The 60,374-nt window shown below is 78.0% G+C and overlaps 7 protein-coding genes and 1 non-coding gene across 12 annotated transcripts; 5 read left to right on the forward strand and 3 right to left on the reverse strand.

Annotated features, from left to right (window-relative positions):
- Positions 1-1,788: 1,788 nt before the first annotated feature.
- On the reverse strand, positions 1,789-14,439 carry ALDH16A1 (aldehyde dehydrogenase 16 family member A1; the record flags this gene model as incomplete). Its single annotated transcript, XM_068929333.1, is given in 17 exon segments — positions 1,789-1,881; positions 1,884-1,970; positions 2,240-2,396; positions 3,288-3,297; positions 3,397-3,525; positions 3,639-3,762; positions 4,224-4,329; positions 5,419-5,555; positions 6,274-6,372; positions 7,392-7,583; positions 9,207-9,359; positions 10,484-10,668; positions 11,745-11,822; positions 12,505-12,764; positions 13,881-14,007; positions 14,085-14,187; positions 14,306-14,439. Coding segments are annotated over 17 exon segments (2,130 nt in total), but the record flags the coding sequence as incomplete, so codon positions are not given.
- A 483-nt stretch (positions 14,440-14,922) lies between these two features.
- Positions 14,923-19,039, forward strand: PIH1D1 (PIH1 domain containing 1). Of its 2 annotated transcripts, XM_068929334.1 has the most exons (10): positions 14,924-15,328; positions 15,876-15,945; positions 16,020-16,202; positions 16,848-16,909; positions 16,994-17,078; positions 17,152-17,245; positions 17,356-17,382; positions 17,471-17,567; positions 18,400-18,549; positions 18,963-19,039. In XM_068929334.1, exons 1-10 carry the CDS (start codon positions 15,239-15,241, stop codon positions 18,993-18,995), a joined length of 891 nt encoding a protein of 296 aa, XP_068785435.1. In that variant the 5' UTR covers positions 14,924-15,238; the 3' UTR covers positions 18,996-19,039. The 2 variants fall into 2 exon arrangements, with proteins under 2 accessions (XP_068785436.1, XP_068785435.1); XM_068929335.1 differs by lacking the exon at positions 17,356-17,382 and having other exon boundaries at positions 14,923-15,328.
- A 925-nt stretch (positions 19,040-19,964) lies between these two features.
- Positions 19,965-23,658, forward strand: RPL13A (ribosomal protein L13a). The gene is given in 9 exon segments (XM_068929339.1): positions 19,965-20,089; positions 20,335-20,407; positions 21,306-21,371; positions 22,293-22,394; positions 22,486-22,571; positions 22,857-22,916; positions 23,006-23,038; positions 23,040-23,129; positions 23,553-23,658. Coding segments are annotated over 9 exon segments (612 nt in total). The 5' UTR covers positions 19,965-20,074; the 3' UTR covers positions 23,640-23,658.
- On the forward strand, positions 22,684-22,753 carry LOC138065156 (small nucleolar RNA SNORD34). Its single transcript, XR_011138295.1, has one exon. It is a non-coding gene; the product is annotated as a small nucleolar RNA SNORD34 (small nucleolar RNA).
- A 285-nt stretch (positions 23,659-23,943) lies between the features above and the next one.
- Positions 23,944-30,725, reverse strand: DHDH (dihydrodiol dehydrogenase). The gene is made up of 8 exons (XM_068929336.1): positions 30,669-30,725; positions 29,846-30,058; positions 29,096-29,207; positions 27,744-27,907; positions 26,594-26,849; positions 25,870-25,994; positions 24,735-24,885; positions 23,944-24,202 (listed from the first exon to the last, which is right to left on the reverse strand). The coding sequence occupies exons 1-8, from the start codon at positions 30,723-30,725 to the stop codon at positions 24,069-24,071; spliced, it is 1,212 nt and encodes a 403-aa protein (XP_068785437.1). The 3' UTR covers positions 23,944-24,068.
- Positions 30,726-32,293: 1,568 nt separating this feature from the next.
- LOC138065155 (branched-chain-amino-acid aminotransferase, mitochondrial-like) lies at positions 32,294-53,978 on the forward strand. 4 transcript variants are annotated; one of them, XM_068929341.1, is made up of 11 exons: positions 32,294-32,357; positions 35,977-36,027; positions 36,516-36,716; positions 37,502-37,612; positions 38,120-38,239; positions 39,129-39,292; positions 41,054-41,193; positions 42,120-42,205; positions 47,766-47,906; positions 52,566-52,640; positions 53,356-53,977. In XM_068929341.1, exons 1-11 carry the CDS (start codon positions 32,301-32,303, stop codon positions 53,392-53,394), a joined length of 1,185 nt encoding a protein of 394 aa, XP_068785442.1. In that variant the 5' UTR covers positions 32,294-32,300; the 3' UTR covers positions 53,395-53,977. The 4 variants fall into 4 exon arrangements, with proteins under 4 accessions (XP_068785442.1, XP_068785441.1, XP_068785443.1 ...); XM_068929340.1 differs by lacking the exon at positions 42,120-42,205 and having other exon boundaries at positions 53,356-53,978; XM_068929342.1 differs by lacking the exons at positions 52,566-52,640; positions 53,356-53,977 and adding an exon at positions 48,047-48,136.
- A 905-nt stretch (positions 53,979-54,883) lies between these two features.
- Positions 54,884-56,012, forward strand: FGF21 (fibroblast growth factor 21). The gene is made up of 4 exons (XM_068929337.1): positions 54,884-55,088; positions 55,224-55,327; positions 55,673-55,803; positions 55,994-56,012. Exons 1-4 carry the CDS (start codon positions 54,884-54,886, stop codon positions 56,010-56,012), a joined length of 459 nt encoding a protein of 152 aa, XP_068785438.1.
- A 48-nt stretch (positions 56,013-56,060) lies between these two features.
- Positions 56,061-59,816, reverse strand: LOC138065153 (troponin I, cardiac muscle; the record flags this gene model as incomplete). Its single annotated transcript, XM_068929338.1, has 4 exons — positions 56,061-56,175; positions 56,271-56,374; positions 57,204-57,374; positions 59,727-59,816. Coding segments are annotated over 3 exons (363 nt in total), but the record flags the coding sequence as incomplete, so codon positions are not given.
- Between the last annotated feature and the right edge of the window lie 558 nt (positions 59,817-60,374).

A 60,374-nucleotide genomic window follows, 5' to 3' on the forward strand; every position in this document is an offset into this window, starting at 1 on the left:
AGTCCCCAACATCCCCTGTCACCCCCCCGCCACCCCCCGGCCCCCCCAGTCCCCAACATCCCCCATCACCCCCCTGTCACCCCCTGTCACCCCCCCGTCACCCCCCAGTCCCCAACATCCCCCGTCACCCCCCCACCCCCCCAGTCCCCAACATCCCCCGTCACCCCCTCCCACCCCCCCCAGTCTCCAACATCCCCTGTCACCCCCGTCACCCCCCGCTGCCCCCCCAGTCCCCAACATCCCCCGTCACCCCCCCACCCCCCCGGCCCCCAGTCCCAACGTCCCCTGCCACCCCCCCCGGTCCCCCCAGTCCCCAACATCCCCCGTCACCCCCCCACCCCCCCGCCCCCCAGTCCCCCACGTCCCCTGTCACCCCCCCGTCACCCCCCACGGCCCCCTCGGTCCCAATGCCCCCCGTCACCCCCCCACCCCCCCGGCCCCCAGTCCCCCACGTCCCCTGTCACCCCCCCGTCACCCCCCACGGCCCCCTCGGTCCCCAATGCCCCCCGTCACCCCGGCCCCCTGCTGCCCCCCGTCCCCGTGTCCCCCCCACATCCCCCGTCCCCCCCACGTCCCCCCACACGCCCGTGTCCCCCCCGCGCGTCTCTGCCTCCTTGTGCCCCCGTGTCCCCCATGTGCATTTCCTCCCCGTCCCCCCCGTGTCCCTCGACCCCCCCATATCCCCCCGCGTCCCCCCGCGCCCCCGCTCACCGGGTCGCCCCCGCAGAGCCAGAGCCCGTCGAGGCCGCGGTGCCGGGCCAGCCCCAGGGTCCGCGCGGGGCCGTCGCCCCCGGCCCCCCCGGCAGCACGGCCAGCGCCCCCCGCGGCAGCCCCCCCGCCGCCAGCGCCTGCGGGCGGCCACCGGCCCCGTCACGGGGGCTCCCGGGGGGCCGGAGAGGTCCGGGGGGGCAGCGCATCCCGGGGGCTCTGGGGGGGTGTTGGGGTCCCTGGGGGTCCTGGGGGGTCCCAGGGGTTGCGGGGGGTCACTGAGGGGGGCTGGGGGGGCTCCTAGGAGGGTCTCGGGAGTGCTGGGGGGTCCCAGGGGTAGTGGGAGGGTCCTGGGGGGTCCCAGGGGTTGCGGGGGGTCATTGAGGGGGTCTGGAGGATCCCAGGAGGATCCTGGAGGTGCTGGGGGGGGTCCCAGGGATCGCGAGAGGGTCCTGGGGGGGTCCTGGGGGGGTCACAGAGGTGATGGGGGGTCATTGAGGGGGTCTGGAGGATCCCAGGAGGGTCCTGGAGGTGCTGGGGGGGTCCCAGGGATCGCGAGAGGGTCCTGGGGGGGTCCTGGGGGGGTCACAGAGGTGGTGGGGGGTCATTGAGGGGGTCTGGAGGATCCCAGGAGGGTCCTGGAGGTGCTGGGGGGGGTCCCAGGGATCACGAGAGGGTCCTGGGGGGGTCCTGGGGGGGTCACAGGAGTTGAGAGGGATCATGGGGGGTCCTGGGTGGGTCTCAGGGGGGTCCCAGGGGTCATGGGGGGTCCTGGGGGGGTCTGGGGGGGGGCCCGGCGGTTTCTCGGGGTGGCTGGGGGGTCCTGGGGGTCTCTCTGGGGAGTTCTCCGGGGGGTCCCAGAGGTTTCTCTGAGGGGCTCCCAGCGGGGTCCCGGGGGGGTCCCAGGGGTCTCACGGGGGGGTCCCGGGGGGTCTCGGGGGGGGTCACCCGGGGGGTCCCAGGGGTCTTGGGGGTCTCTAAGAGGGGGGTCTCGCGGGAGAGTCCCAGGGGGCTCTCGGGGGGCTCTCGGGGGGGTCGCGGGGGGGGTCGCAGGGGTCCCGCGGTGCCGGGGGCCGGTACCTGGGCCAGGCGCCGCGCGGCGGCGGCGCCGCCAGGGGGCGCCAGCAGCACCAGGGCGTTGCCGAGCGCCAGCGCCGGCGGCAGCAGCTCCAGGGCGCCGGGCAGGGGCGGGGCCCGGCCCAGGCCACGCCCACCACGCCCAGCGCCGCCCGCGTCACCAGCACGCGGCCGCCGGGCACCGCCTGCCGCCGGGCGGAGGGCGGGGCCTGTCAGCCACTGCCCCGCCCCCGCTGCCATGTAGGGACTGCCCGCCCCGCCCCCGCTGCCACGTGGGGACTGCCAGGCCCCGCCCCCCGCTGCCATGTAGGGACTGCCCGCCCCGCCCCCGCTGCCACGTGGGGACTGCCCGCCCCGCCCCCGCTGCCATGTAGGGACTGCCCGCCCCGCCCCGCTGCCATATAGGGACTGCCCGCCCCGCCCCGGCCCCGCCCCGCGCCCGGCCCCCGCCCACCTGCAGGGCGCCGCGCTCCATCTGCGCGTGCGCGGCCCAGCGCAGCAGCGCCGCCCGCAGCCGCTCGGTGGCGCCGTCGTCGCCGTCGCCGTCGCGCAGCGCCTCGGCCGCCGCCCGCAGCACCCGCGCGCGGGCCGGGCCCGGCCGCCGCCCCCAGCTGCCGCAGCGCGTCAGGGGCGCCGGGACCCCCCGGGAACCCCCCTGGGAACCCCCCTCGGGACCCCCCCGGGAACCCCCCGAGACCCCCCCGGGGAACCCCCTCGGGACCCCCCCGGGAACCCCCCTGGACCCCCCCGGGAACCCCCTCGGGACCCCCCCGGGAACCCCCCCGGGAACCCCCCCGGGAACCCCCCTGGACCCCCCCCGAGACCCCCCCGGGAACCCCCCCCGGGAACCCCTCGGGACCCACCCCGGGAACCCCGGAAACCCCCTCGGGAACCCCCTCGGGAACCCACTCGGGGCCCCCCCCGGGACCCCCCCTTGGGAACCCCCTTGGGAACCCCCCGGGAACCCCCCCCAAGACCCCCGGGAACCTCCCTGGACCCCCCCGGGAACCCGCTCGGGACCCCCCCAGGACCCCCCCGAGATCCCCTGGGACACCCCCTGAACCCCCCCACCCCCCCAGGAGCAGGCCAGGGGCACCAGGACCCCCAGGACCCCCTGAACCCCTCTGGGACCCCTCCCATATCCAGGACAGGGGCACCGGGACCACCAGGACCCTCCCGGGACCCCCCCGGGAACCCCTTCAGGAGCACATCAGGGCACCGGGACCCCCCCGGGACCCCCGGGACCCCCGGGAGCAGGATAGGACCCCCCCAGGACCCCTGGGACCCCCAGGACCAGGACAAAGCCACCAGGACCCCCCCCGGACCCCTCTCGGAACCCCCAGGAACCCCCCAGGAGTGTGTCAGGGGCATCGGGACCCCCCCCGGCCCCCCCGGGATCCCCTGGGAGCGCGACAGGGGCATCGGGACCACCAGGACCCCCCGGGCCCCCCCCAGCTGCAGCACCAGCCTTGGGGGGTCCCAACTGGGAAGCAGGAACTGACAGGGGGCCCCCTGGGGAGCCCAGGCGTGCGGGGGGATCCCCCCACAAGGGGCCCAGGCGTTCGGGGGTCCCCCCCCCCAACAAGGGCCCAGGCGTCCGGCGCCCCTCACCCGACAGCAGCCTGCCGGGCGGCTTCCACGGCGGCAGCGATGTCATCAGCGATCTCATCAGTGGCAGTGACATCATCAGTGATGTCATCAGCCCCAGCTGCCTCCAGCGGCTCCTGGGGTTGCTCCGGGCTGGGGGGGGGTCAGAGATGGCTGCGAGGCCCCCCGGGACCCCCCCCGACCCACTGGGACCCCCAGCCCCAGGGGGGCCCTGGTTGGGGGGGGACGTGGGGGGCCGGGCTCACCTGGGGCTGTCGGCCGGGGGGGGGTCCGGCCCCGGGGGGGGGCTGCAGCTCTCCGGCTCGGCGGCCGGGGGGGGCCTGGTGGGGGGGGCGGCTCCCAGGGGGGGCGTCCGAATTCACGCAGCGCCTGGGGGGAGCCGGGCCCGTCGCGGGGGCAGGAGCCAGGGACCCCCGGGGACACCAGGGACCCCCGGAGACCCCCCAGCCCCCACTAGGACTTATGGGACCCCCTAGACCCCCCGAGGACCCCCAGCCCCTCCCAGGGACCTCTGGGGACCCCCCCGGGGACACCCAGCCCTCCCGAGGACCTCCAGGGGACCCCCCTGGGGACCCCCAGCCCCTCCCAGGGACCCCTGGGGACCCCCTAGCCCTCCTGAGGACCCCCAGGAACCCCCTCAGGGGACCCCCCAACCCCCCCAAGGACCCCCAGGGACCCCTCCCGAGGACACCAAGCCCCCTCAGTGCCCCCCAAACCCCCAGGAACCCCTCTGGGGACCCCCAGCCCCCCAGGGAGCCCCCCCAGCCCTCCCGAAGACCCTGAGGAGCCCCCCAGAGCCCCCCAGGGACCCCCCCGGGCCCCCCCGTCACCTCCAGGCCGCCGTCGTCCCCGGTGCCGCTGCCCGTGGTGCCGCCGGCGCCGCTGGCCGGGTCGAGCAGGTTCTGCCCGTTGAGCCAGACCAGCCCCACACGCAGCCTGGGGGGGGGGTGTCACGGGGGGGCGGGGCCACGGGGGGCGGGGCCAGGGGCGGGGCCAGGGGCGGGGTCGCAGGGGTTGTGGGGATCAAGGGGGCGGGGTCACAGGGCGGGGGTCAAGGGGCGTCGGGGTCACGGGGGATGGGGGGGCAGGGGTCAAGGGGGGTCAGGGTCAGGGGAAGCAGGGGTCACTGGGGGCGGGGGTCAAGGGGGGTCGGGGTCACGGGGGACGGGGGGGCAGGGGTCAAGGGGGGTCAGGGTCAGGGGGGCGGGGTCACGGGGGGTGGGGGTCAAGGGGCGTCGGGGTCACAGGGGTCAGGGGTCGTGGGGGGGTCGGGGTCACGGGGGGTGGGGGTCATGGGGGGCAGGGTCACAGGGGAGCAGGGGTCACGGGGGGCAGGGGTCAAGGGGCGTCGGGGTCAGGGGTCGTGGGGGGGTCGGGGTTGCGGGGGGTGGGGGTCACGGGAGGCAGGGTCACGGGGGCAGGGGGGTCGGGGGCAGGGGGGCAGGGTCATGCGGGCAGGGTCACGGGGGTCAGGGGTCGTGGGGGGGTCGGGGTCATGGGGGTTGTGGGGATCAAGGGGGGCGGGGTCACAGGGCGGGGGTAAGGGGCGTCGGGGTCACAGGGGACGGGGGTCACGGGGGTCAGGGGTCGTGGGGGGGTCGGGGTCGCGGGGGGTGGGGGTCACGGGGGGCAGGGTCACGGGGGCAGGGGGTCGGGGGCAGGGGGGCAGGGTCATGCGGGCAGGGTCACGGGGGTCAGGGGTCGTGGGGGGGTCGGGGTCGCAGGGGGTGGGGGTCACGGGGGGCGGGGTCAAGGGGGCAGGGGGTCGGGGGCAGGGGGGCAGGGTCATGCGGGCAGGGTCACGGGGGTCAGGGGTCGTGGGGGGGTCGGGGTCGCGGGGGGTGGGGGTCACGGGGGGCAGGGTCACGGGGGCAGGGGGTCGGGGGCAGGGGGGCAGGGTCATGCGGGCAGGGTCACGGGGGTCAGGGGTCGTGGGGGGGTGGGGGTCGCGGGGGGTGGGGTCACGGGGGGCGGGGTCAAGGGGGCGGGGGTCGCGGGGGGGTCGCGGGGGGGCCGCGGGGTCACCTGGCGGCCAGGTCGGCGGCCAGCGCGGCGTCCTCGGCCCAGACGCCGGCGGCCCAGGCCCGGGGCAGCGCGTTGGCCACCGCCGCCGCCTCCGCGGGGCTCCGCACCGCCACCAGCACCACGACGGGGCCCCCGGGCTGCGGGGGGGGGGACACCCCCGGGGGGGCGGTCACAGACCCCGGGGGGGGCGGCATGGACCCCCCCCGGGGCAGCATGGACCCCCCCGGGGCAGTTCGGGGCCCCCCAGGGCAGCATGGACCCCCCCGGGGCAGCATGGACCCCCCCCGGGGCAGCATGGACCCCCCAGGGCAGCATGGACCCCCCCAGGGCAGTTCAGGGCCCCCCAGGGCGGCATGGACCCCCCCGGGGCAGTTCAGGGCCCCCCGGGGCAGCATGGACCCCCCCGGGGCAGTTCGGGGCCCCCCAGGGCGGCATGGACCCCCCCGGGGCAGCATGGACCCCCCGGGCAGTTCGGGGCCCCCCAGGGCGGCATGGACCCCCCCGGGGCAGCATGGACCCCCCCGGGGCAGTTCGGGGCCCCCCGGGGCAGCATGGACCCCCCCGGGGCAGCATGGACCCCCCCCGGGGCAGTTCGGGGCCCCCCAGGGCAGCATGGACCCCCCCAGGGCAGCATGGACCCCCCCGGGGCAGTTTGGGGCCTCCCAGGGCAGCATGGACCCCCCCGGGGCAGCATGGACCCCCCCGGGGCAGTTCGGGGCCCCCAGGGCAGCATGGACCCCCCCCGGGGCAGCATGGACCCCCCCCGGGGCAGTTCGGGCCCCCCAGGGCGGCATGGACCCCCCCGGAGCAGCATGGACCCCCCCGGGGCAGTCCGGCCCCCCCGCCGTCACCTACCCCCTGGCGGACGCAGCGCGAGGTGGGGGCGACCCCGGTGATGAGGGTGGGGGGGTAGAAGCGCCCCCCCGGCGGCAGTGGGGCCGACGACTGGAACACCTGCGAGAGCAGCCCGGCGTCCGCGACCCCCCCCGCAGGGGCCCAGGCGTCCGGGCCCCACATGGACCCAGGCCCCCCCCGCAGGGGCCCAGGCGTCCGGGCCCCACATGGACCCAGGCCCCCCCCCCAGCAGGGGCCCCGGCGTCTGGGACCCACATGGACCCAGGCCCCCCCCCCCCGCAGGGGCCCAGGCGTCCGGGACCCCACATGGACCCAGGCCCCCCCCCAGCAGGGGCCCCGGCGTCTGGGACCCACATGGACCCAGGCCCCCCCCCCCCCGCAGGGGCCCAGGCGTCTGGGACCCACATGGACCCAGGCCCCCCCCCATCCTGGGGCCCAGGCGTCCGGGCCCCACATGGACCCAGGCCCCCCCCCGCAGGGGCCCAGGCGTCCAGGACCCACGTGGACCCAGGCCCCCCCCCCGCAGGGGCCCAGGCGTCCAGGACCCACGTGGACCCAGGCCCCCCCCCCCCAGGGGCCCAGGTGTCCGGGACCCCACATGGACCCAGGCCCCCCCCGCAGGGGCCCAGGCGTCCGGGACCCACGTGGACCCAGGCCCCCCCCCGCAGGGGCCCAGGCGTCCGGGCCCCACATGGACCCAGGCCCCCTCCGCAGGGGCCCAGGCGTCCGGGACCCCACATGGACCCAGGCCCCCCCCGCAGGGGCCCAGGCGTCCGGGACCCACGTGGACCCAGGCCCCCCCCGCAGGGGCCCAGGTGTCCGGGACCCCACATGGACCCAGGCCCCCCCCGCAGGGGCCCAGGCGTCCGGGACCCCACATGGACCCAGGCCCCCCCCAGCAGGAGCCCAGGCGTCCGGGACCCCACATGGATCCAGACCCCCCCCAGCAGGAGCCCAGGCGTCCGGGACCCACATGGACCCAGGCCCCCCCCCCGCAGGGGCCCAGGTGTCCGGGACCCCACATGGACCCAGGCCCCCCCCCCAGGGGCCCAGGCGTCCGGGACCCCACATGGACCCAGGCCCCCCCCCCGCAGGGGCCCAGGCGTCCGGCCGCTCACCTGGGCCCCCTCAGCCCGGGCCTCCTGCACCAGGGGCTCCGGGGAGGCCGTGTGGGGGGGCAGCGGCCCCACGTCGCTGCCGCCGTCCAGGGGGTCCCCGACCCGCAGCCCCCCCAGCCGGGCCCGGAGCCGCCGGGCCAGCGCCGCCGCCACCCCCTCCTGCGCCAGCACCAGACCCCCGCCGGCCGGCACCTGCCCGCGACCCCCAAACTGCCCCAAACCGCCCCAAAACTGCCCAAACCGCCCCAAACCGCCCCAAACTGCCCCAAACTGCCCCAAACCGCCCCAAAACTGCCCAAACCGCCCCAAACCGCCCCAAACTGCCCCAAAACTGCCCAAACCGCCCCAAAACTGCCCCAAACCGCCCCAAACCGCCCCAAAGCACCCCAAACTGAACCAAACTGCCCCAAACTGCCCCAAAGCACCCCAAACTGACCCAAACTGCCCCAAACCGCCCCAAACTGCCCCAAACTGCCCCAAAACTGCCCCAAACCGCCCCAAACCACCCCAAACTGCCCCAAAACTGCCCCAAAACCACCCTAAACCGCCCCAAACTGCCCCAAAACCACCCCAAACCGCCCCAAACCGCCCCAAAACTGCCCCAAACTGCCCCAAACTGCCCCAAACCGCCCCAAAACTGCCCAAACCGCCCCAAACCGCCCCAAACCGCCCCAAACTGCCCCAAACCGCCCCAAAACTGCCCAAACCGCCCCAAACCGCCCCAAAGCACCCCAAACCGCCCCAAACCACCCCAAACTGCCCCAAACTGCCCCAAAACTGCCCAAACCGCCCCAAAACTGCCCCAAACCGCCCCAAACCGCCCCAAAGCACCCCAAACTGAACCAAACTGCCCCAAACTGCCCCAAAGCACCCCAAACTGACCCAAACTGCCCCAAACCGCCCCAAACTGCCCCAAACTGCCCCAAAACTGCCCCAAACCGCCCCAAACCACCCCAAACTGCCCCAAAACTGCCCCAAAACCACCCTAAACCGCCCCAAACTGCCCCAAAACCACCCCAAACCGCCCCAAACCGCCCCAAAACTGCCCCAAACTGCCCCAAACTGCCCCAAACCGCCCCAAAACTGCCCAAACCGCCCCAAACCGCCCCAAACCGCCCCAAAACTGCCCCAAACTGCCCCAAACCGCCCCAAAACTGCCCCAAACTGCCCCAAAACCACCCCAAAACCACCCCAAACCGCCCCAAACCGCCCCAAACCGCCCCAAAACTGCCCCAAACTGCCCCAAACCGCCCCAAAACTGCCCCAAACTGCCCCAAACTGCCCCAAACCGCCCCAAAACTGCCCCAAACTGCCCCAAACCGCCCCAAAACTGCCCCAAACTGCCCCAAACTGCCCCAAACCGCCCCAAAACTGCCCCAAACTGCCCCAAACCGCCCCAAAACTGCCCCAAACCGCCCCAAACCGCCCCAAACCGCCCCAAAACTGCCCCAAACCGCCCCAAACCGCCCCAAACCGCCCCAAACTGCCCCAAACCGCCCCAAAACTGCCCCAAACTGCCCCAAAACCACCCCAAAACCACCCCAAACCGCCCCAAACCGCCCCAAAACTGCCCCAAACTGCCCCAAACCGCCCCAAAACTGCCCCAAACTGCCCCAAAACCACCCCAAAACTGCCCAAACCACCCCAAAACACCCCAAAACCGCCCCGGACCCCCCACCAGCCCCTGCCCAAACCGCCCCCAACCGCCCCCCACCCAGCAGCCTCGCCCCCCAAGCGCCCTGAAACACCCGACAGCACCCGAGGAGCCCCGGGCCGGGTCCCGGGTCCCGGCCCCCCGAGCCCCCGACCCCTCACCGGCCCGGGGGGGGCCCCGGCGGCGGCGGCGACGGCCCCGGCGGCGGCGTCCAGGTCGGCCGAGTCGAGGACGATGGCGAGCGGCCGCCCGCCCAGCGCCAGCGAGAGCCGCACGTCCCGGCCGGCCGTGGCCCTGCGCAGCGCCCGCCCCTCCTGCGCGGGGCCCGCGCGCGTGGGCACCCGGGGGCACCCGGGGGGGCACGCGGGGGGCACGCGCCTCGCGCACGCCTCGCGCACGGGGGGGCACACGCCTCGCACACGCCTCGCACACGCGGGGGCACGCGGGGGCACCCGGGGGGGCACGCCTCGCACACACCTCGCGCCCACCTCGCACACGTGTTGCACCCGCCTTGCACCCGCCTCGCGCACCCGTTGCACCCGCCTTGCACCCGCCTTGCACCCGCCTCGCGCACCCGTTGCACCCGCCTCGCACCCGCCTCGCGCACCCATTGCACCCGCCTTGCACCCGCCTCGCACACCCATTGCACCCACCTCGTGCCGGCCTCGCGCACCCATTGCACCCGCCTTGCACCCGCCTCGCGCACCCATTGCACCCGCCTCGCGCCCACCTCGCGCACCCATTGCACCCGCCTTGCGCCCGCGTCGCGCACCCGTTGCACCCGCCTCGCGCCCACCTCGCGCACCCGTTGCACCCGCCTCGCGCCCGCCTCGCGCACCCATTGCACCCGCCTTGCGCCCACCTCGCGCACCCGTTGCACCCGCCTCGCGCACCCATTGCACCCGCCTTGCACCCGCCTCGCGCACCCGTTGCACCCGCCTCGCGCCCGCCTCGCGCACCCATTGCACCCGCCTTGCGCCCACCTCGCGCACCCGTTGCACCCGCCTCGCGCCCACCTCGCGCACCCGTTGCACCCGCCTTGCACCTGCCTCGCGCACCCGTTGCACCCGCCTCGCGCCCACCTCGCGCACCCGTTGCACCCGCCTCGCGCCCGCCTCGCGCACCCGTTGCACCCGCCTCGCGCCCGCCTTGCGCACCCGTTGCACCCGCCTTGCACCCGCCTCGCGCCCGCCTCGCGCACCCGTTGCACCCGCCTCGCGCACCCATTGCACCCGCCTCGCGCCCGCCTCGCGCACCCGTTGCACCCGCCTCGCGCCCACCTCGCACACCCATTGCACCCGCCTCGCGCCCGCCTCGCACACCCATTGCACCCGCCTTGCACCCGCCTCGCGCACCCATTGCACCCGCCTCGCGCACCCGTTGCACCCGCCTCGCGCCCCCGCCGCCCCCGCCGCCCCCGCCTCGCGCGGGCGCCCACCTGGGGGGGGCCGACGAAGGCCAGGGCGCGCGGGCCGGGGTGGGCGGCCAGGGCGCGCCGCAGCTCCGGGGGCGCCGCCAGCACGTTCAGCAGCCCCGGCGGCAGCGGCGCCTCCGCCCAGAGCGCCGCCAGCAGCAGCGGCGCCAGCGGCGCCTCGGCCGGCGCCAGCAGCACCACGGCGTTGCCTGCGCCGCCCGTCAGCGCCCCGCCGGGGCCCCGGGACCCCCCCGCCCCGGGACCCCCCTGCCCCGGGACCCCCCACCCCCGGGCCCCCCCGCCCCGGGACCCCCCCGCCCCCGGGACCCCCCGCCCCGGGACCCCCCCGCCCCCGGGACCCCCCCGCCCCGGGCCCCCCCGCCCCGGGACCCCCCGCCGCCGGGACCCCCCGCCCCCGGGACCCCCACCCCGGGACCCCCCACCCTGGACCCCCGCCCCCGGGACCCCCCTGCCCCGGGACCCCCCTGCCCCCGGGACCCCCCCGCCCCCGGGCCCCCCCGCCCCCGGGACCCCCCGCCCCCGGGACCCCCCCACCCCCGGGCCCCCCCGCCGCCGGGACCCCCCCGCCCCTGGGACCCCCGCCCCCGGGACCCCCCCGCCCCCGGGACCCCCCCGCCCCCGGGACCCCCGCCCCCGGGCCCCCCCGCCCCCGGGACCCCCCCGCCCCCGGGACCCCCCCGCCCCCGGGACCCCCCCGCCCCGGGACCCCCGCCCCCGGGACCCCCCGCCCCCGGGACCCCCCGCCCCCGGGACCCCCCGCCCCCGGGGCCCCCCCGCCCGCAACCCCGGGTCCCTCCCGCCCGGACGCCTGGGCCCCTCCCGCCTGCACGCCTGGGCCCCCGGGCCCCCCACCCCTGGGTCCCTCCCGCCCGGACACCAGGGCCCCCAGGACCCCCGCAACCCCGGGTCCCTCCCGCCCGGACGCCTGGGCCCCCGGGGCCCCCACCCCCAGGGCCCCCACCCCCGGGTCCCTCCCGCCTGCAACCCCGGGCCCCTCCCGCCCGGACACCAGGGCCCCCGGGACCCCCACAACCCCGGGCCCCTCCCACCTGCACACCTGGGCCCCTCCCGCCCAGACACCTGGGCCCCCGGGACCCCCATCCTGGGACCCTCCCGCCCGCACACCGGGGCCCCCCACCCATGGGTCCTTCCCGCCCGCACGCCTGGGTCCCTCCTGCCCGGACACTGGGGTCCCTTGAACACCCGGGTTCCCTGCCCTGCCCGGACGCCTGGGCCCCCGGACGCCTGGGCCCCCGGCACTCACCCATGGCCAGCGCGGGGCCGATCTTCCAGAGCGCGGCCAGGAGGGAGCAGGGCGACGAGACGATGACGCCCACCACCCCTGGGGACAGGCCTCAGCGGGGCGCCCGGACGCCGGGGCCCGGGGGGGGGTCCCGCACGCCGGGGATCGGGGGGGCGCCCGGACGCCTGGGCCCGGGGGGGGTCCCGCACGCCGGGGATCGGGGGGGCGCCCGGACGCCTGGGCCCGGGGAGGGGTCCCGCACGCCGGGGATCGGGGGGGCGCCCGGACGCCTGGGCCCGGGGAGGGGTCCCGCACGCCGGGGATCGGGGGGGCGCCCGGACGCCTGGGCCCGGGGGGGGTCCCGCACGCCGGGGATCGGGGGGGGCGCCCGGACGCCGGGGCCCGGGGAGGGGTCCCGCACGCTGGGGATCGGGGGGGCCCGGACACTGGGGTCCCTGGGGGGGGCCTGGCCGTGGGGAACCCACGAGGGGGCTTGGAGGGTCCCCGGACGCCGGGGTCCCTGAGGGTCCCTGGGGGGGGCTGGCCGCAGGGAACCCACGAGAAGGTCTGAGGGGGCCCGGACGCCGGGGTCCCTGGGGGCTGGGGGGGGCCTGGCGGCGGGGAACCCACGAGGGGGTTTGGGGGGGGCGTCCCGGGGGTCCCGGGGGTGCCGGGGGTGCCGGGGTCGGGTCTCACCGAGGGGGGCCCAGGCGCGGGGAACCCACGAGGGGGCCGGGGGGGGCGTCCCGGGGGTGCCGGGGGTGCCGGGGTCGGGTCTCACCGAGGGGGGCCCAGGCGCGGGGAACCCACGAGGGGGTTTGGGGGGGGGCGTCCCGGGGGTCCCGGGGGTGCCGGGGTCGGGTCTCACCGAGGGGGGCCCAGGCGCGGGGCCGCCCCAGCTGGGCCCAGGCGGCCGCCTGCTCCAGCAGCCGCAGCCCCAGCGGCAGGTCGGCGCCCAGCGTCTCGGCCAGCGGCCGCCCCGAGGGCAGCGAGTCCAGAGCCGCCAGCGCCGCCGCCCCCCGCGCCACCCCCGCCGCCAGCCTGCGCGCCGGGCCGGAAGGGGGCGGCGGCGGGGGGCACCAAGGTCAGGGGGCAGCGGGGGCAGGGGTCGTCAGGGTCGGGGGGCAGCAGGGTCAGGGGTCGTCAGGGTCGGGGCACTGGGGCAGGGGTCGTCAGGGTCGGGGGGCAGGGGTCAGCGGGGTCAGGGCACTGGGGCAGGGGTCGTCAGGGTCGGGGGGCAGGGGTCAGCGGGGTCAGAGGTCATCAGGGTCGGGGCACTGGGGCAGGGGTCAGCGGGGTCAGAGGTCATCAGGGGTCAGGGGTCAGCGGGGTCAGAGGTCATCAGGGTCGGGGCACTGGGGCAGGGGTCAGCGGGGTCAGAGGTCATCAGGGGTCAGGGGTCAGTGGGGTCAGGGATCGTCAGGGTCAGGGGCAGCGGGGTCAGGGGTCGTCAGGGTCAGGGGCAGCGGGGTCAGGGGTCAGCGGGGTCAGAGGTCGTCAGGGTCAGGGCACTGGGGCAGGGGTCAGTGGGGTCAGAGGTCATCAGGGGTCAGGGGTCAGCGGGGTCAGGGGTCGTCAGGGTCAGGGGCAGCGGGGTCAGGGGTCAGCGGGGTCAGAGGTCGTCAGGGGTCAGCGGGGTCAGAGGTCGTCAGGGGTCAGCAGGGTCAGGGGTCGTCAGGGTCGGGGGCACTGGGGCAGGGGTCAGCGGGGTCAGAGGTCGTCAGGGGTCAGCGTGGTCAGGGAGCAGCAGTAAGGAGCCAGGGGTCATCAGGGTCAGGGGGTGCGGGGGTCAGGGGTCAGCGGGGTCAGCGGGGTCAGGGGTCAGCAGGGGTCAGGGTCATAGAGGCAGGAGCAGGATGGGGGCGCGGGGGTCAGGGGTCACGGGGTGACCAGCGGCCGCAAGGGCGGGGTCAGGGGTCACGTGGGGGGCACAAGGGGTCATGGGGGTCACCGGGGGTCGGGGCCCGGGCACAAGAGGGGTCAAAGGGGAGGTCACCGGGAGGCCATGGGGTCATGTGGGGTCACCGGGGTCACTGGGGGGAGGGGCCAAAGGGGGCAGGCTGCCCCATTGGCTCCACCCCCTCCCCAAGCCCCACCCTCCATAGACTCCACCCATCCAGAAGCTCCGCCCCCAGGACGCCCCGCCCCCTCACTCACTCCCGCAGGCCCCGGGCCCGGTCGGGGCCCCCCAGGCGCCCCCAGGCCGCCGCCGCCGCCTCCGCCGCCGCCACGGCCGCCGCCACGTCGGCCCGGTCGCCCCGCGGCACCACCGCCAGCCGCCGGCCTGCGGGCAGGGGTCAGCCGGGCGCGACCTCCGACCCCCGGCCCCCGGCCCCCGGCCCCCGGCCCCCGGCCCCGTACCGGTGGCGGCCTCGCGGACCTCCAGCATCTCCCGGCCCGGCGGCTCCAGCCAGGCGCCGGCCACGAAGTGCCCGAGGCTCCGGCCGCGGGCGTCCAGCCAGGCCTGGGGGCGCCGCCGCGTCACCCGGACGCCTGGGCCCCCCCGGCCACCTTCGACCCCGGAGGGCCCCGGCGTCCGGGGCCTCCCCGCCCCCCCCCCCACCGGGGACCCCGGCCCCCACCAGCCCCGCCGCGGCCCCCCCGGGCCCGGGCCCCGTCGCCATCTCGGAGAAGATCTCCGGCACCGCGGGCAGCGCCGCCGCCGCCGCCATGGCCTCCCGGCTGCCAGCGAGACGCGCCCCCAGAGGAAAGAGCGGCCCCCGGCTGCCAGCGAGACGCGCTCCCAGAGGAAAGAGCGGCCCCCCGGCTGCCAGCGAGACGCGCCCTCTAGAGGAAAGAGCGGCCCCCCGGCTGCCAGCGAGACGCGCCCTCTAGAGGAAAGAGCGGCCCCCCGGCTGCCAGCGAGACGCGCCCTCTAGAGGAAAGAGCGGCCCACCGGCTGCCAGCGAGACGCGCCCTCTAGAGGAAAGAGCGGCCCCTCGGCTGCCAGCGAGACGCGCCCCCAGAGGAAAGAGCGGCCCCCCGGCTGCCAGCGAGACGCGCCCTCTAGAGGAAAGAGCGGCCCACCGGCTGCCAGCGAGACGCGCCCTCTAGAGGAAAGAGCGGCCCCCCGGCTGCCAGCGAGACGCGCCCTCAGAGGAAAGAGCGGCCCACCAGCTGCCAGCGAGACGCGCTCCCAGAGGAAAGAGCGGCCCCCCGGCTGCCAGCGAGACGCGCCCTCTAGAGGAAAGAGCGGCCCCCCGGCTGCCAGCGAGACGCGCTCCCAGAGGAAAGAGCGGCCCCCCGGCTGCCATAGAGTCGCCCCGCCCCCGTCAGCGGGACCGGCCCCGGGGCGCCCCGGAAGGGCGAGTCCGCCCAGCGACCATAGAGCAGGGAGCGCCGCTCCTGCCGGAAGCGGAAGCTCGCTCGCCGCGCGCGTTACGCGGGAGAGCGCGGCGCGTGGTAACCGTTGCTAAGGGCCGCTGCGGGGCGGGGGGGGGGGGCTCGGACTCCTGGGCCCCTCGGGGGGGTCGCGGACGCCGGGGTCCTTGGGGGGCGCCCGCCCCCCCGCAGCCATGGCCGCCGCCGCCACGGACAAGTCGCTGCTGTCGGCGGAGCTGGAGGGGGACGAGGAGCCCGAGGCGCTGCGGCGGCTCCTGCTGCAGGTGGGGCCGGGGGGGTGCAGGGGGTCCGAGGGGATTTGGGGGCCCTGGGGGGGCGCAAGGCAGGTTGGGGGGGTCTGGAGGGGCCGGGGGGGTCTGGGGGGTCCGAGGAGGTTCAGGGGATCCCGGGGGGGCTGAAGGGATTTGGGTGCCGGGGGATCGAGGGCGCCTGGGGGGGGGTTCAGGGGGTCCCAAGGGGATTGGGGGGGGCGCAGGGCAGGTTGGGGGGTCTGGAGGGGCCGGGGGGGTCTGGGGGGTCCGAGGAGGTTCAGGGGATCCCGGGGGGGCTGAAGGGATTTGGGTGCCGGGGGATCGGGGGTGCCTGGGGGGGGTTCAGGGGGTCCCAAGGGGTTTGGGGGGAGCACAAGGCAGGTTGGGGGGTCTGGAGTGACTGGGAGGGTTGGGGGGCTCCAAGAGGGACTGGAGGGTCCTGAGGAAATAGGGGAACTGGGGGGATCGGGGAGGCCTGGGGGGGCCCTAGAGGATGTGGGGGGGGTTGGGGGGGTCCGGGGGGGCGCAGGCACCACCGCGTCGCCCCCCCGTCCCGCAGGTGACCCAGGACGCCGAGGAGGCCGAGCCGCCGCCGGGGTCGGGCTCCACCGCCGTCACCCCGCAGCCAGGTCCGGGGGGTCCGGGGGGGTCCCGGGGGGGCCCCGAGGAGGCGCAGCCCCCCCGACCCCCCCGTCGCCCCCAGGCTTCTGCGTGAAGACGCGGGCGGGCGACGCCAAGGTCTTCGTCAACGTCTGCCACTCGCCGGCCGTCCCCGCGCCGCCCCCCCTGGCCCCCCGCGACCTCCGGCTGCTGCTCGGCTCCGACGCCGCCTCGGCCTTCCGCATCCCCATGAGCCTGGGGGAGCCGCACGCCGAGCTCGACCGCAGTGAGCCCCCAAACGGCCCCCCAAACGGCCCCCGAAACGGCCCCCGAAACGGCCCGAGCTGCCCCAAACCACCCCGCCCCCCCAGCCGCCCCCCCGAGGCGCCTTCCCGTGGGTCTGGGGGAGCCGCACGCCGAGCTCGACCGCAGTGAGCCCCCAAACGGCCCCCGAAACGGCCCCCAAAACGGCCCGAACTGCCCCAAACCTTCTCATGGGGACAAGAACTGCCCCCGAGTCGTCCTGTGGGGCCTGAACTGCCCCGAACTGCCCTGGTGGGACAACCCCCCCCCCCCCCCAAACCACCCCCAGACCCCCGTGGGGTGGGAGCTGCCCCCAAATCCCCCAGATTGCCCCAAACGGCCCCGAAATCCCTTCTCTGGAGCTTGGGCTGCCCCAAACTGCCCTTCTGGGGCACGAACCACCCCCAAATCCCCCCTGTGGGTCTCGACCCCCCCCGCTGCCCCAACCTGCCCCCCCCAGGGGGGCTCTGGCCGCCCCCAAAGCCCCCCCGCCCTCCCCGGGGGACTCTGGCTGCCCCCAATGCCCCCCCCCGACCCCCCGTGGGTCTCGACCCCCCCCGCTGCCCCAACCCGCCCCCCGAGGGGGGCTCTGGCCGCCCCCAACGCCCCCCCCCACCCCCCGTTGCAGGCGGCCAGGGCTGCACGGCCTACGACGTGGTGGTGAACTCGGCCCTGCTGCGCTCGCTGCAGGTGAGGGGGGGCCGGGGGGGCTCTGGGGGGGGCCGGGGGGGTCCCGGGGCCGCAGCCCCCGCGCTGACCCCCCCCCCGCCCCAGGCCGACCCCCTCTACCTGGAGTTCTTCCTCACCGTGGTCATGGAGGGGCTGGCGGAGAAGTACGGCGTCGAGGTCAACCACTCTGGTAGGGCCCGGGGGGGCCGGGGGGGGGCGGCGGGACCCCCCCGACCCCCCCTGACCCCCCCCGGCCCCCCCAGGCTGGCGGGTGCTGCAGAACCGCAAGTTCCTCGGCTCCATCTCGGCCCAAAACATCCGGACGCGGCCCCGGCCCCGCATCCAGGAGCTGGAGGGGTGAGTGGCCCCCCCGGACCCCCCCCCAAGACCCCCCCGGACCCCCCCTGCTACCTCCCGGCCCCCCCGGGACCCCCCCGACCCGACTCACGCTCTCCTCGTCCCCGCAGCGAGGAGCCGCCGCCGGAGCCCCCCAGGTAGGAGCCGGGGGCCGAGTGGGGCAGCCCGGACGCCCCCCCCCCGGCCGGCGCTGCCCCCTCCCCTGACGCTGCCCCCCCCCCGCAGCCCCCCCCCGCCGCCCCCTCCCGCCTACGTGGTGGTGGCCGAGCCCTCGGCCGAGCACCCCCGGGTGCTGCAGGCCCGCGTCCACCTGCCCCACGTGGTGAGTGTGGGGCTGGGGGGGGGGTCACCGTGGGGCGGGGGGGACCTGGGGGTGAGGGGGGCCGAGGGGGCCCATGGGGGTCCCTGGGGGGCTGGAGGGGGCTTGTTATGGGGCTGGGGGACTATAGGTGTCTGTAGGGGAGTGGGGAGGGTTGAAAGGGGGCTCACTATGGGGCTGGGGGGGGCCATGGGGGTCCCTGGGGGGCTGGGGTGTCCTTGGGGGGCTAGGGGACCGGATGAGGCTTGTTGTGGGGCTGGGGGGGGCCCATGGGGGACCAGGGGGCTCCTTGTGGGGCTGGGGGGGGATATAGGGTGTCCCTGTGGGGTTGGGGTGGGTGGGGGGTCCTGGGGGGGTCCCTGGGAGGCCAAGGGGGCTCACTATGGGGCTGGGGGGGGTCCCTGGGGGGGCCGAGGGGTCCCCGTGGGGCCAGGGGGTCCCTGGGAGACCGAGGGGGCTCACTATGGGGCTGGGGGGGGTCCCTGGGGGGGCCGAGGGGTCCCCGTGGGGCCGGGGGGATCCCTGGGAGACCGAGGGGGCTCACTATGGGGCTGGGGGGGGTCCCTGGGGGGGCCGAGGGGTCCCCGTGGGGCCGGGGGGGTCCCTGGGAGACCGAGGGGGCTCACTATGGGGCTGGGGGGGGTCCCTGGGGGGGCTGAGGGGTCCCCGTGGGGCCGGGGGGGTCCCTGAGAGGCCGAGGGGGCTCACTATGGGGCTGGGGGGGGTCCCTGGGGGGCTGCTGGGAGCTGGGGGGGGTCTCGGGGAGGGGTCCTGGGTGGGGGCAGGGGCGGGTCCAGACACGGCCCCGCCCCCTCTGAGGCCCCGCCTCCCCCAGGCGGGGGCGGGGCAGCTGGAGCTGGCGCTGAGCGAGGAGCGGCTGGTGCTGGGGGGGGGCGGGGGGGGCGGCGCCCCCCTGCTGCAGCTGGGGCTGCCCCTCCCCCCCGACCCCGCCCGCTGCCGCGCCCGCTTCCACCCGCGCACCAAGGTGAGCCCCGCCCCCTCCCCGCGGGGCCACGCCCCCTTCCCCTGACCCCGCCCTCTGCCACACCCACTTCCATCCCTGCATCAAGGTGAGCCCTCTCTCTCCCTGTGGGGCCACGCCCCCTCCTGTGGGCCACGCCCCCTTTCCCGTGACCCCACCCACTGTCACACCCACTTTTACCCCCTCCCCGCGGGGCCACGCCCCCTCCCCGCGGGGCCACGCCCCCTTCCCCTGACCCCGCCCACTGCCACACCTGCTTCCACCTCCCCCATGCACCAAGGTGAGCCCCACCCCCTCCCCGTGGAGCCCCGCCCCCTCCCTGCGGGGCCACGCCCTCCCCCAACTCTGGGGTTGTGTGTGGCCCCGCCCCTCAATGCGAGGCCCCACCCCTGACCCCGCCCCCTTCCCTCCCCCAGGTGCTGACGGTGACCATGCCGCTGCAGCTGTGAGGGGCGGGGGGGGGCCCGGACGCCTGGGCCCCCGGCGGGGGGGGAGGCGGTTGGGGGGGGCCGGACGCCCGGGCCCCCGGCGGGGGGGGGCGATTGGGGGGGGCCGGACGCCCGGGCCCCCGGCGGGGGGGGAGGCGGTTGGGGGGGGCCGGACGCCCGGGCCCCCGGCGGGGGGGGCGGTTGTACGGGCAGCGCAATAAAGTGCGGCAGGAGCCGGGCGAGAGCCGAGCGTGTGTGCGGGGGCACTGGGGGGTGACTGGGGGCACTGGGACGGCGCTGGGGGCTGCTGGGGGGCTGCTGGGATGTTGGGGGGCGCCGGGGGGTGCCTGGGGGCACTGGGACGGCGCTGGGGGCTGCTGGGGGGCTGCTGGGATGTTGGGGGGCGCCGGGGGGTGCCTGGGGGCACTGGGACGGCGCTGGGGGCTGCTGGGGGGCTGCTGGGATGTTGGGGGGCGCCGGGGGGTGCCTGGAAGGTTAATGGGGACCCTGGGAGGTTACTGGGACAGTAGTGGAGATACCGGGGGACAGTGGGAGGTTACTGGGAGGTTTATGAGAACACTGAGGGGTTACTGGGGATGTTGGGGGGTTACTGGGATGTTGTGGGGGGCACTGGGAGGTTAATGGGAACACTGGGGGGTGTGGGGGGCACTGGGAGGTTACTGGAGACACTGGGAGGTGTGGGGGGCACTGGGAGGTTACTGGAAGGTTACTGGGGACACTGGAAGGTTACTGGGGACACTGGGAAGTGTGGGGGGCACTGGGAGGTTACTGGGGGCACTGGGGGGACTGGGGACACTGGGAGGTGTGGGGGGCACTGGGAGGTTACTGGGAGGTTACTGGGGACACTGGGAGGTGCGGGGGGGCACTGGGAGATTACTGGGGACGCTGGGAGGCTGCTGGGGGCGGGGCCGCGGCGGGGGCGGGGCCTCCCGGCCCCTCCCTGGTCTGCCGAAACGCGCGGGCGGGGGGGGCGGAGCGCGCTGACGTCACTTCCGCCCCTGCGGGCGGCGGCCGGCGGAAGCGGCGACCCCGGGGCGCGCGGGGGGCGGAGCCTCTTTCCCGTGCGGGCGGCGAGGAAGATGGCGGAGCTGAAGGTGCGCGGGGCGGCGCGGGGGGGGGTTCACGGCCCCGGGGGGGGGGTCACGGCTCTGGGGGGGGTTCACGGCTCGGGGGGGGTTCACGGCTCGGGGGGGGGGTAACGGCTCGGGGGGGCGGGGGGGGCGCGGGGCGGCGGCGCCGCACGTGGCGGGGGGGGGGAGGCCGCGGGCCCGGTGCCGCCGCCCGCCCTGACCTGCCCCCCCCCCCCCGCCGCCCCCCCCCGGTGCCGGTGCCGCCGCAGGTTCTGGTCATCGACGGGCGCGGGCACCTCCTGGGCCGGCTGGCGGCCATCGTGGCCAAGCAGGTGCTGCTGGGTGAGTGCGGGACCCCCCCCCCGGGGCCCCCCCCCCCGGGACCCCCCCGGCGCGCCGCGTGATGATGCCGCTCTGGCTGTCGAGTCTCACGACCGTGCGAGCCGCCTGCATGCACTACCATCTGAGCGCCGGACGCCTGGGCCCCCCCCGGGGAGGGGGGCATGGGGGGGTCCGGACGCCTGGGCCCCCCCCGGGGAGGGGGGATCGGGGGGGGGTCCGGACGCCTGGGCCCCCCCAGGGGAGGGGGGGGATCGGGGGGGCCCGGACGCCTGGGCCCCCCCCGGGGAGGGGGGGATCGGGGGGGGTCCGGACGCCTGGGCCCCCCCAGGGGAGGGGGGGGATCGGGGGGGGTCCGGACGCCCTGGGCCCCCCCCAGGGGAGGGGGGATCGGGGGAGGGTCCGGACGCCTGGGCCCCCCCCGGGGAGGGGGGATCGGGGGGGGGTCCGGACGCCTGGGCCCCCCCCCGGGGAGGGGGGATCGGGGGGGGTCCGGACGCCTGGGGCCCCCCCGGGGAGGGGGATCGGGGGGGGGTCCGGACGCCTGGGCCCCCCCCGGGGAGGGGGGATCGGGGGGGGGTCCGGACGCTGGGCCCCCCCCGGGGAGGGGGGCATGGGGGGGGGTCCGGACGCCTGGGCCCCCCCAGGGGAGGGGGGATCGGGGGGGGTCCCGGACGCCTGGGCCCCCCCCCGGGGAGGGGGGCATGGGGGGGGTCCGGACGCCTGGGTCCCCCCAGGGGAGGGGGGGATCGGGGGGGGTCCGGACGCCTGGGCCCCCCCCGGGGAGGGGGGCATGGGGGGGGTCCGGACGCCTGGGCCCCCCCAGGGGAGGGGGGGGGATCGGGGGGGGCCCGGACGCCTGGGTCCACTGACCGCCCCCCCCCCCCCCCCCCCCCCGCAGCCGCCGGGTCGTGGTGGTTTCGCTGCGAAGGGATCAACATTTCTGGAAACTTCTACCGCAACAAACGTGAGCCCCGGACGCCTGGGCCCTTTGGGGGGCGGGGCGGGGACACTGCCCGGACGCCTGGGCCCCTTTGGGGGGGGGGGGAGCGGGGGACACTGCCCGGACGCCTGGGCCCCTGGGGGGGGCGAGCGGGGACACTGCCCGGACGCCTGGGCCCCTGGGGGGGGGGGGAGCGGGGACACTGCCCGGACGCCTGGGTCCCTCCATGCTTGGGGGGAGGGGGGCTGCTCGGACACGTGGGTCCTGATGGGGGTAGGGGCTGCCCCGGACGCCGGGGCCCCTCGGCGGGGTTGGGTGGGGGTGGCTGCCCGGACGCCGGGGCCCCTCGGTAGGGTGGGTTGGGGGGGGGGCCGCCCGGACGCCGGGGCCCCTCGGCGGGGTTGGGGGGGGGGGGGCCGCCCCGGACGCCGGGGCCCCTCGGCGGGGTTGGGGGGGGGGGGGGCCGCCCGGACGCCGGGGCCCCTCGGCGGGGGTGGGGGGGGGGGGGCCGCCCGGACGCCGGGGCCCCTCGGCGGGGTTGGGGGGGGGCCGCCCCGGACGCCGGGGCCCCTCGGCGGGGTTGGGTGGGGGGGGCCGCCCGGACGCCGGGGCCCCTCGGCGGGGTTGGGGGGGGGGCCGCCCGGACGCCGGGGCCCCTCGGCGGGGTGGGTTGGGGGGGGGCCGCCCGACGCCGGGGCCCCTCGGCGGGGTTGGGGGGGGGGCCGCCCGGACGCCGGGGCCCCTCGGCGGGGTGGGTTGGGGGGGGGCCGCCCGGACGCCGGGGCCCCTCGGCGGGGTTGGGGGGGGGGGGGCCGCCCGGACGCCGGGGCCCCTCGGCGGGGTGGGTTGGGGGGGGGCCGCCCGGACGCCGGGGCCCCTCGGCGGGGTTGGGGGGGGGCCGCCCGGACGCCGGGGCCCCGCTGACGCGCCGCGCCGCGCCGGCAGTGAAGTACCTGGCGTTCCTGCGCAAGCGGATGAACACGAACCCGTCGCGCGGCCCCTACCACTTCCGCGCCCCCAGCCGCATCTTCTGGCGCACGGTGAGAGGTGAGAGCCCGGACGCCGGGGCCCCCCGGACGCCGGGGCCCCTGGCGGGGGGGGGCTGTGCCCCCCGCCGCCCCCTAACGCCTGCCCCCAGGGATGCTGCCCCACAAGACGAAGCGGGGCCAGGCCGCCCTGGAGAGGCTCAAGGTGTTCGACGGCATCCCCCCGCCCTACGACAAGGTGAGCCCCCCCCCCGCCCCTCTGCTGCCCCTCAGGTGCCTCTGGGAGCCCCCAGATGCCCCCGACCCCCCCCCGGGCGGGTTTTCACGCCCCCCCCCGGGGCCCCGGTTTTGGTGTCGATGATGCGCTTTTACCTACATTGCTCGATGCTCCCTGAGAAAAGCTGCAGCACTGAGACACCCGTGGGGTGCGTGGGTCCCCCCGTGCCCCCCCGTGTCCCCCCCGTGCCCCCCCATCTCCCCCCCCCACCCCGTGTCCCCCCCCCGACGCTCTCTCCTCCGGCAGCGCAAGCGCATGGTCGTCCCGGCCGCCCTGAAGATCATCCGCCTCAAGCCCACCCGCAAGGTACTGGGGGGAGCCGGGAGGGTCGTGGGGGGGCGGCGGGGGCTCCCCGGACGCCGGGGCCCCTCTGACGCCCCCGCCCCCCCCCCCAGTTCGCCTTCCTGGGCCGGCTGGCGCACGAGGTCGGGCTGGAAGTACCAGGCGGTGACGGCGGCGCTGGAGGAGAAGCGCAAGGAGAAGGCGAAGCTGCGTTACAACAAGAAGAAGAAGCTGATGGTGAGGGGGGGCGGGAGTGAGATGGGGCAGGGGGCCAAAATCGGGGGTGAAATGGGGTGGTGGTGGGGAACCCTAAAAGTTGAAGGGGAGCCTTGAAACTGCCATCATGGGGGAGGGCCTTGAAACCACCTTTGTGGAGGAGAGCTTTGAAACTGTTTCAGAGTGGGGGAGCCTTGGAAGCTTGTCCTGTATTGGAGAGACTTGAAACTGCTGCCAAGGGGAGCCTCAAAACTGCTGCACGTGGGGTGATCCTTGAAACTGGCCTGAGGGGGAGCCTCAAAACTATTACTTTGTGGGAGGTGCTAAACAGTGTTTTTATGCATGGGAAACCCCAAATCTGCCCGGGGGAGGGGCCAGGACCTGCCTGGGGGGTTTGAGGGGGGTCTCGGGCGCCCCCCTGACCCCCCCCGACCCCCCCCCCAGAACCTGCGGCGCCGGGCGGAGCGCAACGTGGAGGGGAAGATCGCGCCGCTGTCGGCGGTGCTGCGCCAGCACGGGCTGCTGCTGTGAATAAAGGCTGGAACCGCCACGGCCGTGACGGGGGACACACGGGGGGGACACGGGACGCGGGGGGGGGACACGGGACACACGGGGGGGGGACACGGGACGCGGGGGGGCACTGGGACGGGGGGCGACACGACACGAGACTCCAGGGCTGGTTCAGAGCTTTATTTCAGGGGGTCACAGAGCCCCGCGGGCTCCCGGCGCGTGTCGGGCCGTGTCCCCGCGCGTGTCGGGCCGTGTCCCCGCGCGTGTCGGGCCGTGTCCCCGCGCGTGGGGCCGTGTCCCGGCGCGTGGGGCCGTGTCCCCGCGCGTGTCGGGCCGTGTCCCCGCGTGTCGGGCCATGTCCCCGCGTGTCAGGCCGTGTCCCGGCGCGTGTCGGGCCGTGTCCCCGCGCGTGGGGCCGTGTCCCCGCGTGTCGGGCCGTGTCCCCGCGTGTCAGGCCGTGTCCCCGCGCGTGGGGCCGTGTCCCCCCTCCGGCCCCGCCGCCCCCACCTGCCGCCGGGCCTCGTCCAGCAGCTGGGCCACCAGCTCGCTCTCGGCCAGCGGCATCACCGGGCTCTCGGTCAGCCCTGGGGCGGGGGGGGGGGGGGGGCGTCAGTGGGCCCAGGCGTCCGGGACCCTCCCCACTCCCACCCCCAACCTGACAGGCCCAGGCGTCCTGCCGCCCTCTGCCCTGCCTGACTGAGCCCTTCCCTTGCCTGAGGGGCCCAGGTGTCCGAGGGGCCCAGGCGTCCGGGCGCCTCCCAGCACCCTCCAGGCAGGGCAGGGAGCCCAGGTGTCCGGGGCTGCTGCCTCCTTCCCCCCCCCCAGGGGCCCAGGCGTCCGGGGCTGCCCCCCCCCGAGGGGCCCAGGCGTCCGGGGCTGCCCCCCCCCGAGGGGCCCAGGCGTCCGGGGCTGCCCCCCTCCCCGAGGGGCCCAGGCGTCCGGGGCTGCCCCCCCCCGAGGGGCCCAGGCGTCCGGGGCTGCCCCCTTCCCCGAGGGGCCCAGGCGTCCGGGGCTGCCCCCCCCCCAGGGGCCCAGGCGTCCGGGGCTGCCCCCCCCCCAGGGGCCCAGGCGTCCGGGGCTGCCCCCTTCCCCGAGGGGCCCAGGCGTCCGGCTCACCCTGCAGCAGGCACTCCCGCACGTGCTGGGCCTCGTAGCGCAGCCCGGTGCCGTGGGGGAAGTGGAGGGGCAGCGAGGGGGGGGGCAGCGGGAACTGCTCCCGCTCCCCCCCCACCTCCAGCTCCGTGGGGCAGTTCATGTGGCTGGGGAACTGCGGGGGGGGGGGGTTGGGGCCCAGGCGTCCGGGGCCCGGCACCCCCCTTGAGGGATCCAGGCGTCCGGGGCCTGACACCCCCCCAACACCCACACGGGCCCCAGGTGTCCCCCCCCCCCCCCGAGGGACCCAGGCGTCCGGGGACCTGCACCACCCCCCAAGGAGGGGCCCAGGTGTCTGGGACCCAAACCCCCCCCACCCCCCCGAGGGGCCCAGGCGTCCAGGACCGGGCACCCCCCCTTGAGGGATCCAGGCGTCCTGCACCCCCCCCCCCCAGAGGGACCCAGGTGTCCGGGACCCGAACCCCCCTGCCCATGAGGGGCCCAGGCGTCCGGGAGCCCCAACACCTGCACGGGCCCCAGGTGTCCCCCCCCACCGAGGGGCCCAGGCGTCCGGGGACCTGCACCACCCCCCAAGGAGGGGCCCAGGTGTCTGGGACCCAAACCCCCCCCACCCCCCCGAGGGGCCCAGGTGTCCGGGACCCGAACCCCCCCTGCCCACGAGGGGCCCAGGCGTCCGGGAGCCCCAACGCCCGCACGGGCCCCAGGTGCCCCCCCCCCGAGGGGCCCAGGTGTCCGGGACCCGAACCCCCCCTGCCCATGAGGGGCCCAGGCGTCCGGGAGCCCCAACACCCGCACGGGCCCCAGGTGCCCCCCCCCGAGGGGCCCAGGTGTCCGGGACCCGAACCCCCCCTGCCCACGAGGGGCCCAGGCGTCCGGGAGCCCCAACGCCCGCACGGGCCCCAGGTGCCCCCCCCGAGGGGCCCAGGTGTCCGGGACCCGAACCCCCCTGCCCACGAGGGGCCCAGGCGTCCGGGAGCCCCAACGCCCGCACGGGCCCCAGGTGCCCCCCCCGAGGGGCCCAGGTGTCCGGGACCCGAACCCCCCCTGCCCACGAGGGGCCCAGGCGTCCGGGAGCCCCAACGCCCGCACGGGCCCCAGGTGCCCCCCCCCCCCCGAGGGGCCCCGGCGTCCGGCGCACCTGGGCCCAGCCCCGCGGCCCCCCCACGGCCGCCGTCCCCGGCAGCTCGGCCGCCATCGAGCAGGTGACCTCGGCCAGGCGCCCGGCGCCGAACTCCAGCGTCACCGTCACCGTCTCGTCCACCCCTGGGGGGCCGCCGACCCCCTGAGACCCCCGGGACCGCCCGGACCCCCGGGACCGCCTGGGACCCCCCCGGGACCGCCCGGACCCCCCGGGACCCCCTGAGACCCCCGGGACCGCCCGGACCCCCCCGGGACCGCCCGGACCCCCTGGGACCCCTGGGACCGCCCGGACCCCCCCGGGACCGCCCAGACCCCCCGAGACCCCCGGGACCACCCGGACCCCCCCGGGACCGCCTGGACCCCCCCCGACTCCCTGGGACCCCCGGGACTCGCTGGGACCCTCTGGGACCCCCCAGACCCCCTGGGACCCCCCCGGAACCGCCCGGACCCCCCCGGGACCACCTGGACCCCCTGGGACCACCCGGACCCCCCTGGGACCCTCTGGGACCCCCTGGGACCCCCTGGGACCGCCCAGGGCCCCTGGACCCCCCTGACTCCCTGGGACCCCCCAGACCCCCTGAGACCCCCCTGGGACCCCCCCGACCCCCTGGGACCGCCCCGGGACCCCAACCCCCCCCCAGCTGCCCCCAGACCCCAAGTGCCACCAGGGAGGGGGGCCCCCCCCCATTCCCCCCCATTTCTCCCAGTGCCCCCCCGCGTACCGGTGGGGTGGAGGCAGCCGTGGGCCCGCAGGCGCCGGGGGGGGCGGCCGCCCCCCAGCAGCCCCGTGGCCATCTGCAGCCCGTAGCCGCCCAGGTCGAGCAGGGCGCCCCCCCCCAGCGCGGGGGCCGCCAGGCGCTCGACCCCCCCCAGGGCCAGGCCCAGGCCGGCGCGCAGCACCCGCGGCTCCCCCAGCGCCCCCCCGGCCAGCAGCCCCCGCAGCCGCCCCCAGGCCGGGAAGAAGCGGGTCCAGAAGCCCTGGGGGGGGCCGGGCGTCAGCGGGGGGGCTGGCTGGGGGGGCTGGGCGGGCTGGGGGCACTGGGAATGGGGGCTGGAGGGGGACTGGGAGTACTGGGAATGGGGGCTGGGAGTACTGGGGGCACTGGGAATGGGGGCTGCGGGGACTGGGGGAGCTGGGGGCACTGGGAATGGGGGCTGGGGGGGACTGGGGGGGACTGGGGGCAGTGGGAGTACTGGGGGCACTGGGAATGGGGGCTGGGGGGACTGGGGGGGCTGGGGGCACTGGGAATGGGGGCTGGGGGGGACTGGGGGGACTGGGAGTACTGGGGGCACTGGGAATGGGGGCTGGGGGGGACTGGGAGTACTGGGAATGGGGGCTGGGAGTACTGGGGGCACTGGGAATGGGGGCTGGGGGACTGGGGGGGCTGGGGGCACTGGGAATGGGGGCTGGAGGGGACTGGGGGGACTGGGAGTACTGGGGGCACTGGGAATGGGGACTGGGGGGACTGGGGGGGACTGGGGGCACTGGGAGTACTGGGGGCACTGGGAATGGGGACTGGGAGTACTGGGGGCACTGGGAATGGGGGCTGGGGGGGACTGGGGGGGCTGGGGGCACTGGGAATGGGGGCTGGGGGGCACTGGGAGTACTGGGGGCACTGGGAATGGGGACTGGGAGTACTGGGGGCACTGGGAATGGGGACTGGGGGGGACTGGGGGCACCGGGAGTACTGGGAATGGGGACTGGGAGGACTGGGAGTACTGGGGGGGCTGGGAGTACTGGGAACGGGGACTGGAAGGGACTAGGGGGGACTGGGGGCACTGGGAATGGGGAGTGTGAAGGGGGCTTGGGGGGGACATTGGGGCTCTGGGGGCACTGGGCGGGGGGGGCGGGGGGGGCGGGGGGGGACCCACCTCCATGAGGAAGAGGCCGCGGGCCCGGGCGGCCGCCACCAGCTCGCGCACCTCGGCGGCGCTGACGCCCATCGGCTTCTCCATGAGCAGCGGCTTCCCGGCGGCCAGGAAGAGCCGCCCGGCCGGCAGGTGCTGCGTGTTCACCGTGGCCACGTACACCACGTCTGGGCCCAGGCGTCCGGGTGAGCCCGCGGGGCCCCGGCGTCCGGCCACCCCCCCAACCCGGCACCACGTCTGGGCCCAGGCGTCCGGGTGAGCCCGCGGGGCCCCGGCGTCCGGCCACCCCCCCCCAACCCGGCACCACGTCTGGGCCCAGGCGTCCGGGTGAGCCCGCGGGGCCCCGGCGTCCGGCCACCCCCCCCCAACCCGGCACCACGTCTGGGCCCAGGCGTCCGGGTGAGCCCGCGGGGCCCCGGCGTCCGGCCACCCCCCCAACCCTGGCACCACGTCTGGGCCCAGGCGTCCGGGTGAGCCCACGGGGCCCCGGCGTCCGGCCACCCCCCCCCCACCCGGCACCACGTCTGGGCCCAGGCGTCCGGGTGAGCCCGCGGGGCCCCGGCGTCCGGCCACCCCCCCCCCACCCGGCACCACGTCTGGGCCCAGGCGTCCGGGTGAGCCCGCGGGGCCCCGGCGTCCGGCCACCCCCCCCCAACCCGGCACCACGTCTGGGCCCAGGCGTCCGGGTGAGCCCGCGGGGCCCCGGCGTCCGGCCACCCCCCCCCAACCCGGCACCACGTCTGGGCCCAGGCGTCCGGGTGAGCCCGCGGGGCCCCGGCGTCCGGCCACCCCCCCCCCACCCGGCACCACGTCTGGGCCCAGGCGTCCGGGTGAGCCCGCGGGGCCCCGGCGTCCGGCCACCCCCCCCCCACCCGGCACCACGTCTGGGCCCAGGCGTCCGGGTGAGCCCGCGGGGCCCCGGCGTCCGGCCACCCCCCCCACCCGGCACCACGTCTGGGCCCAGGTGTCCGGGTGAGCCCGCGGGGCCCCGGCGTCCGGCCACCCCCCCACCCGGCACCACGTCTGGGCCCAGGCGTCCGGGTGAGCCCGCGGGGCCCCGGCGTCCGGCCACCCCCCCCTAACCCTGGCACCACGTCTGGGCCCAGGCGTCCGGGTGAGCCCGCGGGGCCCAGGCGTCCGGCCACCCCCCCCCCAACCCGGCACCACCTCTGGGCCCAGGCGTCCGGGTGAGCCCGCGGGGCCCCGGTGTCCGGCCACCTCCCTCCCCCCCCCACCTCTAGAGCCCAGGCGTCCGGGTGAGCCATCCCACCCCCTTGGCCCCAAAACTGGGGAGGACCCAGGCGTCCGAGACCCCCACCCCCTGCGGGGGGCCCAGGCGTCCGGGCGCCGCTCACCCACGTCGGGGTCCTCTGCCAGCTCCTCGTAGCTGCCGTAGGCTCGGGCCACCCCGAAGCGCCGGGCGTAGTCCTGGGCGCGGGCGAGCTCGCGGGCGGCGATGGCCACCGCCTGCCGGGGCGTCAGCTGGGGCCCAGGCGTCCGGGCACCCCCCACCCCGGGACCCAGGAGTCTGGCAGCCTCTCCCCAGCCTCCAGGGGCCCAGGCGTCCGGGCACTCCCCCCCCCCGCCCCTGGGGACCCAGGAGTCCGGGTGTCCCCATGCCCTTGGCACCCCCCCCAGGGGCCCAGGCGTCCGAGGGACCCAGGAGTCCGGGCGTCCCCATCACCTTGCCCCCCCCCCGGGGGCCCAGGTGTCCGAGGGACCCAGGCGTCCAGGCGTCCCCATCACCTTGCCCCCCCGCCAGGGGCCCAGGCGTCCGAGGGACCCAGGAGTCCGGGCGTCCCCATCACCTTGCCCCCCCCCCCCAGGGGCCCAGGCGTCCGAGGGACCCAGGAGTCCGGGCGTCCCCATCACCTTGCCCCCCCCCCCCCAGGGGCCCAGGCGTCCGAGGGACCCAGGAGTCCGGGAGTCCCCATCACCCTGCCCCCCCCCCCCGGGGGCCCAGGCGTCCGAGGGACCCAGGCGTCCAGGCGTCCCCATCACCCTGCCCCCCCCCCAGGGGCCCAGGCGTCCGAGGGACCCAGGCGTCCGGGCGTCCCCATGCCCTTGGCACCCCCCCCCCGGGGGCCCAGGAGTCCGGGGCGCACCACATGCTCCTCGGGGGGGAGGGTCTTCAGGGCCACCAGGAAGTCGTGGCTGATCTTCCCGGCCGCGCAGATGCCCCAGCGGGTGGGGCCGGGCCGGGGGGCCCCGGCGTCCGGGTCAGGGGGGCCCCGGCGTCCGGGCACGGAGGGGCCCCGGCGTCCGGGCGCAGCTGCGGCTCCTGCATGTCTGGGCGGGTCGCGGGGGCGGCGGGAGCCCTATCGAGGCCGCCCCCCCCCCCCCCCCGGGGAGCGTCGGGGCGCGGCCGGGAGCGGGGGCGGGGCGGGGGCGGAGGTCGGGGTCAGAGGTCGGGAGTGGGGGCAGGGCGCCGAGGCAGAGGCCGAGGGGGGAGGGGCTGAAGGCGCCGGCGTTCACCCCTGACCCCTGACCCCGACCCCTCACCTCCCACCCCGACCTCTGACCTTCGACCCCCTCTCTCGGTCAGCCCCACCCCCACCCCGGCCCACCCGACCTGCCCTGACCCCCAACTGCGACCCCTGACCCCACCCTGACCCCCTGATGTGCAGCCCCACCCCCTCGGCAGGCCCCGCCCCCTGCTGACCCCCTGTTGGTGCAGGGGGGATGTGACCTCTGACCTCGCGACCTCTGTCCCCCCCCCCAACACAGGGCCCAGGCGTCCGGCCCACCCCCCCCCCCCGGTGCGACAGCTTCGCCCCCTTCGCCACCGTCTGGGGGGCCCAGGTGTCCCGGCGGGCCCAGGTGTCCGGGGGGGGCCCAGGCGTTCAGGGGGGGCCCAGGCGTTCGGGGGGGGCCCAGGCGTTTGGGGGGCCCAGGTGTCCGGGGGGGGCCCATGTGTCCAGGAGGGGCCCAGGCGTTCGGGGGGGGGCCCAGGTGTTCGGGGGCCCAGGCGTTTGGGGGTCCCATGTGTCCAGGAGGGGCCCAGGTGTTCGGGGGGGGCCCAGGTGTCCAGGAGGGGCCCAGGTGTTTGGGGGGGGCCCAGGTGTCCGGGGGGGGCCCAGGTGTTCGGGGGACCCAGGTGTTTGGGGGGGGCCCAGGCGTTCAGGGGGCCCAGGCATTTGGGGGGGGGCCCAGGCGTTTGGGGGGCCCAGGTGTCCGGGGGGGCCCATGTGTCCAGGAGGGGCCCAGGTGTCCGGGGGGGGCCCAGGCGTCCGAGGGGGCCCAGGTGTCCGGGGGGGCCCAGGTGTTCGGGGAGCCCAGGTGTCCGGGGGGGCCCCAGGTTGTTCAGGGGGCCCACGTGTCCGGGGGGGCCCAGGTGTTCGGGGGGGGCCCAGGTGTCCGGGGGGGCCCCAGGTTGTTCAGGGGGCCCAGGTGTCCGGGGGGGCCCAGGTGTCCGGGGGGGCCCCAGGTTGTTCAGGGGGCCCAGGTGTCCGGGGGGCCCAGGCGTTCAGGGGGGCCCAGGTGTTCGGGGGGGCCCCAGGTTGTTCAGGGGGCCCAGGTGTCCGGGGGGCCCAGGCGTTCAGGGGGGCCCAGGTGTTCAGGGGGGCCCAGGTGTCCGGGGGGGGCCCAGGTGTTCGGGGGGGGCCCAGGTGTCTGGGGGGCCCAGGTGTCCGGGGGGCCCAGGTGTCTGGGGGGGGCCCAGGTGTCCGGGGGGCCCAGGTGTTCGGGGGACCCAGGTGTCCGGGGGGGGCCCAGGTGTTCGGGGGGGCCCAGGTGTCCGGGGGGGGCCCAGGTGTCCGGGGGGGCCCAGGTGTCCGGGAGGGGGGCCCAGGTGTTCGGGGAGGCCCAGGTGTCCGGGGGGGGCCCAGGTGTTCGGGGGGGCCCAGGTGTCCGGGGGGGCCCAGGTGTCCGGGGGGCCCCAGGTGTCCGGGAGGGGCCCAGGTGTCCGGGGGGGCCCAGGTGTCCGGGGGGGGGCCCAGGTGTCCGGGGGGGCCCAGGTGTCCGGGGGGGCCCAGGTGTCCGGGCAGCATGACAGGCAGGAACACGCGGCCGCCTCCCGTGTCAGGCGCTGACGTCACACGCATGTGGGTGGGCGGCCCCCCCCGCCCCGGTGCATTGTGGGCCGCAGTCCCCCCGCCAGGTGCGGGCAGGGCCGATATGCAAATAAGGGGCGGAGCAGGCATGTAAATGAGGGGCGGGGCGGGAATGGCGGCTGCGGCGGGGTGGGCGGAACCCCCCTACGTCACGGCAGCAACACCTCCTACGTCACGCGGGAAACGGTTTATTGCGGCGACGCCGGAGCACGTGACCGCGGGGGCGGGGCCGCGGCGCGACCTGCGGGGAGGTGGCGGTGACGTCAGGGGGCGGGGCCGCGCGTCGCCGGGCAACGGCGCGTCACGGCCCCCGCGGGCCTCGGGAGGGGCGGGGCCTGGGGAGGGGCGGGGCCTCGGGAGGGGCGGCCCCGCCGCGGGGCTCCCCATTGGCCGCGGCGCCGGCGGGGGGCGGGGCGGCGCGCCGGGCCCGGGCGAGGCCGCCATTGGGCGGGGGCGGGGGCGGGGCGGGGCGGCGCGCTCCCATTGGCGGGCGGCGGCGGGAGCGGCCATGGCGGCGGCGGCGGCGGCGGCGGCCCGGGCCCGGGCCCGGCTCGGGGGCGGCGGGGTGAGTAGGGGGCGCTTCCGGCCGCGCCGCGACCGCTTCCGGGGTCACGGCGGCGCGGGGCCTGCTGGGACGCCGCGGTCCTCCCGGAGCCCCCCGGGTCCTCCCAGTCCGGACTGGGGCCCGTCCCAGTGCTCCCAGTGACCCCCAATCCGGACTGGGGCCCGTCCCAGTGCTCCCAGTGCCCTGTCAGTGCTCCCAGTGCCCTCCCAGTCCGGACTGGGGCCCGTCCCAGTGCTCCCAGTGCCCCCAATCCAGACTGGGGCCCGTCCCAGTGCTCCCAGTGCCCCCCCAGTGCTCCCAGTGCCCTCCCAGTCCGGACTGGGGCCCGTCCCAGTGCTCCCAGTGCCCCCCCAGTGCTCCCAGTGCCCTCCCAGTCCGGACTGGGGCCCATCCCAGTGCTCCCAGTGCCCTGTCAGTGCTCCCAGTGCCCTCCCAGTCCGGACTGGGGCCCGTCCCAGTGCTCCCAGTGACCCCCAATCCGGACTGGGGCCCGTCCCAGTGCTCCCAGTGCCCCCCCAGTGCTCCCAGTGCCCTCCCAGTCCAGACTGGGGCCTGTCCCAGTGCTCCCAGTGCCCTGTCAGTGCTCCCAGTGCCCTCCCAGTCCGGACTGGGGCCCGTCCCAGTGCTCCCAATGACCCCCAATCCAGACTGGGGCCTGTCCCAGTGCTCCCAGTGCTCCCAGTGCCCTGTCAGTGCTCCCAGTGCCCTCCCAGTCCGGACTGGGGCCCGTCCCAGTGCTCCCAGTGACCCCCAATCCGGACTGGGGCCCGTCCCAGTGCTCCCAGTGCCCCCCCAGTGCTCCCAGTGCCCTCCCAGTCCGGACTGGGGCCCGTCCCAGTGCTCCCAGTGACCCCCAATCCGGACTGGGGCCCGTCCCAGTGCTCCCAGTGCCCCCCCAGTGCTCCCAGTGCCCTCCCAGTCCGGACTGGGGCCCGTCCCAGTGCTCCCAGTGACCCCCAGTCCGGACTGGGGCCCGTCCCAGTGCTCCCAGTGCCCCCCCAGTGCTCCCAGTGCCCTCCCAGTCCGGACTGGGGCCCGTCCCAGTGCTCCCAGTGACCCCCAATCCAGACTGGGGCCTGTCCCAGTGCTCCCAGTGCTCCCAGTGCCCTGTCAGTGCTCCCAGTGCCCTCCCAGTCCGGACTGGGGCCCGTCCCAGTGCTCCCAGTGACCCCCAATCCGGACTGGGGCCCGTCCCAGTGCTCCCAGTGCCCCCCCCAGTGCTCCCAGTGCCCTCCCAGTCCAGACTGGGGCCCGTCCCAGTGCTCCCAGTGCCCTGTCAGTGCTCCCAGTGCCCTCCCAGTCCGGACTGGGGCCCGTCCCAGTGCTCCCAATGACCCCCAATCCAGACTGGGGCCTGTCCCAGTGCTCCCAGTGCCCTGTCAGTGCTCCCAGTGCCCTCCCAGTCCGGACTGGGGCCCGTCCCAGTGCTCCCAATGACCCCCAATCCAGACTGGGGCCTGTCCCAGTGCTCCCAGTGCTCCCAGTGCCCTGTCAGTGCTCCCAGTGCCCTCCCAGTCCGGACTGGGGCCCGTCCCAGTGCTCCCAGTGACCCCCAATCCGGACTGGGGCCCGTCCCAGTGCTCCCAGTGCCCCCCCAGTGCTCCCAGTGCCCTCCCAGTCCAGACTGGGGCCCGTCCCAGTGCTCCCAGTGCCCTGTCAGTGCTCCCAGTGCCCTCCCAGTCCGGACTGGGGCCCGTCCCAGTGCTCCCAATGACCCCCAATCCAGACTGGGGCCTGTCCCAGTGCTCCCAGTGCTCCCAGTGCCCTGTCAGTGCTCCCAGTGCCCTCCCAGTCCGGACTGGGGCCCGTCCCAGTGCTCCCAGTGACCCCCAATCCGGACTGGGGCCCGTCCCAGTGCTCCCAGTGCCCTGTCAGTGCTCCCAGTGCCCTCCCAGTCCGGACTGGGGCCCGTCCCAGTGCTCCCAGTGACCCCCAATCCGGACTGGGGCCCGTCCCAGTGCTCCCAGTGCCCTGTCAGTGCTCCCAGTGCCCTCCCAGTCCGGACTGGGGCCCGTCCCAGTGCTCCCAGTGACCCCCAATCCGGACTGGGGCCCGTCCCAGTGCTCCCAGTGCCCCCCCAGTGCTCCCAGTGCCCTCCCAGTCCGGACTGGGGCCCGTCCCAGTGCTCCCAGTGACCCCCAATCCAGACTGGGGCCTGTCCCAGTGCTCCCAGTGCCCCCCCAGTGCTCCCAGTGCCCTCCCAGTCCGGACTGGGGCCCATCCCAGTGCTCCCAGTGACCCCCAATCCAGACTGGGGCCTGTCCCAGTGCTCCCAGTGCCTCCCCAGTCCGGACTGGGGCCCTCCCAGTGCCCCCTCTGTCTGCCCAGGGCCCCCCCAGTCCTGACTGGGGCCTGTCCCAGTGCCCCCAGTGCCCCCAGTCTGCACTGGGCCCTCCCAGGCCTCCCAGTCCCTGGTGGCGCCTCCCAGTGTCCCCAGTGTCCCCAGCGCCGCGCTCACCTTGTCCTGGGTGCCGGGGGGGAGGGGGCAGCGCTGGGAAAGGGCCCAGGCGTCCGGGGCCGCCCCTCCCCCCCGGCCCGGGGCCCAGGCGTCCGGGTCCCCCCCGGGGTTGTCTCGGCCCCGACCTGGGCTGAACCTGCCTGGGGGCGGGGCCCGGACGCCTGGGCCCCGCCCCGCTTCAGGCCCCGCCCCCTGCTCGGACGCCTGGGTCCCTTCTCTACACGCACTCCCCCCTCCCCCCCCCCCCGCTGATGGTGGTTCCGGGTGAAGCCGATGCGGGTCTCCCCCCAGGGGCCCAGGCGTCCGGGAATCCCCTGACCCAGGGGCCCAGGCGTCCGGGAATCCCCCTGACCCAGGGGCCCAGGCGTCCGGGGAACCCCTGCCCCGGGGGCCCAGGCGTCCGGGAAACCCCTGCCCCGGGGGCCCAGGCGTCCCGGGCCCCTCCTGCCCCGGGGGCCCAGGCGTCCGGGGCCCCTCCTGCCCCGGGGGCCCAGGCGTCCGGGAAACCCCTGCCCCGGGGGCCCAGGCGTCCGGGGCCCCTCCTGCCCCGGGGGCCCAGGCGTCCGGGGAACCCCCTGCCCTGGGGGCCCAGGCGTCCGGGGCCCCTCCTGCCCCGGGGGCCCAGGCGTCCGGGGAACCCCCTGCCCTGGGGGCCCAGGCGTCCGGGGCCCCTTCCCTGCCCCGGGGGCCCAGGCGTCCGGGGAACCCCCTGCCCTGGGGGCCCAGGCGTCCGGGACCCCTTCCCTGCCCCAGGGGCCCAGGCGTCCGGGGAACCCCCTGCCCTGGGGGCCCAGGCGTCCGGGGCCCCTTCCCTGCCCCGGGGGCCCAGGCGTCCGGGGAACCCCCTGCCCTGGGGGCCCAGGCGTCCGGGGCCCCTTCCCTGCCCTGGGGGCCCAGGCGTCCTGGCCACACTTACCCCACAGCCCCAGCGGGCGGGCCCAGGCGTCCGGGCAGCTCGGCAGCTCTGGCGCAGATGGCGGCCGGGGGCCGAAGTCCAGGTGTGGGGGGCGGGGGCCCAGGCGTCCGGCCGCAGCCCCTCCCCCCCGGCCCCCGCCCCGCGGCCGCGTCACCTGCCCCCCTCTGGGGGGGGCCTCGTTGCACGGGCGCCTTGGGGGGCCCGGACGCCTGGGCCCCCCCTTACCCCTCTCCCCCCCCCCCCAGCTCCTGGCGATCCTGCTCCAACCCCGGCGCCTCTACAACAGCGTCTTCAGGGTAAGCCCGGACGCCTGGGCCCTCGGGGGGGCAGGGGGCGGCCGGACGCCTGGGCCCTCGGAGATGGGCAGAGGGAAGAGCAGCTTCTAGGACGCCCCGGACGCCTGGGCCCCATGGGGGCTGCCGGAGGCCGGGGCCCCGCGGGGCGGCTCGCCGGACGCCGGGGCCCCATGGGGGCTGCCGGACGCCGGGGTCCCTGCGGGGGCTGCCGGAGGCCGGGGCCCCGCGGGGCGGCTCGCCGGACGCCTGGGCCCCTGCGGGGGCTGCCGGACGCCTGGGCCCCATGGGGGCTGCCGGACGCCGGGGCCCCGCGGGGCGGCTCGCCGGACGCCGGGGCCCCATGGGGGCTGCCGGACGCTGGGGCCCCGCGGGGCGGCTCGCCGGACGCCGGGGCCCTGCGGGGGCTGCCGGACGCCGGGGCCCCATGGGGGCTGCCGGACGCCTGGGCCCCGCGGGGCGGCTCGCCGGACGCCGGGGTCCCTGCGCAGGCGGCGGAGCTGCAGGTGGAGCTCAGCGCCCGGCCCAAGGCCAAGCCCGACCCCGGGGGCCTCGTCTTCGGCAAGACCTTCACCGACCACATGCTGACGGTGGAGTGGACCCAGGCGTCCGGGTGGGGCCGGCCCCACATCCGGCCCTTCCAGGAGCTGAGCCTGCACCCGGCCTCGTCGGCGCTGCACTACGCCGTGGAGGTGAGCGAGCCCCGAGCCCCGACCCCCGACCCCTGACCCCTGACCCCTGCACCCCGACCCCCGACCTGACCCCCAACCTGAGCCCCCGACCCCCGACCTGCGCCCCGACCCCCGACCTGCGCCTGACCCCCGACCCCTGACCTGCACCCCGACCCCGACCTGTGCCTGACCCCCGACCTGCACCCCGACCCCCGACCTGTGCCTGACCCCCGACCTGCGCCCCGACCCCCGACCCCTGACCTGCACCCCGACCCCCGACCTGCGCCTGACCCCCGACCCCTGACCCCCGACCTGCGCCTGACCCCGAGCCCTGACCCCCGACCTGCGCCTGACCCCCGACCTGCACCCCAACCCCCGACCTGCGCCTGACCCCGAGCCCTGACCCCCGACCTGCGCCCGACCCCCGACCTGCGCCTGACCCCCGAGCCCTGACCCCCGACCTGCGCCTGACCCCGAGCCCTGACCCCCGACCTGCGCCTGACCCCCGACCTGCACCCCAACCCCCGACCTGCGCCTGACCCCGAGCCCTGACCCCCGACCTGCACCCCGACCCCCGACCTGCGCCTGACCCCCGACCTGCGCCTGACCCCCGACCCCCGACCTGCGCCCCGACCCCTGACCCGCACCCCGACCCCCGACCTGCGCCCCGACCCCTGACCTGCACCCCGACCCCCAACCTGCGCCCCTGACCCCCGACCTGCGCCCGACCCCTGACCCCTGACCCCCGACCCCTGACCCCGACCCCCGACCTGCGCCCCGACCCCCGACCTGCGCCCCCGCCGCAGCTCTTCGAGGGCATGAAGGCTTTTCGCGGCGTCGACGACCGGATCCGGCTTTTCCGCCCCGAACTCAACATGGAGCGAATGGGGCGCTCGGCGCAGCGGCTCTGCCTGCCCGTGAGTGGGGCCGGACGCCTGGGCCCGCCGGGGGGCGGGGGGCGGGGGGGCACCGGCCCGTGAGGGGGACCCGGACGCCGGGGCCCCCGCGGGGCGCTGAGCGTGTCCGCCCCCGGACGCCGGGGCCCCCGCGGGGCGCTGAGCGTGTCCGCCCCCGGACGCCGGGGCCCCGCGGGGCGCTGAGCGTGTCCGCCCCCGGACGCCGGGGCCCCCGCGGGGCGCTGAGCGTGTCCGCCCCCGGACGCCGGGGCCCCCGCGGGGCGCTGAGCGTGTCCGCCCCCGGACGCCGGGGCCCCCGCGGGGCGCTGAGCGTGTCCGCCCCCGGACGCCGGGGCCCCGCGGGGCGCTGAGCGTGTCCGCCCCCGGACGCCGGGGCCCCGCGGGGCACTGAGCGTGTCCATCCCCGGACGCCGGGGCCCCGCGGGGCGCTGAGCGTGTCCGTCCCCGGACGCCGGGGCCCCTGCGGGGCGCTGAGCGTGTCCGTCCCCGGACGCCGGGGCCCCGCAGGCCTTCGACGGGGCCGAGCTGCTCGAGTGCATCCGGGCGCTGGTGCGGCTGGAGCAGGACTGGGTGCCGCGCGCCGACACCGCCAGCCTCTACATCCGCCCGGCCCTCGTGGGCACCGAGGTGGGCGCCGGGGGGGCGCCGGGGGGGCGCCGGGGGTCTGGGGAGGATCCCGGGGACCGGGGCGGTGGTGGGGGGGGGGTCCCTGGGGGCTCTTGGGGGGTCCCAGGGGTCTAGGGAGTAGCTGGGGGGTCTGGGGGGGTTCTGGAGGGCACCGGGGGGGTCTCGGGGGTCTGGGGAGGATTCCAGTGAACGGGGTGGGGGGTGCTGGGGGTCCCTGGGGGCTCTTGGGGGTCTGGAGGCATCTAGGGAGCAGCTGGGGGAGGCTGGGGGGTCTTGGGGGGGTCCTGGAGGGCACTGGGGGGTCTCGGGGGTCCTAGGGGATCCTAGGGGGATCCCGGTGAAGGGGGGGAGTCAGGGGGTGCTGGGGGTCCCTGGGGGCTCTTGGGGGTCCCAGGGGTCTAGGGAGTAGCTGGGGGGTCCGGGGGGGCCCTAGGAGGGTCCCAGCGAAGGGGGGGAGTCGGGGGGTGCTGGGGGTCCCTGGGGGCTCTTGGGGGGCACCGAGGGGTCTAGGGAGTAGCTGGGGGCTCCGGGGGGGCCCTAGGAGGGTCCCAGTGAAGGGGGGGAGTCGGGGGGTGCTGGGGGTCCCTGGGGGCTCTTGGGGGGCGCCGAGGGGTCTAGGGAGTAGCTGGGGGCTCCGGGGGGGCCCTAGGAGGGTCCCAGCGAAGGGGGGGAGTCGGGGGGTGCTGGGGGTCCCTGGGGGCTCTTGGGGGGCGCCGAGGGGTCTAGGGAGTAGCTGGGGGGTCCGGGGGGGCCCTAGGAGGGTCCCAGCGAAGGGGGGGAGTCGGGGGGTGCTGGGGGTCCCTGGGGGCTCTTGGGGGGTCCCAGGGGTCTAGGGAGTAGCTGGGGGCCCCGGGGGGTCTCGGGCCCGGGGGCTGACGCGTGGCCCCAGCCCTCCCTGGGGGTGGCCCCCCCCAGCCGGGCCCTGCTCTTCGTCATCCTCTGCCCCGTGGGGCCCTACTTCCCCGGGGGGCAGCTGAGCCCCGTGGCCCTGCTGGCCGACCCCCGGCACGCGCGCGCCTGGCCCGGCGGCACCGGCCACTGCAAGATCGGCAGGTGGGCCCCGGCGTCCGGGGGGGGCTGGTGTCTGGGGGGGGGCTGGTGTCCGGGGGGCCCCAGCGTCCGGGGGGGTCCAGCGTCTGGGGGGGGGTCCAGCGTCCGGGGGGGGTCCGGCGTCCGGGGGGGGCTGGCGTCCGGGGGGGTCCGGTGTCCGGGGGGGGGCTGGCGTCCGGGGGGGTCCAGCGTCCGGGGGGGCCCCGGCGTCCGGGGGGGCGCTGGTGTCCGGGGGGGTCCAGCGTCTGGGGGGGGTCCGGCGTCCGGGGGGGGCCGGCGTCCGGGGGGGGCTGGCGTCCGGGGGGGCCCCGGCGTCCGGGAGGGGTCCGGCGTCCGCGGGGGGCTGTGTCCGGGGGGGCTGTGTGGGCCCCGGCGTCCGGGGGGGCCCTGGCGTCCGGGGGGGTCCGGCGTCCGGGGGGGGCTGTGTCCGGGGGGGCTGTGTGGGCCCCGGCGTCCGGGGGGGGCTGGTGTCCGGGGGGGCTGTGTGGGCCCCGGCGTCCGGGGCCGGAGGGCGGTTGAGCCGTGTGTCGCGGGGCTTCTGGGGCGCCTCTGCGTCCCGCCGCCCGCCCTGACCTGTCCCCTCCCCATCCCCATCCCTGTCCTGTCCTGTCCCCGTCCTGTCCCCTCCCCTCCCCGTCCCCATCCCATCCCCATCCCCGTCCCCTCCTCATCCCATCCCCATCCCTGTCCCCCTCCCCGTCCCCGTCCCCGTCCTGTCCCCGTCCTGTCCCCATCCTGTCCCGTCCCCGTCCCGTCCCCGTCCCGTCCGCATCACCATCCCCGTCCTGTCCCCGTCCTGTCCCCATCCTGTCCCGTCCCCATCCTGTCCCCGTCCTGTCCTCATCCCATCCCCATCCCCGTCCCCATCCCCATCCCCGTTCCCGTCCCGTCCCCATCCCTGACCCGTCCCGTCCTGTCCTGCCCTGACCTGTCCCATCCCCGTCCCTGTCCCCGTCCTGTCCCCTCCCCTCCCCGTCCCCATCCCATCCCCATCCCCGTCCCCTCCTCATCCCATCCCCATCCCTGTCCCCCTCCCCGTCCCCGTCCCCGTCCTGTCCCCGTCCCGTCCCCATCCCTGACCCGTCCCGTCCTGTCCTGCCCTGACCTGTCCCCTCCCCTCCCCACCCCGTCCCATCCCCATCCCTGTCCCCCTCCCCACCCCGTCCCATCCCCATCCCCATCCCTGTCCCGTCCCCATCCCCATCCCCATCCCCGTCCCATCCTCATCCTATCCCCATCCCTGTCCCCCTCCCCACCCCGTCCCTGTCCCCATCCCCATCCCCACCCTGTCCCGTCCCTGTCCCGCTGGCGGTCCCGTCCCCGTCCCCCCCATCCTGTCCCCATCCCCGTCCCCATCCCATCTCCGTCCCCGTCCCCATCCCCATCCCTGTCCCCCCCATCCCCGTCCCCATCCCGTCCCCCCCCGTCCCCGTCCCCCCCGTCCCCCGTCCCCGTCCCCGTCCCCCCCCGTCCCCCCATCCCCCGTCCCCCCCCCGTCCCCCTGTCCCCATCCCGTCCCCCCCCCGTCCCCCCGTCCCCGTCCCCGTCCCCGTCCCCGTCCCCATCCCGTCCCCCCGTCCCCGTCCCCATCCCGTCCCCCCGTCCCCGTCCCCCCCGTCCCCCGTCCCCGTCCCCGTCCCCATCCCCGTCCCGTCCCCATCCCGTCCCCGTCCCCCCCCCGTCCCCCTGTCCCCGTCCCCCCCCCCGTCCCCCCCCGTCCCCGTCCCCGTCCCCCCCGCGGGCCCGGCCCGGCGCCGGCGGCAGCAACTACGGCCCCACGGTGGCGGCGCAGCGGGCGGCCGCGGCCCAGGGCTGCCAGCAGGTGCTCTGGCTGCACGGCCGCCGCCGGCTGCTCACCGAGGTGGGGACCATGAACCTCTTCCTGCTCTGGCGGCGGCGCGGAGGTGAGGGGGGGGACATGGGGGGGGACGGGGGGGGCACGGGGGGGGCCGGGGGGGACACGGGGGGGGGGACACGGGGGGACCGGGGGGGGGACCGGGGGAACCATGAACCTCTTCCTGCTCTGGCGGCGGCGCGGAGGTGAGGGGGGGGACATGGGGGGGGGACGGGGGGGGCACGGGGGGGGGACACGGGGGGGGGAGCGGGAGGGGGATACGGGGGGACCGGGGGGGGGACACGGGGGGGGGAGCGGGAGGGGGACATGGGGGGGGACCAGGGGCACCATGAACCTCTTCCTGCTCTGGCGGCGGCGCGGAGGTGAGGGGGGGCCGGGGGGGGCACGGGGGGGGGAGCGGGAGGGGGACACGGGGGGGGACCGGGGGGGGGACACGGGGGGGGGAGCGGGAGGGGGACATGGGGGGGGACACGGGGGGGGACCGGGGGGGGACGGGGGGGACCGGGGGAGGGACCGGGGGCACCATGAACCTCTTCCTGCTCTGGCGGCGCCGGGATGGAGGTGAGGGGGGGGGACATGGGGGGGGACGGGGGGGTTACGGGGTACGGGGGGGCCGTGGGGGGGTTACGGGTGCAGCCTGGCGCCCGCAGAGCTGGAGCTGGTGATGGGGGGTTGGGGGGGGTTATGGGGGGGACAAGGGGGCTGTGGGGGTTACGGGGGGGTTATGGGGGGCCGTGGGGGGGTTATGGGCTGTTGGGGGTTACAGGGGGGGTTACGGGGGGGCCGTGGGGGGGTTACGGGGGGGTTACGGGCTGTTGGGGGTTACAGGGGGGGTTACAGGGGGGTTACGTGGGGTACAGGGGGGATTATGGGGGGCTGTGGGGGGTTACGGGGGGTTACAGGGGGGTTACGGGGGGTTATGGGGGGCCGTGGGGGGTTACGGGGGGGGTTACGGGTGCAGCCTGGCGCCCGCAGAGCTGGAGCTGGTGACGCCGCCGCTGGACGGGCTGATCCTGCCGGGGGTGACGCGGCAGAGCCTGCTGGAGCTGGGCCGGAGCTGGGTGCGGGGGGGGCACGGGGGGGGCACGGGGGGGGCAGAGCCTGCTGGAGCTGGGGGGAGCTGGGTGCGGGGGGGGCACGGGGGGGCACGGGGGGGGCAGAGCCTGCTGGAGCTGGGCCGGAGCTGGGTGCGGGGGGCACGGGGGGGGCACGGGGGGGCAGAGCCTGCTGGAGCTGGGCCGGAGCTGGGTGCGGGGGGGCACGGGGGGGGCACGGGGGGGGCAGAGCCTGCTGGAGCTGGGCCGGAGCTGGGTGCGGGGGGGGCACGGGGGGGGCACGGGGGGGGCAGAGCCTGCTGGAGCTGGGCCGGAGCTGGGTGCGGGGGGGCACGGGGGGGCACGGGGGGGGCAGAGCCTGCTGGAGCTGGGCCGGAGCTGGGTGCGGGGGGGGCACGGGGGGGGGCACGGGGGGGGCAGAGCCTGCTGGAGCTGGGGGGGAGCTGGGTGCGGGGGGGCACGGGGGGGGCACGGGGGGGCAGAGCCTGCTGGAGCTGGGCCGGAGCTGGGTGCGGGGGGGCACGGGGGGGGCACGGGGGGGGCAGAGCCTGCTGGAGCTGGGCCGGAGCTGGGTGCGGGGGGGCACGGGGGGGGCACGGGGGGGGCAGAGCCTGCTGGAGCTGGGCCGGAGCTGGGTGCGGGGGGGCACGGGGGGGCAGAGCCTGCTGGAGCTGGGGGGGAGCTGGGTGCGGGGGGGGCACGGGGGGGCACGGGGGGGGCAGAGCCTGCTGGAGCTGGGCCGGAGCTGGGTGCGGGGGGGGCACGGGGGGGCACGGGGGGGGCAGAGCCTGCTGGAGCTGGGCCGGAGCTGGGTGCGGGGGGCACGGGGGGGGCACGGGGGGGGGCAGAGCCTGCTGGAGCTGGGCCGGAGCTGGGTGCGGGGGGGGCACCGGGGGGGCACGGGGGGGGCAGAGCCTGCTGGAGCTGGGCCGGAGCTGGGTGCGGGGGGGCACGGGGGGGCACGGGGGGGGCAGAGCCTGCTGGAGCTGGGCCGGAGCTGGGTGCGGGGGGGGCACGGGGGGGCACGGGGGGGGCAGAGCCTGCTGGAGCTGGGGGGGAGCTGGGTGCGGGGGGGCACGGGGGGGGCACGGGGGGGGCACGGGGGGGGCAGAGCCTGCTGGAGCTGGGGGGGAGCTGGGTGCGGGGGGGCACGGGGGGGCACGGGGGGGGCAGAGCCTGCTGGAGCTGGGGGGGAGCTGGGTGCGGGGGGCACGGGGGGGGCACGGGGGGGGCAGAGCCTGCTGGAGCTGGGGGGGAGCTGGGTGCGGGGGGGCACGGGGGGGGCACGGGGGGCAGAGCCTGCTGGAGCTGGGGGGGAGCTGGGTGCGGGGGGGGCACGGGGGGGGCACGGGGGGGGCAGAGCCTGCTGGAGCTGGGCCGGAGCTGGGTGCGGGGGGGGCACGGGGGGGGCACGGGGGGGGCAGAGCCTGCTGGAGCTGGGCCGGAGCTGGGTGCGGGGGGGGCACGGGGGGGCACGGGGGGCAGAGCCTGCTGGAGCTGGGCCGGAGCTGGGTGCGGGGGGGCACGGGGGGGGCACGGGGGGGCAGAGCCTGCTGGAGCTGGGCCGGAGCTGGGTGCGGGGGGGGCACGGGGGGGGCACGGGGGGGCAGAGCCTGCTGGAGCTGGGGGGAGCTGGGTGCGGGGGGGGCACGGGGGGGCACGGGGGGGGCAGAGCCTGCTGGAGCTGGGCCGGAGCTGGGTGCGGGGGGGGCACGGGGGGGCACGGGGGGGGCAGAGCCTGCTGGAGCTGGGCCGGAGCTGGGTGCGGGGGGGGCACGGGGGGGGCACGGGGGGGGCAGAGCCTGCTGGAGCTGGGCCGGAGCTGGGTGCGGGGGGGGCACGGGGGGGCACGGGGGGGGCAGAGCCTGCTGGAGCTGGGGGGGAGCTGGGTGCGGGGGGGGCACGGGGGGGGCACGGGGGGGCAGAGCCTGCTGGAGCTGGGCCGGAGCTGGGTGCGGGGGGGCACGGGGGGGGCACGGGGGGGGGGCAGAGCCTGCTGGAGCTGGGCCGGAGCTGGGTGCGGGGGGGCAGGGGGGGGCACGGGGGGGCAGAGCCTGCTGGAGCTGGGCCGGAGCTGGGTGCGGGGGGGCACGGGGGGGGCACGGGGGGGGCAGAGCCTGCTGGAGCTGGGGGGGAGCTGGGTGCGGGGGGGCACGGGGGGGCACGGGGGGGCAGAGCCTGCTGGAGCTGGGGGGGAGCTGGGTGCGGGGGGCACGGGGGGGGCACGGGGGGGCACGGGGGGGGGGGCAGAGCCTGCTGGAGCTGGGCCGGAGCTGGGTGCGGGGGGGGCACGGGGGGGGCACGGGGGGGGCAGAGCCTGCTGGAGCTGGGGGGGAGCTGGGGTGCGGGGGGGGCACGGGGGGGGCACGGGGGGGCACGGGGGGGCAGAGCCTGCTGGAGCTGGGGGGGAGCTGGGTGCGGGGGGGCACGGGGTGGGGCACGGGGGGGGCACGGGGGGGCAGAGCCTGCTGGGAGCTGGGCCGGAGCTGGGTGCGGGGGGGGCACGGGGGGGCACGGGGGGGGGCAGAGCCTGCTGGAGCTGGGCCGGAGCTGGGTGCGGGGGGGGCACGGGGGGGGCACGGGGGGGGCACGGGGGGGGCACGGGGGGGCAGAGCCTGCTGGAGCTGGGCCGAGCTGGGTGCGGGGGGGCACGGGGGGGCACGGGGGGGGCACGGGGGGGGCACGGGGGGGCAGAGCCTGCTGGAGCTGGGGGGAGCTGGGTGCGGGGGGGCACGGGGGGGCACGGGGGGGGGGCAGAGCCTGCTGGGAGCTGGGGGGAGCTGGGTGCGGGGGGGCACGGGGGGGCACGGGGGGGGGCAGAGCCTGCTGGGAGCTGGGGGGAGCTGGGTGCGGGGGGGCACGGGGGGGGCACGGGGGAAGCAGAGCCTGCTGGAGCTGGGGGGGAGCTGGGTGCGGGGGGCACGGGGGGGGGCACGGGGGGGGCAGAGCCTGCTGGAGCTGGGGCGGGAGCTGGGTGCGGGGGGGCACGGGGGGGGCACGGGGGGCAGAGCCTGCTGGAGCTGGGCGGGGAGCTGGGTGCGGGGGGGGGCACGGGGGGCACGGGGGGGGCAGAGCCTGCTGGAGCTGGGCGGAGCTGGGTGCGGGGGGGGCACGGGGGGGGCACGGGGGGGGCAGAGCCTGCTGGAGCTGGGGGGAGCTGGGTGCGGGGGGGGCACGGGGGGGGCACGGGGGGGCAGAGCCTGCTGGAGCTGGGGGGAGCTGGGTGCGGGGGGGGCACGGGGGGGGCACGGGGGGGCAGAGCCTGCTGGAGCTGGGGGGGAGCTGGGTGCGGGGGGGCACGGGGGGGCACGGGGGGGGCAGAGCCTGCTGGAGTGGGGGGAGCTGGGTGCGGGGGGGCACGGGGGGGGCACGGGGGGGGGCAGAGCCTGCTGGAGCTGGGCCGGAGCTGGGTGCGGGGGCACGGGGGGGGCAGAGCCTGCTGGGAGCTGGGCCGGAGCTGGGTGCGGGGGGGCACGGGGGGGCACGGGGGGGGCAGAGCCTGCTGGAGCTGGGGGGGAGCTGGGTGCGGGGGGGCACGGGGGGGGCACGGGGGGGGCAGAGCCTGCTGGAGCTGGCCGGAGCTGGGTGCGGGGGGGCACGGGGGGGCACGGGGGGGGCAGAGCCTGCTGGAGCTGGGGGGGAGCTGGGTGCGGGGGCACGGGGGGGCACGGGGGGGGGCACGGGGGGGGCAGAGCCTGCTGGAGCTGGGCCGGAGCTGGGTGCGGGGGGGGGCACGGGGGGGGCACGGGGGGGGCAGAGCCTGCTGGAGCTGGGGCCGGAGCTGGGTGCGGGGGGCACGGGGGGGCACGGGGGGGGCAGAGCCTGCTGGAGCTGGGGGGGAGCTGGGTGCGGGGGGCACGGGGGGGGGCACGGGGGGGCAGAGCCTGCTGGAGCTGGGGGGAGCTGGGTGCGGGGGGGCCACGGGGGGGGCACGGGGGGGGCAGAGCCTGCTGGAGCTGGGAGGGAGCTGGGTGCGGGGGGGGCACGGGGGGGGCACGGGGGGGGCAGAGCCTGCTGGAGCTGGGCCGGAGCTGGGTGCGGGGGGCACGGGGGGGCACGGGGGGCAGAGCCTGCTGGAGCTGGGCCGGAGCTGGGTGCGGGGGGGGCACGGGGGGGGCACGGGGGGGGGCAGAGCCTGCTGGAGCTGGGGGGAGCTGGGTGCGGGGGGGCACGGGGGGGCACGGGGGGGGCAGAGCCTGCTGGAGCTGGGGGGGAGCTGGGTGCGGGGGGGGCACGGGGGGGCACGGGGGGGGCAGAGCCTGCTGGAGCTGGGCCGGAGCTGGGTGCGGGGGGGCACGGGGGGGGCACGGGGGGGGGCAGAGCCTGCTGGAGCTGGGCCGGAGCTGGGTGCGGGGGGGCACGGGGGGGGGCACGGGGGGGGCAGAGCCTGCTGGAGCTGGGGGGGAGCTGGGTGCGGGGGGCACGGGGGGGCACGGGGGGGGCAGAGCCTGCTGGAGCTGGGGGGGAGCTGGGTGCGGGGGGGCACGGGGGGGGGCACGGGGGGGGCAGAGCCTGCTGGAGCTGGGGGGAGCTGGGTGCGGGGGGCACGGGGGGGGCACGGGGGGGCACGGGGGGGGCAGAGCCTGCTGGAGCTGGGGGGAGCTGGGTGCGGGGGGGCACGGGGGGGGCACGGGGGGGGCAGAGCCTGCTGGAGCTGGGGGGGAGCTGGGTGCGGGGGGGCACGGGGGGGCACGGGGGGGCAGAGCCTGCTGGAGCTGGGGGGAGCTGGGTGCGGGGGGGGCACGGGGGGGCACGGGGGGGGCAGAGCCTGCTGGAGCTGGGCCGGAGCTGGGTGCGGGGGGCCACGGGGGGGCACGGGGGGGGCAGAGCCTGCTGGAGCTGGGGGGAGCTGGGTGCGGGGGGGCACGGGGGGGCACGGGGGGGGGCAGAGCCTGCTGGAGCTGGGCCGGAGCTGGGTGCGGGGGCACGGGGGGGGCACGGGGGGGGCAGAGCCTGCTGGAGCTGGGCCGGAGCTGGGTGCGGGGGGGCACGGGGGGGGCACGGGGGGGGCAGAGCCTGCTGGAGCTGGGGGGGAGCTGGGTGCGGGGGGGCACGGGGGGGGCACGGGGGGGCAGAGCCTGCTGGAGCTGGGGGGGAGCTGGGTGCGGGGGGGGGCACGGGGGGGGCACGGGGGGGGCAGAGCCTGCTGGAGCTGGGCCGGAGCTGGGTGCGGGGGGGCACGGGGGGGGCACGGGGGGGCAGAGCCTGCTGGAGCTGGGCCGGAGCTGGGTGCGGGGGGGGCACGGGGGGGGCACGGGGGGGGCAGAGCCTGCTGGAGCTGGGCCGGAGCTGGGTGCGGGGGGGCACGGGGGGGGCACGGGGGGGGCAGAGCCTGCTGGAGCTGGGGGGGAGCTGGGTGCGGGGGGGCACGGGGGGGGCACGGGGGAGGCTCTAGGGGGACATGGGGGGTCCTGGCCCCACAGTGGGGACAAGGGACGCAGTGCCTGTGACCCCCCCCCCTTCTTGGCACCCCCCAAACAGCCCTGTGCCGGGGGGGGGGGGCAGCTGCCCTATAACCACCCCAAATCCACCCGCCCCCCCCATAAACACCCGCCCCCCCCCGCAGGGCGAGTTCGAGGTGCGGGAGGCGCCGGTGCCGATGGCGGCGCTGCTGGAGGCGCTGGAGCGGGGCCGCCTGCGGGAGATGTTCGGGGCCGGCACGGCCTGCCTGGTGTGCCCCGTGGGCGCCGTCGTGCACGGCGGGCAGGTAAATACCCGGGGGCGGGTAAATACCCGGCCTGGTGTGCCCCGTGGGCGCCGTCGTGCACGGCGGGCAGGTAAATACCCGGGGGCGGGTAAATACCCGGCCTGGTGTGCCCCGTGGGCGCCGTCGTGCACGGCGGGCAGGTAAATACCCGGGGGGCGGGTAAATACCCGGCCTGGTGTGCCCCGTGGGCGCCGTCGTGCACGGCGGGCAGGTAAATACCCGGGGGTGGGCGGGTAAATACCCGGCCTGGTGTGCCCCGTGGGCGCCGTCGTGCACGGCGGGCAGGTAAATACCCGGGGGGGCGGGTAAATACCCGGCCTGTGTGCCCCGTGGGCGCCGTCGTGCACGGCGGGCAGGTAAATACCCGGGGGTGGGCGGGTAAATACCCGGCCTGGTGTGCCCCGTGGGCGCCGTCGTGCACGGCGGGCAGGTAAATACCCGGGGGGCGGGTAAATACCCGGCCTGGTGTGCCCCGTGGGCGCCGTCGTGCACGGCGGGCAGGTAAATACCCGGGGGGCGGGTAAATACCCGGCCTGGTGTGCCCCGTGGGCGCCGTCGTGCACGGCGGGCAGGTAAATACCCGGGGGGCGGGAAAATACCCGGCTGGTGTGCCCCGTGGGCGCCGTCGTGCACGGCGGGCAGGTAAATACCCGGGGGGGCGGGTAAATACCCGGCCTGGTGTGCCCCGTGGGCGCCGTCGTGCACGGCGGGCGGGTAAATACCCGGGGGGCGGGTAAATACCCGGCCTGGTGTGCCCCGTGGGCGCTGTCGTGCACGGCGGGCAGGTAAATACCCGGGGGGCGGGTAAATACCCGGCCTGGTGTGCCCCGTGGGCGCCGTCGTGCACGGCGGGCGGGTAAATACCCGGGGGGCGGGTAAATACCCGGCCTGGTGTGCCCCGTGGGCGCTGTCGTGCACGGCGGGCAGGTAAATACCCGGGGGGGCGGGTAAATACCCGGCCTGGTGTGCCCCGTGGGCGCCGTCGTGCACGGCGGGCAGGTAAATACCCGGGGGGCGGGTAAATACCCGGCCTGGTGTGCCCCGTGGGCGCCGTCGTGCACGGCGGGCAGGTAAATACCCGGGGGGCGGGTAAATACCCGGCCTGGTGTGCCCCGTGGGCGCCGTCGTGCACGGCGGGCAGGTAAATACCCGGGGGGCGGGTAAATACCCGGCCTGGTGTGCCCCGTGGGCGCCGTCGTGCACGGCGGGCAGGTAAATACCCGGGGGGCGGGTAAATACCCGGCCTGGTGTGCCCCGTGGGCGCCGTCGTGCACGGCGGGCGGGTAAATACCCGGGGGGGCGGGTAAATACCCGGCCTGGTGTGCCCCGTGGGCGCCGTCGTGCACGGCGGGCAGGTAAATACCCGGGGTGGGCGGGTAAATACCCGGCCTGGTGTGCCCCGTGGGCGCCGTCGTGCACGGCGGGCAGGTAAATACCCGGGGTGGGCGGGTAAATACCCGGCCTGGTGTGCCCCGTGGGCGCCGTCGTGCACGGCGGGCAGGTAAATGCCCGGGGGCGGGCGGGTAAATACCCAGCCTGGTGTGCCCCGTGGGCGCCGTCGTGCACGGCGGGCAGGTAAATACCCGGGGTGGGCGGGTAAATACCCGGCCTGGTGTGCCCCGTGGGCGCCGTCGTGCACGGCGGGCCGGTAAATACCCGGGGTGGGCGGGTAAATACCCGGCCTGGTGTGCCCCGTGGGCGCCGTCGTGCACGGCGGGCAGGTAAATACCCGGGGTGGGCGGGTAAATACCCGGCCTGGTGTGCCCCGTGGGCGCCGTCGTGCACGGCGGGCAGGTAAATACCCGGGGGGGCGGGTAAATACCCGGCCTGGTGTGCCCCGTGGGCGCCGTCGTGCACGGCGGGCAGGTAAATACCCGGGGTGGGCGGGTAAATACCCGGCCTGGTGTGCCCCGTGGGCGCCGTCGTGCACGGCGGGCAGGTAAATACCCGGGGTGGGCGGGTAAATACCCGGCCTGGTGTGCCCCGTGGGCGCCGTCGTGCACGGCGGGCAGGTAAATACCCGGGGGGGCGGGTAAATACCCGGCCTGGTGTGCCCCGTGGGCGCCGTCGTGCACGGCGGGCAGGTAAATACCCGGGGGTGGGCGGGTAAATACCCGGCCTGGTGTGCCCCGTGGGCGCCGTCGTGCACGGCGGGCAGGTAAATACCCGGGGGTGGGCGGGTAAATACCCGGCCTGGTGTGCCCCGTGGGCGCCGTCGTGCACGGCGGGCAGGTAAATACCCGGGGGGCGGGTAAATACCCGGCCTGGTGTGCCCCGTGGGCGCCGTCGTGCACGGCGGGCAGGTAAATACCCGGGGGGCGGGTAAATACCCGGCCTGGTGTGCCCCGTGGGCGCCGTCGTGCACGGCGGGCAGGTAAATACCCGGGGGCGGGTAAATACCCGGCCTGGTGTGCCCCGTGGGCGCCGTCGTGCACGGCGGGCAGGTAAATACCCGGGGGGGCGGGTAAATACCCGGCCTGGTGTGCCCCGTGGGCGCTGTCGTGCACAGCGGGCAGGTAAATACCCGGGGGGGCGGGTAAATACCCGGCCTGGTGTGCCCCGTGGGCGCCGTCGTGCACGGCGGGCAGGTAAATACCCGGGGGGGCGGGTAAATACCTGGCCTGGTGTGCCCCGTGGGCGCCGTCGTGCACGGCGGGCAGGTAAATACCCGGGGGGGGCGGGTAAATACCCGGCCTGGTGTGCCCCGTGGGCGCCGTCGTGCACGGCGGGCGGGTAAATACCCGGGGGTGGGCGGGTAAATACCCGGCCTGGTGTGCCCCGTGGGCGCCGTCGTGCACGGCGGGCAGGTAAATACCCGGGGGTGGGCGGGTAAATACCCGGCCTGGTGTGCCCCGTGGGCGCCGTCGTGCACGGCGGGCAGGTAAATACCCGGGGGTGGGCGGGTAAATACCCGGCCTGGTGTGCCCCGTGGGCGCCGTCGTGCACGGCGGGCAGGTAAATACCCGGGGGGCGGGTAAATACCCGGCCTGGTGTGCCCCGTGGGCGCTGTCGTGCACAGCGGGCAGGTAAATACCCGGGGGGGCGGGTAAATACCCGGCCTGGTGTGCCCCGTGGGCGCCGTCGTGCACGGCGGGCAGGTAAATACCCGGGGGGGCGGGTAAATACCCGGCCTGGTGTGCCCCGTGGGCGCCGTCGTGCACGGCGGGCAGGTAAATACCCGGGGGGGCGGGTAAATACCCGGCCTGGTGTGCCCCGTGGGCGCCGTCGTGCACGGCGGGCAGGTAAATACCCGGGGGCGGGTAAATACCCGGCCTGGTGTGCCCCGTGGGCGCCGTCGTGCACGGCGGGCAGGTAAATACCCGGGGGGCGGGTAAATACCCGGCCTGGTGTGCCCCGTGGGCGCCGTTGTGCACGGCGGGCAGGTAAATACCCGGGGGGCGGGTAAATACCCGGCCTGGTGTGCCCCGTGGGCGCCGTCGTGCACGGCGGGCAGGTAAATACCCGGGGGCGGGTAAATACCCGGCCTGGTGTGCCCCGTGGGCGCCGTCGTGCACGGCGGGCAGGTAAATACCCGGGGGGCGGGTAAATACCCGGCCTGGTGTGCCCCGTGGGCGCCGTCGTGCACGGCGGGCAGGTAAATACCCGGGGGCGGGTAAATACCCGGCCTGGTGTGCCCCGTGGGCGCCGTCGTGCACGGCGGGCAGGTAAATACCCGGGGGTGGGCGGGTAAATACCCGGCCTGGTGTGCCCCGTGGGCGCTGTCGTGCACAGCGGGCAGGTAAATACCCGGGGGGTGGGTAAATACCCGGCCTGGTGTGCCCCGTGGGCGCCGTCGTGCACGGCGGGCAGGTAAATACCCGGGGGGGCGGGTAAATACCCGGCCTGGTGTGCCCCGTGGGCGCCGTCGTGCACGGCGGGCAGGTAAATACCCGGGGGTGGGCGGGTAAATACCCGGCCTGGTGTGCCCCGTGGGCGCCGTCGTGCACGGCGGGCAGGTAAATACCCGGGGGGCGGGTAAATACCCGGCCTGGTGTGCCCCGTGGGCGCCGTCGTGCATGGCGGGCAGGTAAATACCCGGGGGCGGGTAAATACCCGGCCTGGTGTGCCCCGTGGGCGCCGTCGTGCACGGCGGGCAGGTAAATACCCGGGGGGCGGGTAAATACCCGGCCTGGTGTGCCCCGTGGGCGCCGTCGTGCACGGCGGGCAGGTAAATACCCGGGGGGCGGGTAAATACCCGGCCTGGTGTGCCCCGTGGGCGCCGTCGTGCACGGCGGGCAGGTAAATACCCGGGGTGGGCGGGTAAATACCCGGCCTGGTGTGCCCCGTGGGCGCCGTCGTGCACGGCGGGCAGGTAAATACCCGGGGGGGCGGGTAAATACCCGGCCTGGTGTGCCCCGTGGGCGCCGTCGTGCACGGCGGGCAGGTAAATACCCGGGGGGCGGGTAAATACCCGGCCTGGTGTGCCCCGTGGGCGCCGTCGTGCACGGCGGGCAGGTAAATACCCGGGGGTGGGCGGGTAAATACCCGGCCTGGTGTGCCTCGTGGGCGCCATCGTGCACGGCGGGCAGGTAAATACCCGGGGGCGGGCGGGTAAATACCCGGCCTGGTGTGCCCCGTGGGCGCCGTCGTGCACGGCGGGCAGGTAAATACCCGGGGGTGGGTAAATACCCGGCCGCCGCTGTGTGCCGCCGCCCGCAGCGTCACCACGTGCCCACCATGGAGAACGGCCCCGAGCTGGTGCTGCGCTTCCACCGGGCGCTGAGCGACATCCAGGTGGGGGGGTCCAGGGGGGTCCTGAGGGGGCCCAGGAGTCCGGGGGGGGTCCAGGGGGGGTCCTGAGGGGGGCCCAGGAGTCCGGGGGGGGTCCAGGGGGGGTCCTGAGGGGGCCCAGGAGTCCAGGGGGGGGTCCTGAGGGGGCCCAGGAGTCCGGTGGGTCCAGGGGGGTCCTGAGGGGGCCCAGGAGTCCGGGGGGTCCAGGGGGGGTCCTGAGGGGGCCCAGGAGTCTGGGGGGGTCCAGGGGGGTCCTGAGGGGGCCCAGGAGTCCGGGGGGTCCAGGGGGTACAAAGGGGGCCCAGGAGTCCGGGGGTCCTGAGGGGGCCCAGGAGTCCGGGGGGGGGTCCTGAGGGGGCCCAGGAGTCCGGGGGGTCCAGGGGGGGTCCTGAGGGGGCCCAGGAGTCTGGGGGAGTCCGGGGGGCCCAGGAGTCCGGGGGGCCTGAAGGGGCCCAGGAGTCCGGGGGGTCCAGGGGGGGTCCTGAGGGGGCCCAGGAGTCCGGGGGGTCCAGGGGGGTCCTGAGGGGGCCCAGGAGTCTGGGGGGGTCCAGGGGGGGTCCTGAGGGGGCCCAGGAGTCCGAGGGGTCCAGGGGGTCCAAAGGGGGCCCAGGAGTCCGGGGGGTCCAGGGGGGGTCCTGAGGGGGCCCAGGAGTCCGGGGGGGTCCGGGGGGGCCCAGGAGTCCGGGGGTCCCTCGCCCGCAGCCGCCTCTCCCCGCAGTACGGCCGCGTCGCCAGCGATTGGGCCCAGCTGCTGTGACCGGACGCCGGGGCAGAGCCCCCCCCCCCCCGCCGGGGGGGCAGATCCGTGGGGCAGAGGCAGATTCCCCCCCCCGGGGGGGGCAGATCCCCCCCCTGCGCCTGGAGGACCTGACGGGGGGGGGGATCTGCCGAACGCCCTTGGGGCAGATCCACCCCCCCCCAGCACACCAAATACCCCGGGGGGAGCAGATACCTCCCACTCCAGCCCCCCCCGGGGATCTGCCCCCCCCCAAGCACTCCAAATCCGCCCGGGGGGGCTGTTTGCCCCCCCCAACACACCAAATACCCCGGGGGGGGCAGCTCCTCCCCCGACACTCCAGATACCGGGGGGGGGGACAGATGCCCCCCAGCCCGGCCCCCCCGGGACCCCCCAGTGCAATAATCCCCCCCCCACAGTGCCTTCTGGGTACCCCCCCCACCCCGGGGGCTTCTGGGTAACCCCCCCCGGGGCATTGTGGGAAACTCCGGGGTCCCGCAGAGCATGCTGGGAATGCACAGCCCCCCCCCACCGCGGGAAAGGTCAAAGGTCAACCGCGCTGTTACGGGGCCTTAATAAAGGAGATGCGACTGAAGCGGCGCCTCTGCCTCGGGGGGGGGGCCCAGGTGTCCGGGAAGGGCTGGGGGGACCCCGGCGTCCGGGCGAGGGGAGTGGGGAGGACCCAGGCGTCCGGGAGGGAGGCTGCTCTACCTCTCAGAAGCCCCTGCCTGCCCCGGGACCCCCCTGGGGGGCCCAGGCGTCCGGTGGCGGCCCCGGGCGAACCCGGCCTGCGGCGTTGGTGTAAACCGGCCGCCGATTGCATCAGCGCGGGGGGATCCCGTGATCGCGCCATGGGCGGGGGGCAAAGTCCAGGCCCCCCCCGGCGCCCCCCCCGACCGCACCCTGGGGTGCGATGGGGGGGGGGGGGCTCCTGCCACCCAGCAGCTGCGGGCGGACCCAGGCGTCCGGGCAGCGGGGCCAGCTCACGGGGGGACCCAGGTGTCCGGGTGCCCCCAACCCACCCCCGAGGACCAAGGATTCTCCCCCCCCCCAAGCATCAACAATCCCCCCCCCCCGCAACGGGGGACCCAGGCGTCCCGGCCGGACCCCCCCCCCCCCCCGGCGTTGCGACACTCCCGAGGCTGCAATAAAAGCGGCCGCGGCGGCCGGATTCCCCGCGGCAGGTGCAGCCGGTGCCGCCGTTCACGCGAACGTCTCGGGCACGTGGAGCAGCGCGTGGCCGGGGGCGTGGCCGGGCTCTCGGACTCCGGGGCCCCTCGGACACCTGGGCCCCTCGGACACCGGACCCCAACGGACGTCGGGGCTCCCTCGGACACCTGGGCCCCCCGGACGCCAGGGCCCCTCGGACACTTGGGCCCCACCCCGGACACTTGGGTCTCCCGGACACCTGGGTCCCTCGGACACCGGACCCCCCCCCCGGCCGGACGCCGGGGCCCCTCGTTCACTTGGGCCCCCCCCGGACGCCGGGGCCCGCGGGCGCCGCGGCCCCATGCGCGCAGCGGCCTGGCTGGCGCTGGCCGCGCTCTGCTGCGCGGCCCCCGGGCGCGGCGCCCCCCGCGACTCCAGCCCGCTGCTGGCGCTCGACGGGCAGGTTCGGCTCCGGCACCTGCTGGCGGGCGACGGCCGGAGCCAGGCGCTGCTCGAGATCCTGCCCAGCGGCGAGGTGCGCGGCGCGGCGCAGCGCAGCCCCTACAGTGAGTGCCGGGCGCCGGGGTCCCCGCGGCGGGGCGGGGTGCGGCGGGGCGGGGCCGGCCGCCGGGGGCTGCCCCCCCGCCGGGGCGGAGGCCGCTCGGACGCCTGGGCCCCCTCCGACGGCGCGGCCCCCCCAGGCCTGCTGGAGATCAAGGCGGTGAAGCCGGGCGTGGTGCGGATCCGCGGCGCCCGGACCCTGCGCTTCCTCTGCCTGGACGGCGCCGGGCGGCCCTACGGCGCGGTGAGTGCGCCGGGCGTGGGGGGCGTGGGGGGGGGGGGGCGGCGGGGCGCCTGGGCCCCCCGGACGCCTGGGCCCCGGACGCCTGGGCCCCCGGACGCCTGGGCCCCCCCCGGACGCCTGGGCCCCCCGGACGCCTGGGCCCCCCCCGGACGCCTGGGTCCCCAGACGCCTGGGCCCCCCCCGGACGCCTGGCCCCCCGGACGCCTGGGTCCCCCCCGGACGCCTGGGCCCCCCCCGGACGCCTGGCCCCCCGGACGCCTGGGCCCCCCGGACGCCTGGGCCCCCCCCGGACGCCTGGGCCCCCGGACGCCTGGGCCCTGACGCCCACCCCCCCCCCCCGACCAGGAGTCGTACTCCGCCGAAGCCTGTAACTTCCGCGAGCGGGTGCGGCGCGACGGCTACAACCTCTACGAGTCGGAGCGGCTGCGGCGGCCGCTGGGGCTGGAGCTGGAGCCGCCGCCGGGGCCGGGGCCGGGGCCGAGCCGCCCCCCCCCGCCGCCGCCGCCGCCCGGCCGCCCCCCCCCCGCCGCGCCTCCTCCACTTCCTGCCGCTGCCGGGCGGCGGCGCCCCCGAGCCGGAGCCGGAGCCGGAGCCGGAGCCGCCGCCCGCCCTGGACCCCGACTCCGCCGACCCGCTGCGGCTCCTGGGCCGCCCCGCGCTGCGCAGCCCCAGCTACGGCCTCTGAGCCGCGCGCGCGCGCCGCTCGGGTATTTACGGCGCGGAGGGTATTTATTTGGGGGGGGGCGGGTATTTATTGGCCGCTCCGCGGGCGCCGTCGCAATAAACGCGGGGGAACCGGCGGCGGCTCCGTCCCAGCTGGCGGCTCCGGGGGCCCCGGCGTCCGGGCGCTGCGGGAGAGAAGCGGGGCGGTCGGGGGGGGGGGCGGGGCGGTGCCCGTGCCCCCCCCCCCGCGGGGTCCCTGGGGGTCCCAGGGGTCACTCACGGTCAGGCCTGGCCCCCCCCCGGGGTCTCGAACTTCTTCTTCCGCCCCTCCATCCCGCTCAGCGCGTCGATGTTCTTCCGCCAGTCGCCCACCTCCCGGTTCTCCTGCCGGGGGCGGGGTCAGGCCGCGCCCCGCCCCCGGACACGCCCCCGCCCCCGGACACGCCCCCGCCCCGCCCGGCTGGGCCCCGCCCCCGCCCGGCTGTGACCCCGCCCCTCCGCTGTGACCCCGCCCCCGCCCGGCTGTGACCACGCCCCCGCCCGGCTGTGACCCCGCCCCTCCGCTGTGACCCCGCCCCCGCCCGGCTGTGACCACGCCCCGCCCGGCTGTGACCACGCCCCTCAGCCGTGGCCACGCCCTCGCCCAGCTGTGACCCCGACCCCGCCCGGCTGTGACCCCGCCCCTCGGCTGTGGCCACGCCCCCGCCCGGCTGTGACCCCGCCCCTTGGCCGTGGCCACGCCCCCGCCCGGCGCGCAGGCGGCTCGGGCGCTGCCGGTCCCCCCGTGTCCGTGTCCCTCCCCCATGTATGTGTCTGCGTCCCCCCCGCCGTGTCCTGCCCCCCGTGTCCATGTCCCCCCGTCCCCCTGGTCCCCCCCGTGTCCGCGTCCCCCCCGTGTCCGCGTCCCCCCGTCCCCCTGGTCCGCCCCGTGTCCGCGTCCCCCCCGTGTCTGCGTCCCCCCGTCCCCCTGGTCCCCCCCCGTGTCCGTGTCCCCCCGTGTCCGTGTCCGCGTCCCCCCGTCCCCCTGGTCCCCCCCGCCCCCCGCGTCCCCCCGTGTCCGTGTCCCCCCGTGTCCGTGTCCCCCCGTGTCCGTGTCCGCGTCCCCCCGTCCCCCTGGTCCCCCCCGCCCCCCGCGCCCCCCGTGTCCGTGTCCGCGCCCCCCCGTCCCCCTGGTCCCCCCCGCGCCCCCCCGTGTCCGTGTCCGCGCCCCCACCTTCTCGGCGTCGTCCTTGCGCACCTGCCGCAGCCCGGCCCGCAGGTCCATGGACACCTTGTGCTTGGCGCCCAGCAGCGCCTGCATCATGGCGTCGGCCGAGAGCCGCACGCGCCGCAGCGCCGGCCGCACGAACCGGCCGCCGGCCACCCGCCGCCGCAGCTCCTCGATCTGGGGGGGGGACACGGGGTCAGCCCCCCCCGTACCCCCGGCCACCCGCCGCCGCAGCTCCTCGATCTGGGGGGGGGACACGGGGTCAGCCCCCCCCCCGACCCCCCGGCCCCCCGCCGCCGCAGCTCCTCGATCTGGGGGGGGACACGGGGTCAGCCCCCCCCCGACCCCCCCGGCCCCCCGCCGCCGCAGCTCCTCGATCTGGGGGGGGACACGGGGTCAGCCCCCCCCCGACCCCCCCGGCCACCCGCCGCCGCAGCTCCTCGATCTGGGGGGACACGGGGTCAGCCCCCCCCCGACCCCCCGGCCACCCGCCGCCGCAGCTCCTCGATCTGGGGGGGGGGACACGGGGTCAGCCCCCCCCCGACCCCCCCGGCCACCCGCCGCCGCAGCTCCTCGATCTGGGGGGGGGACACGGGGTCAGCCCCCCCCCGACCCCCCCGGCCACCCGCCGCCGCAGCTCCTCGATCTGGGGGGGGACACGGGGTCAGCCCCCCCCCGACCCCCCCGGCCACCCGCCGCCGCAGCTCCTCGATCTGGGGGGGGGGACACGGGGTCAGCCCCCCCCCGACCCCCCCGGCCACCCGCCGCCGCAGCTCCTCGATCTGGGGGGGGGGACACGGGGTCAGCCCCCCCCCCGACCCCCCGGCCACCCGCCGCCGCAGCTCCTCGATCTGGGGGGGACACGGGGTCAGCCCCCCCCCGACCCCCCGGCCACCCGCCGCCGCAGCTCCTCGATCTGGGGGGGGGGACACGGGGTCAGCCCCCCCCCGACCCCCCGGCCACCCGCCGCCGCAGCTCCTCGATCTGGGGGGGACACGGGGTCAGCCCCCCCCCGACCCCCCGGCCACCCGCCGCCGCAGCTCCTCGATCTGGGGGGGGGGACACGGGGTCAGCCCCCCCCGACCCCCCGGCCACCCGCCGCCGCAGCTCCTCGATCTGGGGGGGGGACACGGGGTCAGCCCCCCCGCACCCCCCCGGCCACCCGCCGCCGCAGCTCCTCGATCTGGGGGGGACACGGGGTCAGCCCCCCCCCGACCCCCCGGCCACCCGCCGCCGCAGCTCCTCGATCTGGGGGGGGGGACACGGGGTCAGCCCCCCCCCGACCCCCCGGCCACCCGCCGCCGCAGCTCCTCGATCTGGGGGGGGGACACGGGGTCAGCCCCCCCCCGACCCCCCGGCCACCCGCCGCCGCAGCTCCTCGATCTGGGGGGGGGGACACGGGGTCAGCCCCCCCCCCGACCCCCCGGCCACCCGCCGCCGCAGCTCCTCGATCTGGGGGGGGGACACGGGGTCAGCCCCCCCCCGACCCCCCGGCCACCCGCCGCCGCAGCTCCTCGATCTGGGGGGGGGACACGGGGTCAGCCCCCCCCGACCCCCCCGGCCACCCGCCGCCGCAGCTCCTCGATCTGGGGGGGGGGACACGGGGTCAGCCCCCCCCCGACCCCCCCGGCCACCCGCCGCCGCAGCTCCTCGATCTGGGGGGGGGACACGGGGTCAGCCCCCCCCCGACCCCCCGGCCACCCGCCGCCGCAGCTCCTCGATCTGGGGGGGGGACACGGGGTCAGCCCCCCCCCGACCCCCCGGCCACCCGCCGCCGCAGCTCCTCGATCTGGGGGGGGGGACACGGGGTCAGCCCCCCCCCGACCCCCCGGCCACCCGCCGCCGCAGCTCCTCGATCTGGGGGGGACACGGGGTCAGCCCCCCCCCGACCCCCCGGCCACCCGCCGCCGCAGCTCCTCGATCTGGGGGGGACACGGGGTCAGCCCCCCCCCGACCCCCCGGCCACCCGCCGCCGCAGCTCCTCGATCTGGGGGGGGACACGGGGTCAGCCCCCCCCCGACCCCCCGGCCACCCGCCGCCGCAGCTCCTCGATCTGGGGGGGGGACACGGGGTCAGCCCCCCCCCGACCCCCCGGCCACCCGCCGCCGCAGCTCCTCGATCTGGGGGGGGGACACGGGGTCAGCCCCCCCCCGACCCCCCGGCCACCCGCCGCCGCAGCTCCTCGATCTGGGGGGGGACACGGGGTCAGCCCCCCCCCGACCCCCCGGCCACCCGCCGCCGCAGCTCCTCGATCTGGGGGGGGACACGGGGTCAGCCCCCCCCCGACCCCCCGGCCACCCGCCGCCGCAGCTCCTCGATCTGGGGGGGGGACACGGGGTCAGCCCCCCCCCAACCCCCCCGGCCACCCGCCGCCGCAGCTCCTCGATCTGGGGGGGGGGACACGGGGTCAGCCCCCCCCGACCCCCCGGCCACCCGCCGCCGCAGCTCCCCGATCTGGGGGGGGACAGGCACGGGGTCAGCCCCCCCCCGACCCCCCCGGCCCCCCCGGCCCCCCCGGCCCCCCCCCACCTCGGCCACGTTCTTGCTGACGCGGGCGCCGGCGTCGTAGCGCTCCTCGTCCACCCGGGCCAGGCGGGCGTGCAGCTCCCGGCACAGCTCCTGCGGGCGCCCCGCGCCGCCGTGTCCCCCCCCGCCCGGCGACACCCCCCTGTCCCCCCCCCGCCCGGGGCATTGCCGTGTCCCCCCCCGACCCGGGGACACCCCCCTGTCCCCCCCGGGGCGTACCCGTGTCCCCCCCCACCCGGCGACACCCCCCTGTCCCCCCCCCGCCCGGGGCATTGCTGTGTCCCCCCCCGCCCGGCGACACCCCCCTGTCCCCCCCCCGGCCCGGGGCATCGCCGTGTCCCCCCCCGCCCGGCGACACCCCCCTGTCCCCCCCCCCGCCCGGGGCATTGCTGTGTCCCCCCCCGCCCGGCGACACCCCCCTGTCCCCCCCCCGCCCGGGGCATTGCTGTGTCCCCCCCCGCCCGGGGACACCCCCCTGTCCCCCCCCACCCGGGGCGGCCCCGTGTCCCCCCCCGCCCGGGGACACCCCCCTGTCCCCCCCCACCCGGGGCGGCCCCGTGTCCCCCCGGCCCGGGGCATCGCCGTGTCCCCCCCCCCCGCCCGGGGACACCCCCCTGTCCCCCCCCAGCCCGGGGCGGCCCCGTGTCCCCC

Source organism: Struthio camelus, unplaced genomic scaffold (genome assembly GCF_040807025.1).
Source record: "Struthio camelus isolate bStrCam1 unplaced genomic scaffold, bStrCam1.hap1 HAP1_SCAFFOLD_174, whole genome shotgun sequence".
Lineage (NCBI taxonomy): Eukaryota > Metazoa > Chordata > Aves > Struthioniformes > Struthionidae > Struthio > Struthio camelus.

Excerpts from the sequence above, each read along its gene's own strand:
- FGF21 (XM_068929337.1), top strand. The coding sequence starts at position 54,884 with ATGCGCGCAGCGGCCTGGCTGGCGCTGGCCGCGCTCTGCTGCGCGGCC. Across the intron at positions 55,089-55,223 it reads GGCGCAGCGCAGCCCCTACA|GCCTGCTGGAGATCAAGGCG; the intron begins GTGAGTGCCGGG and ends CGGCCCCCCCAG. Across the intron at positions 55,328-55,672 it reads CCGGGCGGCCCTACGGCGCG|GAGTCGTACTCCGCCGAAGC; the intron begins GTGAGTGCGCCG and ends CCCCCCGACCAG.
- PIH1D1 (XM_068929334.1), top strand. The coding sequence starts at position 15,239 with ATGGCCGCCGCCGCCACGGACAAGTCGCTGCTGTCGGCGGAGCTGGAG. Across the intron at positions 16,910-16,993 it reads CCCTGCTGCGCTCGCTGCAG|GCCGACCCCCTCTACCTGGA; the intron begins GTGAGGGGGGGC and ends CCCCCGCCCCAG. Across the intron at positions 17,568-18,399 it reads GCGTCCACCTGCCCCACGTG|GCGGGGGCGGGGCAGCTGGA; the intron begins GTGAGTGTGGGG and ends CGCCTCCCCCAG.
- DHDH (XM_068929336.1), bottom strand. The coding sequence starts at position 30,725 with ATGGGACCCCCAAACGCCTGGGCCCCCGAACACCTGGGCCCCCCCCCG. Across the intron at positions 27,908-29,095 it reads GGCAGAGGACCCCGACGTGG|ACGTGGTGTACGTGGCCACG; the intron begins GTGAGCGGCGCC and ends GCCTGGGCCCAG. Across the intron at positions 25,995-26,593 it reads CGGCTGCCTCCACCCCACCG|GGGTGGACGAGACGGTGACG; the intron begins GTACGCGGGGGG and ends GCGGCCCCCCAG.
- LOC138065155 (XM_068929340.1), top strand. The coding sequence starts at position 32,301 with ATGGCGGCGGCGGCGGCGGCGGCGGCCCGGGCCCGGGCCCGGCTCGGG. Across the intron at positions 39,293-41,053 it reads GGCCACTGCAAGATCGGCAG|CAACTACGGCCCCACGGTGG; the intron begins GTGGGCCCCGGC and ends CGCCGGCGGCAG. Across the intron at positions 41,194-47,765 it reads GCTCTGGCGGCGGCGCGGAG|GGCGAGTTCGAGGTGCGGGA; the intron begins GTGAGGGGGGGG and ends CCCCCCCCGCAG.